The following is a 71518-nucleotide window of genomic DNA, read 5'->3' on the forward strand; positions in this document are numbered from 1 at the left end:
ATTCGGACTGTGTCTGTCCAGCATTCTGCCTTCTTCAGGCTACCATGTCTTGGTCACTGCTCTACAACTGCCCTTCACTAACGCTCTGCCCTGTAGGGAAAAGCCAGAGTTTGATCCAAAATTCTCTTGTTGGAAAATGCCTAATAAAATTCCTTATAATAACTAGTCCCTAAGATCACTGTAAACCAACACAACACCAGAGACCATAACTGTAAAGAACATTTTATTTATTGAAAGTTTTTACACACCAATGGGAAACATGAACTTTATTCAGTCTCAGATTGTCCTGGTGATACTGCTATTTTGACAGGGTTTCTGGGAAGCAAAGGGAGGATGATGGAATTAACAAACTTGGGCTCTCCTGGGCACGCATCTGATTGCAAAGGACCTTCAGGGAAAGGGAGAATGGCTGGGCCAGTAGCAGGCTTGGTCAAGCCTGGCTTTCCTTCTGACGTGTCTGTCTGAAGCTTTTTCACATCAGCGACATCATGTGTGTCTGGAGAGGTTGGCACTGGCTTTGCCTTCTCTGGGGGAACAGGCTCTCCATCTATATGTTCCTTCTGATTTTCTGGTAAGGTGTGGAGAGACACATGCTCCTCTTTAGGAGGGAGAACTTTAACCCAACCCACTGTTTTTTCCAGATGTGGGGAGAAATGACTGGCTTCAGAAGGGGAAGGATGCTGATGCTCATGTCTGTGCTCTTGCTTATGCTCATGTTTGTGTGGGTGCCGGTTCTCCTTCCTTCCATGGTGGTGATGATGTCCATGGCTTTCATCATCATCTTGATCGGGTTTTTGAGATCTACGGCCAGGGTGCTGCTCCTGTTCTCCAAGGGCAGGAGCCTAAATTGGCAAACAGCAAACCCATGCATATATTAGAGCTACTTAAAAACCTTTCTCTGATATAAAGAAAGGCTCAGACCTAGTCTCTAGCAGTCAGTGCCAGCCATTGGTGCAGATGCACTAGTTCAAACTCCTGTGGTAGACAAGCAAAGCAGCTGCAGTACATAGGGGAGATTACCCTTGCTTGGAAGCGGAGTAATTCGGCTATTTCTAATTTCGCTCTCCCTCTATTATTATGATTGTTGCCAGGGCTGGCTCTAACTTTTTTGCCGCCACAAGCATAAAAAAAAAAAGAAAAGAAAAGAAAGAGCGCCGCCCCACCGTAACAACACCTCCCCGAGCGCCACCCCACCGTAACAACCCCCCCCGAGCACTGCCCCACCATAACAACCCCCCCGAGGGCCACCCCGCCATAACAACCCCCCCCGAGCGCCACCCCACCATAACACCACCCCCTGAGCACTACCCCACCGTAACAACACGCCCCCAAGCGCCGCCCCACCGTAACAACACCTCCCCGAGCGCCACCCCACCGTAACACCACCCCCTGAGCACTGCCCCACCATAACAACCCCCCCGAGGGCCACCCCGCCATAACAACCCCCCCCGAGCGCCACCCCACCATAACACCACCCCCTGAGCACTACCCCACCGTAACAACCCCCCCGAGCACCACCCCGCCGTAACAACACCCCCCCCGAGCACTGCCCCGCCGTAACAACACCCCTCCAAGCGCCACCCCACCGTAACAACACGCCCCCAAGCGCTGCCCCACCGTAACAACACACCCCCGAGCACCGCCCTGCCGTAACAACATCCCCCCCGAGGGCCACCACGCCATAACAACCCCCCCCGAGCGCCACCCCACCGTAACAACCCCCCCCCGAGCACTGCCCCGCCATAACAACCCCCCCCCGAGCGCCGCCCCGCCATAACAACACCCCCCCGAGCACTGCCCCACCATAACAACCCCCCAGAGGGACACCCCGCCATAACAACCCCCCCGAGCACCGCCCCGCCAAAACAAAACAAAACAAAACCCCAAGCACAGCCCCGCCACCCCAAGATTGGCCACCCCTTACAAGGTGCCGCCCCAAGCTCGTGCTTGGTCAACTGGTGGCTGGAGCCGGCCCTGATTGTTGCTTTAGTTCTGTAAATGTCTTTGATTTGTAAAGTGTTTGGGATACAGCTTGTTTTAATGACTATGGGTATATCTACACTGCAATCTGAGGTGTGACTGCAGCACGGGTAAACACATCAGAGCTAACTTTGATCTAGCTAGCTCGAATAACAATAGCAGTGAAGTCGTGGGCACATGGACTGTATAAGCCTGCTCAGGACCCTGGGTGGAGGCTTGCCTGAAATTGTATTGTATTGCCTTTTTTCACCATCTGGCAATGAAATGATCCTCTTATCACAAGTGAGTTTCTTTCTGATTTCCCCTATGCATGCAGTCCATTACTTTGTGAATAATCCTAACACAGAATGATCAGACGTTATTCATTCCAATTTTATTTTATAAAGGACCCTTTTGCAAACTTTTAGTTAGATGGAGAAATACCTGTGGATCGTAGATTTCGCAGGATATGCTGACAAACTGATGTTTATCAATTTGACTGTCCATTACAGAGCCTTTGCAGAGACCAGTGTGCTGGAAAAAGAAATGGCTAATTAGGACAAGTGAGCATCAAACCACATTGCATCACTAATATTTAGAGGTTAAGATTGTAAAATAGGAGATTATGAAAGTCCAAACAGATTTAGCTCCACAAATACATTTGCATAGATGTATAGTTAGTGCAAACTTTTGATTTTTGTGCTGGCAAAGTTACCTAGGAGGACAGATTTCCCAGATTAATTTTTTTATCTCTGAGTAGGATTAGATGACATGACGGTAAAAATGCTGACAGCTGCCTATACACCATCTACACTAACTCTGATGTTATTACCAGTATGGAAATGCTTTGGTGATAGGGGACATTTTCAGAAAATGCCATTAGAGGCCAGGCCTATAAAAGAGTATTAGATTACAGTTCTCAGAGAAAGAAATCTCTCTTCACACTGATCAAGGAAACCTTGGTAGAATACTGATAATAACAACTGTGGGCTTGTCTACATGGTGCCAGAGTCCCGACTACAGGGGTCTGAACTGTAGAGAGTTCTAACGTGCTGCCCTCTAACTTCCTCATGTGGATCCTGCTGGTGTGAACTAAAAGGTGCATAGTGCATGTGAATGTAGTCCTGTTTGGAATGAGACGACATCAGTGCAAACTAGCTGCCTTTTCCTTCACGCCAGCAGGCAATGAGATCATAACACATTAGAGCTCTCTACAATTTACACCCCTGTAGTCTGAACTGCAATGCCATGTAGACAAGCCCTAGATTTACACATGCTGGTAGGGAGCACAGTTCTAGGCCAAGGTTAAGAGAACAGAATCGATGGGCTAATGTGCTAATTTAACCTTTCCAATGTCTTCAAGTTCCTTCCTCTAATTTCTAAAGTTTTTCTATATTTGACTTCTTGAGCACAATGTACATATATTTGTGTGTATTCTTTATACTTCATTATTTGTGGCTGTTCGTACTGAAGAAGCCCTTGAGAACTAATAACTATTGCAAAGCACTAGCTACTCTGCTCATTCTGTACTGTATTTTTCTGTGCCATTCATGTTCATACACTTCTGGACAGTTATCCAGAATTTTATCGGGGATACTTGTCTTAAACGGTAAACAATTTGAGCAGAAACTGTTTTCAGTTCTGTGTTTGTCCAGCCCCTAGCACAATGGGATCCTAATCCATGACTGGAGCTCTGAGGTACTACATTAATATAAATAATAAATAATCATCATATATAGGGCTTGAGCCAAAGGCCAGTGAAGTCAATGAAAAGATTCCCATTGACTTCCGTGGGCTTTGGATTATGTTCATAAAGAAGAAAAACAGAAGAAGATATGCAAAATGCTTAATGCAAAAATCATAATATCCACAAAGTTATGTATTTTTGCAAACAGAATTACTTACAGCCAATTCAGGTGAGAGGGGCTTGCACTTGGAGACCTCAGCAACGGATTCATTTTTGGAGCAGGATGTCTCCTGAATTGTAAATTCTACAAAGTGTGAAGGACCAACGACCCACTGTCAAAATTTTATATGAGAAGAGAGAGAGAGAGATCATTGACTGTTATTTTTAGCCTTTGCAAATTTACCAGCAAGAGGAAAAGAAATTCATAATCCCAATCCTGCACCTTTTGCATTGACTGCAAAACTCCCATGAACAACAGAGGGAGTAGGGTTAGACTTCTGAGTTTGTTAGCTGTATTGCAGGAGAATATATTTTCCATATTCGCCGAATGCTGTCCTACAGCCTGATCCTTACCTTTTATACAGAATTCCCACTGAAGTATCACTCTAGCTCATGCATCAGCCAAAGCTGAAACTAGATTAAAATGCTTTTTTCTTTTAAATACTATTAATAATTGATATTTACACAGAGACTTTCATCCAAAGATCCTCATTGTGGCTCAATCAACATTTTATCTATAGGTATCACTTGACCCTGTCCTGAAATGCAGCCACTTCTGGGTTGGAAAATGGAAAAATGTAAACAGCACACAGTGTGGCCTGCAATCTGCACAAAGTCAGACTAAGATGATCATGATGGTTCCTTCTGACTTTAAAGTCTATGAGTAACACTACACAACTGTTACAGACAGAGAGTGAAGACTATCCAGTTGAAACGAATTTTAGAGAGGCAAGATATAATTGTGAGGAACACATGAAATTTAGCCAGGACACTGATAATTAGCACCTCCTCACTGTGCAATGATATTTTTAATTATGTTTAAGCTAATTTGGTGAGTTGCAGGTGTGCAACCTCTATGCTACACTAAATACTTTATCAGCTGGGCCTTTTGTTAGAGGTAGGCCTGAATCCAAAGCCCAGGGGCAAATTGCCAGCAGGGACAATGAACTATGGAGTTCAAATCTAGATCTGAATTTTGTAACTGGCTCGTCTCTCTAGAATAAGATGAATCAAAGCCACAGATCTACACAGCCTCAAACTTTGAAGGGTTCAGAATCCTATCCTGAACCAACTGTTGGTGCTCAAGCCCATCTTTGCACCTGATAGAGCAACTTGTACAAAGTGCAGCAGTTGTATCAATGCTTTCCAGGGCCTAAAGTGGGCTGTATGAATCTCAGCCTTACCTGCATTGAAGCTTTGGTAACGTTGAGGACAGAGAAAGAATGAGCGTGCTCACTTTCCTTGTTGAATTTGGCCAGGCTTACAACAGCAGTTTCCAGGTACTTGGGCTCCGTTGGACAGCCAGGGAGTGGACAGTCAGGGCAAATCCTTAAAAATGAACTTGATGGAACTTGGTTGAAAATAACAAATACACATTGATAAGATAGGTTTCAAAACACTACAGTCCCATTGACAGATATAGGTAGGTAGGCAGGTTGATGTGCCTATTTCGTGCTTATTCATTTCTTTAGGCTTTCAAGCCCCAGCCCCACACATGCCCTTGGCATTTCACACAATTTCAAACAACAATATTTGATACAAGCTTATAGCCATTGACCTAGTAATTGAACTGTCATGTGACACCCCCCCCCCCAATCAACCCCCACAAATCCACCACATCAGCTCGCCCCCTCGCCAAACACTGTCACTCTGGGCAGTGGTTCTCAACCTATTTACCATTGTGGCCCACATATGCAGCTCTCTATGTGTTATGTGGACTGCATCTACACAATATATTTACTACCAGTATGGTCCTGAGAATGTCACATGGGCTGCAGCTGTGTGCTGATTGGGCTGCAAGCAGCCCCTGGGTTGAGAACCACTACTCTGGAGACTGATGGCTTTTGCCTCAGAGTTCCCCACCCCACTGCTTAGGGAGAGGTTGCAATGGCACAAAGGGCTCAGAATCCCTGCTCTGCTTGGCAGCCAGCCAAAGAAAGCCCTTAAAATGTGCAGCTCTGGCCAGGAAGGGGCATATAGCCAGAGCACCCAGAGGATCTAATTGGCAGTCTCCATCACCAAGGCTCCCTTAGAGCACCAGATGCACTTTAAAGTTTATTTCTCCTCCTGGAAACCGCAGAGAAGATAGTGGTGCAACACCACATGCATTTCCCTTGGGGATGCCTCCCATGCACCCCACACATACACACCATCTCCCCTCACAGAGCGCTGTGGTCCCTGATGGCAATTTGCACCCCCTGCATCAATGGGGGCAAATCAAACCCAGAGTTTGTAACTTATTGAGAAGTGTCAATAGATGAGCCCAAACCATAATGTTCAGCCCCTTATAGACCTAGGAATCAGTCGTGAGATCTAGATACAGACACTGGCAAAGATCAGGAGTGTTTATATCTGTGGTTTTGGCTTGGACTCATCTCTAGTGTGGAAAGTCTATCAGGGCAGATGCTCCAAAGGGAACCAAGAGACTGGGAAGTAGGTCTCTCCAAAGGCTCTTGTGGCATCATCCTGGTGGATTTCCCGCAGAAAAATGAAAATGTGAAAAACACCCCTGAAGAGAGTGACATAAATGGGAGTTTTGCCTGAACATGGGTGAAGGATCCCACCTACTTTTGTTTAGCAGAAGCATCATGAAATAACACTAATAATTTGGGGGGAGTTTGCTATCCCATGTCCATTGCTGTCCCATGCCATATTGATTACCAGAGGATACATGCTGGAAATAATAATAATACATTTCATTTTTCTGCAGCATGCTAGGTGCTTTGCAGAAATATTCAATAATCTCAATTGAAATATTAGAAGCAATGTGTCTAGTGGTTAAAGCAGGAAACTGAGAGTGAGGAGAAAAGGGTTCTACTCCCAACTCTGTCACTAAGTAGATAAATTGCTTTGTCTCTCTGCTTAGTCTCTTTCCCTAATGGTAAAATTGGGATTATGATATTTAGCTGCTTTTGTAAAGCATTTGGAGGTCCTTGGATGAAACGAACTGTGAAGATGCAAAGGAATTGCATCATATTCAAAGTGCCATGCCAAATGCACATGTAAAAAGTCTTTCATCCTCTTTTCAGTTCAAAGTCAGAACCTGTCTAGTTATGTTGGTCCTAAAAGTCCTCGAGATCAACAGCTTGTATCATTCTGCCCTGAGAAAGAGAGGCAGGGCAGATGCCATTGAGAGGAAATTACCATGACACACCATGATGCCATTTTTAGTCACTTCTCAGAGTAGAGCCACATTTTAAGTAGAGCCCTGCACGGATACAAAATTTGTATCTGCATCTGATCCATGATCCACAAAAATGGCCCCTGGATATTCATGGATTTGCTGGGCTCTTTCTTTAAGCATTAAGAACATAAGAACCGCTTATTAATTTCATTTGGTGGCCCCTCGTTCTTGTGTTATGAGAAGGAAATAACACTTCCTTGTTTTCTTTCTCCACACCAGTCATTTTATAGACCTCTATCATATGCCCCCTTAGTTGTCTCTTTTCCAAGCTGAAAAATCCCAGTCTTCTTAATCTCTCCTCATACGGCAGCTGTTCCGTACCCCTAATCATTTTTGTTGCTCTTTTCTGAACCTTTTCCAATTCCAATATATCTTTTTTGAGATAGGGTGACCACATCTGCACGCAGTATTCAAGATGTGGGCGTACGATGGATTTATATAGAGGCAATATGATATTTTCTGTCTTATTATCTATCCCTTTCTTGATGATTCCCAACGTTCTGTTTGCTTTTTTGACTGCCTCTGCACATTAAGTGGATGTTTTCAGACATCCACAATGACTCCAAGATCTCTTTCTTGAGTGGTAACAGTTAATTTAGACCCCATCATTTTATATATATAGTTGGGATTATGTTTTCCAATGTGCATTACTTTGCATTTATCAACACTTAATTTCATCTGCCATTTTGCTGCCCAGTCACCCAGTTTTGAGAGATCCTTTTGTAGCTCTTCGCAGTCTGCCTGGGACTTAACTATCTTGAGTAGTTTTGTATCATCTGTGAATTTTGACACCTCACTGTTTACTCCTTTTTCCAGATTATTTATGAATATGTTAAATAGGACTGGTCCCAGCACAGACCCCTGGGGGACACCACTATTTATCTCTCTACATTCTGAAAACTGACCATTTATTCCTACCCTTTGTTTCCTATCTTTTAACCAGTTACCAATCCATGAGAGAACCTTCCTTCTTATCCCATGACTACTTACTTTGCTTAAGAGCCTTTGGTGAGGGACCTTGTCAAAGGCTTTCTGAAAATCTAAATACCCTATATCCACTGGATCTCCCTTGTCCACGTGCTTGTTGACCCCCTCAAATAATTCTAGTAGATTGGTGAGGCATGATTTGCCTTTACAAAAACCATGTTGACTCTTCCCCAACAAATTATGTTCATCTATGTGTCTGACAATTTTGTTCTTTACTATCGTTTCAACCAGTTTGCCCGATACTGAAGTCAGTCTTACCAGCCTGTAATTGCCGGGGTCACCTCTGGAACCCTTTCTAAAATTGGCATTGCATTAGCTATCCTCCAGTCATTTGGTACAGAACCTGATTTAAATGATAGGTTACAGACTACAGTTAGTAGTCCTGCAATTTCACATTTGGGTTCTTTCAGAACTCTTGGGTGAATACCATCTGGTCCTGGTGACTTATTACTGTTTAGTTTATCAGTTTGTTCCAAAACCTCCTCTAATGACATCTCAGTCTGGGACAGTTCTTCAGATTTGTCACTTAAAAAAATGTCTCAGGTTTGGGAATCTCCCTCACATCCTCTACCGTGAAGACCAATGCAAAGAATTCATTTAGTTTCTCCGCAATGGCCTTATCGTCTTTGAGTGCTCCTTTAGCATCTCGATCGTCAGTGGCCCCACTGGTTGTTTAGCTGGCTTCCTGCTTCTGATGTACTTAAAAAATTGTTTGCTGTTACTTTCTGAGTCTTTGGCTAGTTGCTCTTCAAATTCTTTTTTGGCCTTCCTAATTATATTTTTACACTTCATTTGCCAGAGTTTATGCTCCTTTGTATTTTCCTCACTAGGATTTAACTTCCACTTTTTAAAGGATGCCTTTTTGCCTCTCACTGCTTCTCTTACTTTGTTGTTTAGCCACAGTGGCTCTTTTCTGGTTCTCTTACTAGGTTTTTTAATTTGGGGGATACATTTAAGTTGAACCTCTATTATGGTGTCTTTAAAAAGTTTCCATGCAATCCTTCCATGTTCCCCCAATCTTTTATTATAAGAAACATATTAAGAATAACATACCTGGCTGTAAAGTGCACTCATAGCTTTGCAGGTGAACAATTCTCATTGGCTTGTTAATGTAGAGGGTTGCTTTACACTGCCCAAAAACCTAAAGAAATATAAATATGTGCTATGACTGTAGGTGGAATTTAGTTTTGCAACCTGTCAGTAGCCATAGAGCCTCTAAACAGTGCATTCTTCTCCATACAGTTATATAATTCTTTACAAAGACGGATTTTGCATTAGTGTTCAGCTGAGATTTAACACGTTTATCACCTGAAAAGACCTTTGAGAAATAAAAAGCCAGATCCTCAGCCGTTATAAATCAACGTAATTCTATTGACTTCAGGGGAGCTATGCCAGTTTAGAATCTGACCAGTAGGTTCAGATTCTCAGTTGGCCACTAAGTACAGCTGAGAAGAGAGAGCACAAAGGAGCTGGTTTTGGCTCCCTGATCATAGGGCTGGTGCTACACCTGCGCACTGCCAGTTAGCTGCCCAGCCTCCCCCCACTTCTTCTGGCAACTGGGGATTGCTGGGGTGCACTGGCACATTTCCTTTTCCCTGGCTTTGCCCCCTCCATTGGGGACTTGGAGGGGTGTATACACAGAGCCCAACCATCTGAAAACAGCTGGAGCTCAGCACAGTGGAAATGTCCCACCCACTCCCGCTATCTTCCAGCCATGAGTCTGACCCTTTTCCATGCTGTGTTGGGAGGAGGGAGAATGGCATAAAAGTCTGTACATCAGCTCTAGGACACTGGAGGATCACCCTCATACTACAGTGAGCCTGGGTTGATTATGCTGGCTTTAGCATGAATTTATACCAGCAGTATTAAAAGAATCTCACCCAGTATGTTCCTCCTATCAGTGACTTTAAATGTTAATGCTCAGGTTGTGACGAACTGGGCCTGTTCTTACTGTGGTCTGTGAATGCTGACAGGGGTGTGTGGCTAGGACAGTCTGCATTGGGGGATGGGAGACTGACCGGAGAATACCTGAGCGTGTAACATGAGAACCCAGGAAGGGGTTGGAGGCCAGGTGACACCTTGGCCCGGGAAACTGAACAAAGGCTGTGGGAGGGGTCGCTGAAGGCAGAGTGCTGGAAGCGGGCTGGAGAGATGGCTAGGAGGCAGAGATTGCTCTGACCCCCCAAAGGGGGGTGGGCTGGGAAGCCCTGGGACCCCAAGCTGGACCTAACTGGGGGGGGCCCTGTTGTCTGTGCCTGCAAGACCTGTCTTGGACTGTGTTCCTGTCATCCAAATAAACCTTCTGCTTTACTGGCTGGCTGAGAGTCATGGTGAATCGCAGGAGGCCGGGGGTGCAGGGCCCTGAGTCCCCCAATACTCGGTGACAGGTGGCCTCTTCACTATTTCCCCTTGTGGGATCAAGGCACATGAGCTGGGAGCTTCAGAAATCTTCTGATGAACAGTGTCCATTGGGGCCACTCACCCTTCACTGTTTCTTAGGGTTACCATTCGTCCGGATTTACCCGGACATGTCCTCCTTTTGTGTGCTAAAAATAGCGTCCGGGGGGAATTTGTAAAGCACTCACAATGTCCGGGATTTCCCCCTCCCCTGGCAGAGCAGAGCGAGCGGCTGGGAGGGCTGCAGGAAAGTCCCGGGCTGGACTCCGGAGCAGCTTCCTCCTCCCACCCCCCCTCCCTGCATTCTGAGCCGGCCGGCAGCTCCTCCTCCTGCAGCCCGCTCCGGCAGCCCTGTGCAGGGCCAGGGACCGGGTTTTGTGTTGTGCTGGGGAGCTCAGCCATGTGTCCGGCTGGCACAGAGCCCAACACCCTGTTCTGAGCAGCAGGGTAAGGGGGGGCAGGAGAAGGGACAGAGAGGTTCTGGATGGGGCAGTCAAGAAACGGGTGGGGGCTTTTGGAGGGGAGTGGAGAAAGTTTTGGGCAGTCAGGGTACAGGTAGGGGGTAGGGTCCTGGGGGGCAGTTGGGGGGGGGTCTTAGGAGGGGGCAGTTAGGGGACAAGGAACAGGGAGTCTTAGGTAGGGGGTGGGGTTCTGGAGGGCAGTTAGGAGCAGGGGTCCCAGGAGGGGGCAGTCAGGGGACAAGGAGCGGGGGGTAGGGGGCTGGGAGTTCTGGGGGGGAGCTGTCAGGGGGCAGGAGTGGGGAGAGGGATCGGAGCAGTCAGGGGACAGGGAGCAGAGGGGTTTAGATGGGTTGGGAGTTCTGGGGGGGCTGTCAGGGGGCAGGAGTGTGGAGAGGGATCGGAGCAGTCAGGGGACAGGGAGCAGAGGGGTTTAGATGGGTTGGGAGTTCTGGGGGGGGCTGTCAGGGGGTGGGGAGTGGTTGGATGGGGCGTGGGAGTCCCAGGGGTCTGTCTGGGGGTGGGGGTGTGGATAAGGGTTGGGGCAGTCAGGGGACAAGAGGCAAGGAGGCTTAGATAGGGAGTGGAGTCCCAGGGGGCAGTTAGGGGCAGGGGTCCCAGGAGGGGGCAGTCAGGGGACAAGGAACGGGGGGAGGGTTGGGGGTTCTGGGGGGGCGGGAAGTGGGAGGGGCAGGGGCGGGGCTAGGGCGGGGCTCCTCCCGTCCTCTTTTTTGCTTGTTGAAATATGGTAACCCTACTGTTTCTCCTTTTGTGGAGGGCTCCAGAGGTATAAAAGAGGCGAAACCCAACTGCCCATCAGTTCCTTCTAACCGCCAAAGGAGCTGCTGTGATGGTCAGGACATTTTTATTTTTGAATTTCAGGTTTTGGTTTTAAAAAATAAAAACTGTTTGACAAAAACCAAACATTTTAGTTTGTTTGTTTTTTACCAAAACCTGAATATTTTCATCAGATGCTAAAACAGTCTTTCATGCAGAATTCCTTTCCCAGGAAAATATTTTGTCAAAAAAGTGTTGACTGGCTCTAGCAGTGAGCCCAGGTTGCTTGCTGCATCCGTGAGGCTTAGCTTGTTGTTTGTTCTTTCTCTTTACTTTTTCAGGCCTCTAGTTAGTTAGATTGTCAGAACAAAAACAAGCATTAAGATGAATAAAGCGAGTCTCTTTCATTCCTCCTTTGTCAGGCTATTTTCAGAGAAACCCTTACAGGGATTCTAAACACGCATATTTACCAGTAACTGCTTATTAGATCTGGTTGGAAAAAAATTGTTGAAATTTTGAATTTGAGAACTCTTATAAACTGGTTGGGAAACAGTGAAATATTTTCATGGAAATGTTTTACAAATATTTTTTATTAAAAAGTTTCAAATTTTTAACCAGCCGACTGCTTATAAGAATCATCTGTGGAAGGATCTTTGCTTCCTTCAATAATACCTGAGCCATACGCTCCCATGTACACGTAAATCTAAAACTAAATAAATGAAATAAATCCTTACAGTTTTATGGGTAGGTCTGTTCTTACAATCCTTCCACAACCTTCTGCTGAGTACATGGCAGTCAGTTTCTACCACATCCAAGGTGAGATAGAAGACAGAACCAGCGATTCTCTAAACACAGCAAAAAAGGGGTTATGTCACAATTTCACCCATCACAAAGAAAAGAGAATAACAATGAGGGATGGACAAATGTCAAAAAGTTCATACAAGCACCCCCAAAAAGCTGGAAATGTTGTGGGCCAAATCTTCAGCTAGTGTAAATCAGCATATGCCAGCTGAGGATCTGGCCTGTAAGAACATGCTGTCTTGAAATATTTCTAATGCTTCCAGCCCTCAGTGAGGTCAGAATTATTGCAAGAACAGCCTTTCTTTGAGTTATTTTCACACTTCCTGTTCTGGTGCCAGCCAGAACCCCAGAATGAGGATGAACCATGGTAATGGGAAATTGTTTTTAAAATAGTTAACAGAACTTTATGATTTGGTTGAAATTTAGATCTGTTCTAATGTTAGTGAAAACAAAAGAATTATCTACAGGTATGTTGTGTCAGTAAATAAAGAATGTATATTGTTGAAGTTGACATTTCCTAGCATGCATGGGGCATATGACATCATAGATTCATAGATTCTAGACCTGGAAGGGACCTCGAGAGGTCATCGAGTCCAGTCCCCTGCCCGCATGGCAGGACCAAATACTGTCTAGACCATAATCTAGATCAGAAGCATGCTGCAGGCTAGAGCACTGGACTAGGACTCAGTAGACCTAGGTTCTATTCCTTACTTGGCCCCTGGCCTGCTGGGTGACGTTGGACAAGTCATTTCCCTCCTCTGTGCCCAAGTTTCCCATCTGTAAAATGTGATGTTGATACTGATCTCCCTGGTAAAGTGCTTTTGAGATCTATTGAAGGAAAGTGCTGTGTGAGAGCTAGGTATTATTATGGAAAGAGACACTGCAGGCATCTCCTGTGCTTTGCCATCACTGTACAGATACACTATCATGTTTATTTGCTGCTCTAAATGTTCCACTGGAAGAAAACCATCTCAATGGTTCGCCTCAGGACACTGGATATAGTGCACGTGGGTTAGAGAATGCTGGTCCTTCTGTGGATGAAATCAGATGTGACTTTTATTTTGTGCATGGCACCTAGGCACTGCAGTGACACACGGCTTTAAAATGTAATGGCTAGTGGCTAATTTAGATTACAGATTAGACCAGTGGTTCTCAACCGATTTACCTTTGTGGGCCGCATATGCAGCTCTCTATGTGTTATGTGGGCCGGATCCACTCAATATATATATTACCTGTATGGCCCTGAGGATGTCACATGGGCCGCAGCTGTGTGCTGTTTGGGCCGCGGATGGAGAACCACTGGATTAGACTGACAGTAGAACCAGTCAAAGTTCTGCAAATTTCAGTGTTTTTTGTCTCTGTGTGCAGCATTTGGGAGCCAGATTCATTATTTTTGAATATATCTTGTCTTAGAAAAACATTCTTCTGAATATCACAGGTGAGCAGATAGGAATGGAGGGATGTATAAAGAATCTGAAGTTGGTATTTGAGCTTCCAGATTAGTCACCCAGGTATTTTGGAGCACACACATTCTGCATCAAACAGGTGTATTTGCGCTCAAACACATGTTCGATGTCAGATATGTCTATTCCGCTGAATCACACAGACTGGTTTTGAAGCTTGGTGAATTCAGGAATATTTAAGTGCTTAAATACAATCAAACTGAACCAAAATCCTTCTCTTACCCTGCCCAAGCTCCAGTATTGGACCAGTTCTAACAGACAGAAGGACTATGAGTATACTGTACAGTCCATGTCAGTTTTATGTACTGACTTTCAGATGCATCAGCCTCCAGTGTGGAAAGGCTAGTTCGGAATTTATTCAGTGGTGAGCAGATCACAGAGCATTTCATTACCCTTATTTTTTATCTCATAAATAAGATTATTAAGAAGGAACTGTTTGAGATCTATTCAGTATTGGATAACGCCTGTTTTCTGTTTTCTACATCGGCATATCCCTTGCTTTGATTCTGCTGACACTAACACCACCCAGGGGTGAAAGTAACTTAAGGGACTTACTCGTATGCAGGGCCAGGGTCCTGAGCAAGGGGTGGGGTGGTCTCAACAAGAAGGGGCGGGGCCTCAGGCGGAAGGGACGGGGCCTTTAAATCCACAGACCCATTAAATTGTCAATGCTACCCTGTGGCTCCGGCAGTGATTTAAAGGGCCTGGGGCTCCGACTGCGGTAGCGGCGGCCAGGAGCCGTGGGCCTTTAAATCGCTGCTGGAGTCCTGGGGCTACCCCAGGGCTCCGGCAGCGGGCCTCTGGCAGCGATTTAAAGGGCGTGGGGCTCCGGCTGCTGCCGGGAGTCCAGGGCCCTTTTAAATTGCCGGCCTGGGGAAGCTGCCCCCTGCCGGTACGGTCGGCTGTGTACTGGCTCTTGCCGGTACACCATACCGGACCGGACTGGCTTACTTTCACCTCTGACACCACCAGTCTTGGAGCCAGAAGGGAATTGGCAACCACAGGTCAGCAACTCTTGCGGGGGACAGGGGACTTGTTAAAAACAGTAAAAGAAGAAAGTTCCAATATCTAATGATGACTTAAGATCTAGTTAAAAACCTGTCACTGAAGTACATTGATCATCATGTCCTGTGAATGAAGGGCTCTGTCCTACTCCCATTTGAGTCAATGGCAAAAGTCTTAGAGTAGTATCAAGCCACAAATCAGTTAGGGGCAGATTTGAATCTGAAGGCATACTGAAAATGTTTTCATCGTAGGTAGTGATCACAAAAATGAGGGGGAAAGAGAAAGTGTGGCTTTTCCACTGATTTAAAACACAGGCAAAGAAAAAGTTTCTCAACCCTTTCTGAGGAACAAAGGTGTCAATGGTATCCATTAACATTTTTGAATAACATGGCCTATTTGAATGCACACTGTATGTTCCATTTTCACAGCGACACAAATGTGATACAGTCTCAGTAGTGCTGTTTGTGCTTTTGGCTCAGATGCTGGGTTTAGTTGATCTATTTTGCTGTTATATACTGTGGTTTTGTACATTTTTTTAGAAATAAAAGAGTAATAATCGGTAAAAAAAACCAAACAAACCAGGACACAAGCTACGCCTTAAAGGTAAAGAGTGAAGAGGCAATGGAAGTGAGTGAGAGACAATATTGAAAAAGAGGCCCAGATTCTCCCCTGTGCTGAGACATGCCTGGCACAGGAGGAGGGGGATGGACCCATCAGGGAGCAAGTGCCTGATGGCACATCTGCATCAGCCCTGTCATAAATTAGAGTAGCCTAGGGGCTGCTCTAATTTATGTCATCTGGCAGTAGGCCCCAGTGGACCATTCTTTAGCTGGGGATTGCCAGAGCGCACTGTGCTCTAGCCACACCCACAACATACCTCTGATATGCCCATTGTGATGGGGTCAGTTCAGGGAGTAGCACTGGTAATAGCTGTGCTGGTTCTATGCAAGCTGAGAGTGACTTCATGTGGGAAACTCTCAACTGACCTAATCTGGTTGCTTTCTGGTCACTTTGAGCCACCGGAGCAGTGCAAAGGGTAGAGAATCTGGCTCAAAGAGCAGTGGAATATGTGTGCAACTTTATTGACCCAGTTCCTGATCACTGGCGGATAAATTTAACCATGGCATTTTCCTGGGCGGGTTGCTGGAGAAGCTGTGTCTTGGTGGGTAGGAAATAGTGACAAGTCCTAGTAGATGTGGGAGATCTTTAAATATGTGGCAATGGAATTTCTGTTCAGTTACAGCGCTCTAGCCATTAAACAATGCAAGCAAGTGCACAGATATTATATCAATGTGCAGTAGAGGAAGGGGGTGTTACTACCATGGTTATACAGTGACTTACATATCGGGGCCTGGCACATTGGTCCTGGCTGGGCCTCCTACATGTTATTGCAATACAAACAATAATACATAAAATAGTCACACACAGAGATATACTTTCCCCTTAGATCTACATTTATTTTTAAATCCAGTCTGATTTTTACCTGTGACCTGGTTTCAAAGCTCTCTTGACAAGTCAGTCTTCAAGGAGGTGCCCAATTGTATATGAAAAAATTCCCTGGGCCCAATACACTCTTGCTTTGCACCTTGTATAAGCAAGTACATCTGAGCCAAGTGGGTGTACAATGTTATTAAATGACAATGGTGGTGTTTCACTCCCACTGGACAGATGCCGATGACAGTACTAGGTGCGTGGCCAGAGAGAATCAGATCCCCCTGCTTCCAATAGTCCTACTTGCTTTAAATTGCTCCTGTGAAATTATTTCCATTCATTTGTGGGTCAAGTTGCCACTGCTCTGAGAGTCGTCGGAAAATTTAGCTCTTCACTTTTTCTACACATCAGAATTAATTCCCAACCTTTGTGAAATGTCTTTCTGAGCATTCCCTGGTTCAAACCCCCATTGCTAGGGCAACGGGACAGTATGCACAAAGTACACCCCCCTCCCCAGGACAAACACTACCCTAGAATGAGAGGGCTCCTTACCTGGGGCTGTTCTTGGACGCTGAAAATTCGATAGAGACCAAGCACGTAGCCTTCTCTTTGGTTGGCATTGATCTGGCGGAGAGCCAGATCCGCAGCTGCCTCTACTGCAGAGTCATTACACGCAGGGGAAAGTAACAGAGGTGGCGGTTCCACCAATGGAGGAGAGACAGCCCAGGAGCATAGCAACTGAATGCCAAAGAGAAGCAAAACAAGCAGGGTCATTCTGCTAAGAAAACCAGAGAGGCAGATCAGAAATGCTATAACCTCTAGGAAGCCACAAGACAGAGGCCAGGGCCAGCATGCAAGAATAAACTTTGGAAGTGGAATCAGGCCTCTTTATATACTTTGTTGTATCCTCCTCAAATAACACACTGACCATCACCTTTAAACCTGCAAACATGGCAACTGCAAACACCAAGTCAATGACTAGAAGGTTGTACATTCAGTGTAGCTGCTTGTAGACCAAGGCCAAATTCTGCTCTTGGTTTCACATGTCCAAGGTGGATTTCATTGGGCAGGCCACATACATTTAACCTCGCTGATTAAAATCGGTCTGTATGCTGTACTCTGAGAGCAAGGTCTGTTATAAAACCAAGGACCAATCTCCCATTGGCTTTAACAGAAACAGGATCAGGACCAAAGTTTGGTAACTGAATTTACACTTTTTATTTTATTAATTAAATATATATAGAAAAAATAAAATAACAAGCCTTTGTAAAACATACAGCGCCATCTGTGTTTGAGATGGAGAATGCAGACCTGCCTCACAGTAAGAGATAATATAATAATAGAGACTTGGCCTAAAAAGACCGATGGGCCATACCATGTTGCTTGTTTTTAAGCAGAACTCTCCACTGGCTTCAGTGATAATTCATTGCAATGAACCTGAAGTGCAAAGTGCTTCCCAGACATATAGATGGACACGGTCCCTGCCCCAACAAACTGAAATACTATTTGTAGACATGATGCAAAAGGAGAGCTACTGCCATAGGTGGGAGAAGATAGGAAGATGAGTAGACAAAGGTTATCAAAATAAGGTCATGCAGTTACATGTCTTGTTACAAAACAAATACAAAGCAACTTCTCCCCAACCCACTAACATCTCCTTCCTGGGGCTGTTGTCCTCTTACTCAGTCCACACATCCTTCTTCACTGTTTGACACCCACCCGCTACCTGACCCTCCCTGCTCTTCCCTCATCCTCTCTGTCATCATCCAACCACCTCTCCTCACTATGCAAACCTCTAGCTTTACCTCATCCTCTCCTGCCATCCGACTCTCCACCATCACTCCAGTGACACCCCAGGCAATTCATCCTGCAAACATGCCATACCTACCCCTAACAATCAGCACAAGTCCCCCTCCCCTCCACATTACTGCTGATTGCAACGACTGCTCCCATTTCCTCCTCTCCCTTCCTCCATATGAACAGATACCTGGAATTGTCTCATTGTGGTGCTCAGATGGAAGCAGGTGCCTATTAGCAGGACACCAGATAACCCCTATACTAATAAAAACACACAGCGACATTTCTGTTAGCCATGGGCCAAACCCAGTGCTGATGCTGCTGTAAATTACACATCAGGTGTGAGCTGGCCAGAAACCGGGTGTACATGGTAAACTGTCTCACTGGCATTGATGAATGTAAACTTCCATGCCCAGGGATTGCTGGGGAGGAGCTACCAGAAAAAGCAACTAATAGGAGAGCATAGGATAAACTAAAGGGAGGGGATGCTTTATCTTACAGCCTTTAGGCAGAGGCATCCTGCTAATACACCCCCTTGGTGTCTGTGGAAATTACACTTGTGTTACATACTCATTTAATGCCGTCTTGGTGCAACAAACACGACTTTGCACTTTTACCCATTTTCTGACCAATTTACACCACCATTTATGTCACTGCTAAATTTGGCCCACCAGGTCTGGTGTTCAAAGACAGCATGATTGTCCCCCTAACACAGACATGGGCAAACTATGGCCCGTGGGCCACATCCGGCCTGCAGGACCGTCCTGCCCGGCCCCTGAGCGCCTGGCCGGGGAGCCTAGTCCCTGGCCCCTCCCCTGCTGTCCCCCCTTCCCCCACAGCCACGCCGCTGCGTGGGCTGCGCTCTGGCCCGTCGCTCCCGCTGGGCAGCGTGGGGAGCGCAGCTGGCTCTGGCCAGGTGTCGCGGCTGCGAGCTCCTGCTGCTGGTAAGGGGGCAGGGAGCGGGGGGGGGGGAGGTTGGGTAAGGGAGTGGGGGGTGGGGTGGCAGTCAGGGAAGAGGGGGCAGTTGGATGGGGCGGAGGTTCTGGGGGGGGCGGACAGGGGATGGGGAACAGGGAGGGTTGGGAGTGGGAGTCCCAGGGGACCTGTCAGGGGGCCTTTCAGGGGGCGGGGATGTGGATAGGGGTTGGGAGGGCAGTCATGGGACAGGGAGCTGAGGGGGTTGGATAAGAGGATGGGATCCCGGGGGGCAATTAGGGGTGGGGGTCCCGGGAGGGGGTGGTCAGCGGACGAGGAGCAGAGGGCGGTTGGACAGGCGGTGGGAGTCCAGGGGGGAGCTGTCAGGGGGCGGGGGTGTGGATAGGGTTCGGGGCAGTCAGGGAACAGGGAGCAGGGCGGTTGGATAGGGGACGGGGGTCCCGGGAGAGGGCGGTCAAGGGACAAGGAGCGGGGGGGTTGGATGGGTTGGGGATTCTGAGGGGGGCAGTCAGGGGATGGATGGGGGGCCAGGCTGTTTGGGGAGGCACAGCTTTCCCTACCCGGCCCTCCATACAGGTGCGCAAGCCCAATGTGGCCCTTAGGCCAAAAAGTTTGCCCACCCCTGCCCTAACACCATCAGCAGACTGGCTCAGAGGAAAGACCACTATCTACTGAATCGTTAGCTCTTTGGACTCTCGCATCTACCCATGCACTGACACAGCCTATCCCAGTTTGGGCTGCAGGATGCAACAGGAATATCACAACTTCGTGGGGTTTATAAGGCTACAAGACAAGGATCAGGTAGATTGCTGTTGCAATGCCACTATTTTAGTTTTAAGTGTCAGCCCTGATCAATGTACTGGCTTTGTTCTTTTTCAGCAGCAATAACACTCATATAAAGTCTTATGAGCTTGTATCCAATTACTGATTTTTGAGGTTTATCCATCAGCCTAAGAAGTTGCTCGCTAGTTACCTATTAGCTCTCAGGTGAATTTCAAAATACAAACAGAAGAAGGTCACAGAAATTCCTTTCAAAGCAAAACTGGTTTGAAATGACCCACAGGTCGATTGTGGCTAGCCCTTACATTGCTGCACTGTGGGAGAGGGCTAGATGGACCATCGGTCTGACCCAGTATGGCCAGTCTTATGTTCATAAGATCCTGGGAAGGAAGGGAGCTATGGAAGGAGAGAGACAAAAATGGTAACGTTTTTAAAATGATTTTAGTGCAGGTGAAAAGTGCCAGAGAAACAGTCCTGGCAAGCGAAGGCAGCAGCAGTGTTGCAAACTCCCTTCCACTGCCTCCTGCCAACCTGCTTCCACCCTGCCTTGGACAGTCCTCCCTCACGGGTAAAGGGTGATCATTCACTCTCTGTTTCCATGCATTTCTTGGCCTCTCTGCTGACACTGCCGACAGGGTTGCCAATTAGTTCTGGCTGTGCTGGTGGGTCTTATGGTGGGGAATTGTTACATTCTTGGCTCTGTTCTCATTCCCTCCTAGCTGAACATAAGAACATAAGAAGGGCCATACTGGGTCAGACCAAAGGTCCATCTAGCCCAGTATCCTGTCTTCGAACAGTGGCCAATACCAGGTGCCCCAGAGGGAATGAACAGAACAGGTCATCATCAAGTGATCCACCCGTCGCCCCCTCCCAGCTTCTGGCAAACAGAGGCTAGGGACACTTCAGAGCATGGTTTTGCACCCCTGCCCATCCTGGCTAATAGCCATTGATGGACCTATCCTCCATTAACTTAGCTAAGTATAAACGTAACTGGGTATAAACAGCTTCCTTTCTGTTAAGTCACTGCTCTTAGGGCACCAACCGAAACATGGACATAGCCAGCAAAACTCAGCACGTCCTGCTGGAATGCACACAGAATACCCAGGCAGCCCGGCAATCGAAACTGGTGAAAAGTGCAGTGAGTTAACGATGCAGATCTGACACGGCTGTTGGCTCTGTACTCAAAGAAAGGGAACGTGTTTAGTTGATTTGTTAATTGTCGTTTCTAGATCACTCATCACCACTAAGCACAAGGGCATCAGCTAGAGCAGTTGGGGGGTGTACACGCAGGACTATATGCTGCAGAGGGAGAGAATAACTGTGTTTAAAGCCAGTGGTTTAAAAAGGGGGCAGGTGACAGTGAGAGGGGATGGGAGTTGTGGTTATTAATTGCTGCATTAGATCAACACAAACCATTTGCTGATTCTTCCATTTTACCGATAGGACGGAGAGTGAGTGTGTACGTCAGGAGGAGGAGGGGAGCGGTTCAGGGCCTGGAAGCAGCAGATCTCCTCCTTTGTGCCCTTGTTGTGCTACTAAGAAGATGATTCCTGCTACCATGTTATTGCATAGGGATCTTCAGAGATCACAGCTACAAACCCGTGCTCAGTCCTGCTGTGGAAGGGAAGCTTTTCCCAAGCACAGGGAGCATCATAGGTGCCCTCGGTTGAGTAACACATGCTGCACTATGCTCAGGACACTCATTGGAGTTTAGCGAAGGGAAATCCAGAATGTAAAAATACAAGAAGATAGTCCTTGTGCTGAGGTTATGTGAATGCAAATAAAACAGTAACAATCTAGATAGGGCCTGCATTGTGTGCAAGAAATGAGTGGGTGTGACGAGGGCCTATGGAATCCCCCCGCCCCCAAAAACCAACAGGGCAGAATCTCTTTGAAGGAAATAGTAGGAGACGTGGTTAGCTGGTGCACTTACTAGTGCACCATGTCACCAAGGACAGGTGTTCGTTGTGTTGCTTAATGCTCTACTGGAAGGTGCTCGGCGACCAAGGCAATGACTCTGAGCAAAGTATAGAACGGAATCAACGTGTGGTCTGCAGATTTGGCAGCACGTCCAGCTGGATAGTATGCATGCTGCAGCCAGTGCTGCTCCTCTTCAGAGGGGCACCGGTGTGTGCCCCGCACCTTCCCCCCGGCCTGTGGAATCCTGGCCTGGCTGGCAGGATTCCTACAGAAAATTGCACACTGGCCATTTTCTCTGATCATCATCACTGCACTAGCCAGGGTATAATTTAGCCCTTATATATGCGAGAGAGACGGAGAGAGACCTTGTCTATTAACCACAACAGTAAATGGCAAGCACGATCCGGTTACGGTCTCATGGGGCAGCGTGCAGATAGCATTTACTTTAAATAGATATCCCCTCGCATACCTGCACATACACAGCACATCATAATCTCCTGCCAGGAGAGCGAGCGCCATCAGGTGTGCCTGGTCCTGAACTGCAGATGCTGCCAGCATGTGGCACTACTACAGAGCAGCCTGCAGCAAATGGCAGATGTGGTTAAGAGACTCAAGGCCATGCATTTTTATTTATTTAATTAGGGAACAGGAGGAAGCCTGGCCATCTTATTGTTACATTATATGCATTCGGCTACATATTCCATCTCTTTGTCTTTGTAAATGAACACTGATGGTATCATGATGTCATGCCCCAAAATGAGTAAGGTGCTTTAAACAAATATTAAAGGCAGGCACATGCCTCAGAGAACCTGTGAACTAAAATAGACAAAGGATGGGAGGGAAAGCAGAAGACCACACTTCCAGTTTTCCCCAAAGTCTTTTCTGCCTGTGGATTAAGAGCTGTCTTGGCCTGATTTTCAGAAGTGCTGAGCATCCACATATCCCACTGAAGTCAGCTGGAGCTGCAGGTGCTCAGCGCCTTTGAAAATCAGGCCCAATATATGACTCATCACCCCATGAAGCAGGTTACTGAGAAATTAGGAGAAGCGATGCAGATAATGCATATGGATAGAAAGAAGGAAAAGAGGCATTCATGTTTAAAGTTTTATTTGTGAAGCACCTTTGGTTGGTTTTCGTATCATGATGTTCTGGGTTTTACAGCAGCCGCAGTATGTGGTCGCCTACCTTTCAGAGCAGATTATTGTGAGCTTTCGATCACTTTCATATATCGGGTTGAAACCCATTGAAGCTCAGGGATTTGAGCACTCTCAGACGCTTATACTTGGCAGTGTGCTCTGGAAATGGGTTATGCCACCAGCTAACCCACTTGCAGCTAGCTAATGTACTTTACCCTAAACTTGGAAATGTCGTATCCTCCCAGGACACACAGGGTGTTTAGGACCTGGACCTACAGAGGGAGCAGGAATGGCTGGATCAACAACAGCCCCGACATCTCTTTTGACCACAGGAATTGCTTGTGTTAGACCAACATGAGCTTCTGCAGAGCTGGACTCTGATGTAACATGGACTGAGCCGTGGTGGAAATGCCTGAGGTCATGATGCTTGAAGCCGTGTACCACGGTGGGAAGTTGTCCTCCCAGGTGATCCTTAATCAGGTGATGGTGGGTCACTCCAGGCTGGAAAAGAAAGCCATCTGTCCTGTTTGTGTGCGCTGTGACTTGGAGTTTATCATATATGGGTACTTTGGTTTTGTCTAGCGGTGGACCCAGAAGCAAACCCCAGATCCAAAATATCCCTGAACTTTGGAAACGGTTGGCTCCAGATTCGAACGCAAAGACAGGACCTGCTATTGCACATTCTTTAATAATCGGTAGCTCGTGGGGTCTACTTGCAGTTGCACCAGAATAAATCCTGAGCAATTCCTATGAGGTCAGTGAAATACTCAGATCCAGATACTGCCCTAACTTGCACGTTACTTTCCCCCCCCCCACTTAAAACTTCCACCATTGCTACCACTGGGACAGCTCTACTGCTGGTATCAATGATGGGGACGCTAGGCCAGAGACCAGCATTTTGACCGCCGTGTCGTCTAACCCTGCTCAGAGCAACATGGTGGCTAAAACACAAGCACATGCCTGAGCCCCAGTCTACAGGGCACTCTTGCTATGGCTATCACCAGTGGAGCTGCACCTGTTTTAGCTGGGATGGTACATTTCAAGCAAAACGTCTAAATGTAGATTTAATTCAACCAAATCTAGGGACTGTTACCAAAAGTGCCCCAGCTGATCTCATCTCCTGAGCGGGTTCCAAGTAGCAGTGTCAATTTCATGGCCCTTTTAATGTCAAATATGGTTTACTGCTAGTCAGCCCTCAACCCTAGTTGAACACAATTTGTCCACTGGTATGGACAGGACCAAAGAGTGTGTGATAGACACCTGCTAGAATGAGGGACCGACATGCTTTGTAACAATGGATCCTGAGCACAGGTTGGCCTCGTTTGCACATAATTATAACCATATTCAATCATGGTTAAGGGGACCAAAGTGGGACTATATTTGATGTCAGGTGACAAACGTGGCTCAATTTCCAGCATAGAACACCTCAAGGCAACCGGGAAGGAACTCAGACCAAGCTTTATACATTAAAGTTAACCCCTTGCGTTGCACCTAGAAACTAGTGCAATCAATGGAGGAAGAGCTCGCTCCTGGACAGGTGCTACAAGGAGTTTTAAGATCGTGGAAATATTCTGAAAATAAAGACAATATGTAGAGTTCGTACCTGATGTTCGTAAATTGTGCAGGACACCGTGATGCTGTTTTTGGTGAGAACTTCTGCATTGCAGAAGCCAAATTGCTGTCAAAATTAGAAGACAATTAGTTAAAGAATCCATAGTTAGAAAGTGGAAGATAGTTGCATTACAATACCTAAGGGATAGTACAGTCTTCAAAAAACCCCTAACACCTAAACATTGTTTACATATTTAAGCTGTAAAATGCTTCCTTTTGAGGCCAGTTCTGCTCCCATCGAAGTGAATGACATAATTGTCTTTAAATGTACAATCAGGGTATGTCTACACTTACCACTTACTACACTTTGGTTGATCGATCCAGCGGGGGTCGATTTATCGTGTCTAGTGAAGACACGATAAATCGACCGCTGAGCGCTCACCCCTCGACTCCGGTACTCCACCGGAGTGAGAAGCGTAGGCAGAGTCGACGGGGGAGCGTCAGCAGTCGACCTACCACAGTGAAGACACAGCAGTAAGTAGCTCTACGTATGTCGACGTCAGCTATGCTATTTTTGTAGCTGAAGTTGCATAACTTAGACTGACTTAGCTCCCCCCTCCCCCCCAGTGTAGACCAGGCCTCAGTGAGTACGTGTTAACTCCCTGTTAGCACTCTTCCAGTGCGGTGCCCAACTGTCCGTGTGTGCATGCAAGGAGGGTTACATGGACAGCCAGCTAAAAGACCCAAACTGTAAAACTGCAGTTAATTGCTATAGATGAGAAAGATGAAGAGCTGCATATACACAGTAGTTGATCCTAAGGTGCTAGAGAGCTTAGGTATCAAACTAAAGTGCACTAACACCATGTAGTCTGAAGCACTTCAGGGTAGGGACCACAGGCGCCGACTTTCTTCTTTCCAGGTGGGTGCTCCACCCCTGCTGTGCCCCAAGGCCCTGCCCCAACTCCACCCCTTCCTGCAAGGCCCCAGCCTTGCTCCACCTCTTCCCTCCCGTTCTCCACCCCCTCCCACGAGTGCGTCCTGCCCTTGCTCTACCTCTTCCCTCCCCCCCACTCCCTGCTTTCCCCCCTGCGCCTCCCAACCACCACCAAGCAGCTGATCGGCGGGTGGCTGGTGGGTGCTGAGCACCCACTATTTTTTTTCTGTGGGTGCTCCAGCCCCGGAGCACCCCGGAGTCAGCACCTATGGTAGGAACTTTTGTTGTGTGTTTGTACAGTGACTTAGCACAACAGGGCTGGGTCTCTGGGTGCTAGTGCAGTACAGATAATAAAGGATAACATGCACCATGTTTAATAAAATGTTCTGTGCAAATGATTCCCCTGGCCTCACCCTTTTAAAACTGTCTCCACTAGAGTACATCAAAGTATAACTCCTGTATGATAAAGTGGGGAAAAGATTCGACGTGGTCTTGGAAATCATGTCATGGACAGGATAAGCCCTTTGCACCCTATATCCATGTAGCGTCTAATCCTTTACAGAATCAGGACCAATATAAGCTGGCTCATCTCAGCCTCTGAGTTGGATTGATCAGGACTAAAGTCTCAGCATACTTACAGCTAGGTCCTTAGCCAGCGGCTGACAGTCATCCACATGATCTTGGGCATCTTTGGCTGAGCAGTTAGTGGCAACAACGGCAAACTCGACAGTGACAATGTCTGGGATATGCTGATAAAACATTAATACCATTTAATTGTCTTTGCAGCATGAAACTACAGAACTGCCAAGGAAATATAAAGGGGTGAATTTTCTAAGAGGTCCCTGTAGGTTTCAGCTCTCTGTCTCCCTCTGAAGTCTGCGGGAATCACATGGCTAGCTGCCACAGAACTCTTGGGAAAACAACACCATGTTTCGCGCAAGCCAAACTTGTTTGCAAACACAAGCAAATGAGCGTTGCATCATAACCGCGGGAGGGATGTTCCGTTTTGTAATATAGCAAGGATCATAGTTTCAACAATTACCTGAATTTGAGCTCGTCCAATTTCAAGGAGTTTAACGTAGGCACCATCCTGTCCTCCGTTATACTGAGCGAGTGCAAGGTCAACCGCAGTTATCACCTGAGTGTCATTTAAAAGTGCGAATATTGGACAGTCGGCGCAGTTTTTAGTAATATCTTCAGCTGAGTCTGTAGATGAAACAAGACAGATTATGTTTTGACAAGTTTATAGGTGATACTTGAACGCGTTGTAGATCTGTTCTGTGGGATACGGTATTATTTTTATATCCTGTTCCAAACTGTGCAGCTGGTGGTGTTGTGGTATGGGAAAGAATCACCAAATTCTGGCCTAGAGATGGCAACCTTTCACAGATGGGGGGGTAGGGGGGTAGGGGGATGTGCTTTTGCATGCCAGCTCCTTAAGTCTTTATTAAAAAAAATTTCTCCTGATCTTCAGTAGCTCTCCAGGTTGTTATTCAGTTTTAATCCATCCTCACTCAGACAAACTACCAGTGACACCAATGAGAGTTTGTCTAAGTGAAAATGAGGGGGCTTCAGCATTTAGCCCATTATTATTGCTGAAAGAATAAGAGAGAAATTAAATGAGATTCTAAATTACTGGAATTCGGATTGTGTGGGTGTGTGTTTCTCCCTGACTAAAATTAGTGCTTCTCTTATGAAATTTGCCAGGGAGGGAGAATGAGTGGAGGGGGGAAAAAGGTACTAGATACTGTCCATAACTACAACTGTCCAATTCCATTGACTTCACTGGGGTTGCACAAGTCTACGTGAGGACATAATTTGGCCAAGAATGTCCTATGAAAGTGCTGTTCAGCTGGTGGGTTGCAATCCAGTAATGGGTCACTCTGGGGCAGCAGGTAGATGGTACACCTCTGGCTGAGAAAGCAACAAAATCTCTAGGTAACTAGAACCACCACAGGGACCCCAGGCGGTGGGAGCAAGGAGCAACTTGCTTTTCCACTCTACTACCCTTCCTGCTACTGCTGTTCTGGTTGCTGGTTCTGACCCTGCTCTGTTCCTTCTGGCTCAACACCCAGTTCAGAGCAGCTTCTTAGCTCTTCTCTCCCTCTCACAAAACACCCAGTTCTAATACAGGGGAGCAACACTGTCGGAGCTCCTTGGAGCAATGCTTCTCATCACTTCTGAAAATCAGGCCCAAGGTGTCTTAAGATGAACACCCCAAAATGGAGACACTTTTCAATGGCTCCTTTTGAAAATTTTGAGCTTAGAGAATACGCTGAACCTTGCAAAGTGCCGTGAAGGTCAACAAATGCAGGCAACGCCAGATTAACAAGGAAGCAAATTCCAGAGGCATGAGTGAGAATGCCATGCTGTCAGCCACTTCAAGCTCAAACTTGGGATCTGTTCCCGAGATGGCCCGAGCAGATCTCAACTCTCAGGATGAACATGAGTAAAGAGAGAGGGATAATTTAATAGCATAATGGCCTTCAGGGCCGGCTCTAACTTTTTTGCTGCCCCACGCAAAAAAGAAGAGTGCCGCCCCCCTGCGCGTGAGCGCTGCGCCGCCTTACCCCCCCCAGTGCCGCCGAAATCCCCGCCCGCCCCAGCTCCACACCGCATGAATCCCCGCCCCCCAGAACGCCACGCCGTCCGAAGCCACGCCCCCTCTGAGCACCGCGCCAACCCCTGCCCCCCCAGCGCTGCGCCGCACCAGCCCCCACCCCTCCTCCGAGTGCCAGCCCCCGCCCCCCCAGCGCCGTGCTGCGCCAACCCCCACCCCCCCAGCGCCGTGCTGCGCCAGCCCCTGCCCCTCCTCCGAGCGCCAGCCCCCACCCCCCCAGCGCCGCGCCGCGCCAACCCCCGCCCCTCCTCTGAGCGCCAGCCCCCGTCCTCCCAACGCCGGGCCGCGCCACCCCCCGCCCCTCCTCCGAGCGCCAGCCCCCACCCAATAAATAAATTAATAAAAACCTGAGTGCCGCCCCGGCCCAAGGTGCCGCCCCAAGCACGTGCTTGGTTGGCTGGTGCCTGGAGCCGGCCCTGATGGCCTTGTCCACATATCCCAGGACCAATTTGGTCATAGGGTATGCAGTGTTGCTGTAGCCATGTCGGTCCCAGAATATTAAAGAGAGAAGGTCGGGGAGGTAATATTTTTTATTGGACCAACTTCTGTTGGTGAGAGAGACAAGCTTTCGAGCTTACACAGGACCTGAAGAAGAGCTCTGTGTAAGCTTGAAACTCTCACCAACAGAAGTTGGTCCATTAAAGGATATTACCTCGTCCATAGAGCATCCGTTCAAGCTATCCTAGCAGTGCCCATCTCCTGAGGTAAGGAACCATTATCAGCCCCATTGTACAGATGTGGAACTGAGGTGCAGAGAGGGTTAGTGACTTGCCCAAGGTCACACAGGAAGATAACAGGAGAACAGGGACTTGAATGTGGGTCTTTCACAGCCTAAGGCAGTGCCCCAACCACTGGGCCATCCTTACTTGCTAGTGGACCTACACCAGGGAAAAAAAGGACTTCTAAGATAGCCAGCCTTGGGAAGCCCATTAACTGGCATGTTCTTCAATCTCAGAATGTTTATACACCTCACTTCACAACACATTAGAAGCAGAAGAACTAGAGAATACATAAATACCCCCAGAGTTTATGATGATAATTTTCATGTTTCCCCATCACTACCCCCGAGCATAAACCCTGACAAAGAATAAAGATTTTACCTGGAGTTGAGTGACATTTGGTAGATAATACGGAAAAGCTTCCATCCAACTTGAGCAATTTAACATCACAGTCACCTTCAACAACCTGGAGGTACAAAAGCAAAGGGTTACATCATTCACATAAGCCAACAGCTTCTCAGAAAGGAAGCAGGATTAGAAGGGGACAGATATTTTATTAGTGAGTGCAGGGAAATGAGGATTGGCATGGTATTTTCCTGGCGAACCCAGTCTGATTGCTTGAGTGCCTGCCAAACCATTCCCAGGGTGTGTGGTTTATAAAAGGCAGAGGTAGACCCTGAGCTGCAAAATTTGGATCCAAATCCGGATGTCAAAATTCTTGGTAGTTAAGAGGTCTTCAGGACCAGGAGTTTAGTTCAAGTCTTTCTCTAATAAAAATGTTCCAAGAAAGCAAACAATTTCAACACACTTATTTGTAAACAAAGGCTTCCTGCAGAGCCGCCACTAATGCTCTCATAACCCTTTGCTAGTCAATGGTATGGTGGCAACATAATGTGCTGACTGTGGAATCAGACCCAGCCCTGAACTGTGTTGCTTGGCCCATCCCTAGAAACAACAAGCAAAATTCTGGCTCAGCCCTGGTCTACACTACGAGTTTAGGTTGACTTTAGCAGGGTTAAATCGAATTAAGCCTGGACACGTCCACACGACGAAGCCCTAAAATTCTGGCTCTGTTTTCCACTCAGCCCTCACTCAGGCAGAACTCCCATTGACTTGTATGAGTATTTTGGCTCAGAAAGGTTTGGACCCAATGGTCATAAGAGGTGAAATTCACCCCTATGCAGAGGGTCTCTTAAGATTCAATTAAGCCTTACTTAAGGACTTTAGCCTTGCCTGTACTTGGGATTTGCTCTGATTCCACCATGGGTGGCCAGCCACTGGTGTACCTGCACCAGTTCAAGCCCCAGGTGCAGCCAAGGAAAGCTGTGGTTTGCACTGGTGAAGCTTACCTTAGTATTACGCGAGGGTGAGCTCAACTGGTGCAAATCACAGTTCCCCTTGTCTACAACTTGGGATTTACTGATGGCTGAATCCTGAGTGCATACAAGCCTTAGAATGTGCACAGGCTGGGTATGTGGAAAGTTACACCCAGATTGGATCGATATTTGATCAAAAGTACTCTAGTGCCCTTCCCTCCTGTTGAAAGGTGGCATAACAAGACCAGATGGAAATCCAGGAGATAATCAGGGGGTGAGGTGGGAGTGGAACTATAGGGGCTGAGGGAGGGTGAGAAGGTAGTCTCAGCGTGAAGGTGGTGATTGCTCATATTTGAACGGCTGGGAGAAAGAAAGGGCACCACGCTTTTAAGTGATGTTTGCATTGCGATCTTTGATGGTTCCCCACCGGTGTTGCAACACACTGAACTCTTTGGCCTGGAACAGGCTGTGGTTGAAACCATTCCAGAAACAACAGCAGCACTGACTCCCTGACCTGTGCAAACAGAGATCCTTTCCAGAGAACTATGTTATAGTTTAGCCATCTATTCTCCACCTCCCTCCACACCCCTAGACACTTCCACCGTTATAACATGGGGGGTAGAGGAGAGCCCTTCAGGGGAAGGGCGCTAGAAACATTTTGGTCGCGTTCACAGTTTTAACCATACGTGGATAGGGCCAGTCTGTGTTTTCTTAGGGTATCTCTGTACCGTAGCTGGGAGCCAGCCTCTCAGCGTGGCAACACAGACTCACGGTAGCAGGGCTTACGCTGGCACACTAAAAACAGAAGTGTGGATGTTCTGACTCAGGCTGCAGCTTGGCCCACGAAGCCTAGGGGGTCAGGTGGACTCGAAAGCCTGAGCCAGAACACCCACATTGCTACTTCTAGTGCACTAGCTTGAGCCCTGCTAGAGCGAGTCTGTCTAGCCAGGCTCCCTCCAGCTGCAGGATGGGTATATACCCTTGGAGACTGATGGAGAAAGAATGTAAGTGAGGAACTTAACAAAAGATAAACAGAATGGGCTCCCTGGATGGTTACAGTGCGCTACAAGGACATCAACTGCTTTTGCTGCTGACTTTGGGAAGTAAACTAGAGGTTTGCCCATTCATGCAGTAAAACAGCTAGTACTTGGGGGAGGGATAGCTCAGTGGTTTGAGCATTGGCCTGCTAAACCCATGGTTGGGAGTTCAATCCTTGAGGGGGCCACTTAGGAATCTGGGGCAAAATCAGTACTTGGTCCTGCTAGTGAAGGCAGGGGGCTGGACTCAATGTCCCTTCCAGTTCTAGGAGATAGGATATCTCCATCAACTTAGCTTTCCCTCACTCTGTATCAATGTCATGGTGAGGATATATGTAAATGTCTTCCTTAAGGCTCCAGTTTTGCACTAGCTCACTTAGGGCACTGGCCTCCTGTCTGATATGCATGGTAATGGTCAAATTTGTTAATCAGCGGTGTTTTTTTCTATGATGTGTGTGGATTTGCCATTGATTTTTCCTTTTGTTTGGAGGAAGGAGGGCAGCTCTCTAGGGCAGAAGAGCTGGCTTGTATTCCTGGCTCTGCACCGAGTTATTGTGGGATGTTCAGCAAGTCACTTTAATCTCTTTGTGCCTCAGTTTCCCATACCTGTAAAATGAGGATAATGTTAAGCTGTTTCACAAAAGTATTGGAAGGTTTAACTAATGAGTATTTGGGAAGTGCATCAATCTCCTTGAATGGAAGCCATTAGAGAAAAATAAAATGCCAAATATTATCATTATCTATGCATGTAAGGAGAGCAGAATATCAGCTTTGAACTTTACGATATGAGCTTTACAAAGCTGATCTCAGAGGAGACTTTTGCCCTGGAAAAAGAGAAATATCCAGTGAAAGCTTGTCTTGCCCTGCTATAATCAACACATACAATTCACATTTACCCACAGAGCTAATGATCATTTCAGACACTTACATAATCTGTCAATGGCCTTACGGTACAATTTTCAACGGGCAGGGGGTTCACGATGTGGCATACAGTCTCTAATAAGTCAAGTTCAAGCTCAAATATCTCTCCAGTAGGCCTCTGGAAGGAAAAGAAGTTATTTTCACTAATTACTTCTGTAAACATCACCATATTTCTCCCATTGAGCTAAATTCTAGTCCCTGTTGCTGATTTCAGTTGAATAATTCTAGGTTTTCACTAGGGTAGCTGAGATCAGGAACTGTCCCATAATGTTGAACTCTATAAAAAAGACGGGCCAGGTCTTTAGCTGGTGTAAATCCACATAGGTCCATAGACATCAGCGGAGCCATATTGATTTGCACCAGCTCAGAAATTGGCCCGAAGTGTCTAAAGTGACCAATCTGAATATAGTGGGTTGTAAGAAGAAGACACCAGAAACCAAACCCAGTTCTCCTGGGTCATTTAGTTTCCTACTGTCCGACAGTCCTTTAAAAGTGACATGCAGCTTTGCTGGCACAAAAACTACAGCTGAGTAATTCCAGTGTTAGGCAAGGTACCTGACAAACTGCCTGCCAGGACAGGCTCAATCCTGCTGGCCTCACTTAGGCAAAAGAACGTATCATCAGCTGGTGAATACTGAGCTAGTTCCATTAATTTCAATGGCGATATGCTGAATTACAGCTGCTGAGCATTGGCTCAGACACCCCCATTGCCTTAGGACTGCAGGACCTGTTTCAGCTACACCTACACTTTTTCAGCTCCAGCATTAGTCATCTGAGCACAAAACTAGAGGCCTCAGATACTCCTGAGTTCTAAGCTTGGCTCTGTCACTGATTCTGTCTGTGGCATTGGGGGTCATAGCTGGGGTCTGATTCTTTTCTCACGTATTCAAGTGTAAACCAAGAGTAATTCCCCTACAGCCAATGGAGTTATACTGGTGTAAAACGAGTCTGAGTGCGAGGAGAATTAGGCCCTGCCGGTCCAGTGAATTATTGTGTGGCAAGCCAGGGTGTGAATTTACAGGGCATCAGCTTGCTGCACAGTAACATCCCGGGTGGACACTGCTACAGTGATGTAAAAGGCCCGTCACATACATGAAAATTCAGGCCACAACTGCTTATTCTCAGTTTCCCCATCTGCACAGGGAGGATACTGGGCCAAATTCAGACCTGGTGTAACACCATTAATGTCAGTGGAGCTACACTAGGAATAAATTTAACCAAACAACATTTACATACCTCACAAGGGTAATCCTCACAATGTGGGTGCCCAGATTCACTGGTAGGCACATAAACGAGCATTTTATGTGTCTAAAGGCCAATCTGCCCTAACAAGGAGATCACGTTTGTAAATTGGGCCCCTCACATTACTTTATTAATATTGCTCAACACCTGTCTCGCTTTTTAAAAAGACACATTGCGTACTAAAGATAATGGGCCCGATTCTCATCTGGTGTAAATCCTGTACCTCCATTGATATCAATGAGGCCAGGCCGATTTACACCAGCTGAGGACCTCACATTTATCTCATCCATCATTTCTAAGCCTTTTGTGTCTGAAGCATTCAACTTCCCAGACAACCTCACTGCAATTTTTCCTTTTTTTCATGTAGCACTTACCCTGGGCAACACCTTGATCTTCTCAATGCTGTTCAGTGCATACTTGTATCCATGAAGATGATGGGTATTGATGTAGTCCAGAGCTACGGCAGCTGCTGCTTCAGACTCTGGGTCATCACAGTCAATGACCCGTGGATGCAGGGGATGAAAGGGACCCAGGGGTACAGCTTTGCAGCTTAGGAGCTGAACAAGCAATAGTAACGCTCCTAACCCCTTCATGGCACAATGAGAAAAGCGGCTCCCTTTCAGTATAACAGAGCTAGGAACAATGTTCTAATGCCAAGATGGAAGAAGCTAGAGGACAGTCTTGTTTATATAATATACCACAACAAAAATTTGCATAAGTGCTGGATTAATATTTGTCCCAGTTCCAAGAAGCTACCGCAAACAATGAAAAAAGAAAAGTAAATATGTTAGAACATGAAACTTGCTGATTAATATTAGCCAAAGTAAATTTTATCAGGTAGGACATTGCAAAATCTGCAAAAAAGAAGATAGCATCAGCAAAATGTAAGACGGTTTTAGGAACTCTGTTTACCGTGAAGTGCAGTGCATGAGAAAAACAAGTCCTACTGCTGAGTTCTATTGCAGAATTCAGAAGTGTTGTAGATGGGCCCAATCCACCGAAATCCTGAGGTGTGAGGCTCATCTCACCCTGTTTAAATCAGGAGTAAGTCCAACAAGATCAGTGGAGTTAGCCTGGCATAAATGAAATCAAAATCAGTTCCATGGGGTCAAAATCAGTGATGAACTAAATTATTATGTGAGTTTTGCCACTGACTTCAATGGCATTATCAGTGAGTACATAGGTTCCTAACTCTATGGATTACAATACATTCGGATTTCAGCTTTCTGAGTGGTAGCCGTGTTAGTCTGTATCAGCAAAACCAACGAGGAGTCCTTGTGGCACCTTAGAGACTAACAAATTTATTTGGGCAAAAGCTTATGCCCAAATCAATTTGTTAGTCTCTAAGATGCCACAAGGACTCCTCGTTGTTTATTCAGATTTCAGTTATCCTGGGGTAAAACTGGAATGACTTCAGTACTGTTACTCTAAATTTACTCTGATGTAAATGAAAGCAGAATTTGATCCCAAGTCAGTGCAGCCAACTGCCTTCAGTGGAAATTTTATTGGAATAAGGAATACAGACTTGAGGATTTGGCCCATGGAGTAAGACGTGTTCCCCTTTCCTGTGTGCTAACAAGCCAAGGGCAAAATCCTGTAACCATTACTCACATCTACAGTCACATTTAAATTAGTGGGACTAAACACATAAGGATGGCAGGATCAAGTCCCAAGATATACAAGACAAACAAAAACATGACGCTATCAACAGTGTAGGAAGAGGCCCAGATAATATAGTAATGGGGCAGAATAATAAACTAGACCAGGGTTTGGCAACCTTTGGCCCGCGGCCTGTCAGGGTAAGCCCCTGGCGGGCCGGGCTAGTTTGTTTACCAGCAGCATCCGCAGGTTCGGCCGATCGCAGCTCCCACTGGCCACGGTTCACCGTTCCTGGCCAATGGGGGCTGTGGGAAGCGGCGGCCAGCACGTCCATCAGCCCGCGCCACTTTCCGCAGCCCCCACTGGCCTGGATCGGCTGACTGGATGTTTTTTTTTAAAAATGGACTTTTTTTCCCCCAAAAACAGTATGCTTTAGTTCAAATGGAATTATTTTGAGGAAGTTCTATGTCCTGTTTTATGAGGTCAGACTAGGTTATCACAATGGTCCCTTCTTGCCTTGGAATCTATGAATTTTGTGAATTAACCTTGCCATATCTGTTAATCTGTCATAGTCTGTGGTGCCAACAGGAGGAATTTAAACAACTCCCTCCTTGCATACAGAATGCAACTCATCCCACATTTTGCAATCCACATTGCCCCATCTGTACAGTAATGTACCCAACTTAATAAAACAAACTTTGAGACAGAGCGCAAACATATTCCCATAACAACTAATATGCAGTCAAATGGGAAAATATTTGAGTCCAGGAGGATTACAGCGTGTGGGTGGTATTGCACAGAGCATTGGTCCCAGCCAGTCTCTTGAAGGTTACCTTTCAGGTATTGGTTTTGACCTATACACCCTTTAATGGCTTGAGATCTATCTGCATGAGACATATCTCTTTCTACCATTTGATACTGCCACAGTGGAGATCAGTGGAGGTGTTTGAGTGACAAGGCCCCTTCTTCATGGCTTCTTCCCTTCTCCATGAGGGCCCTTTGGACTTTGAATTTCAGTCCCCACCTTGGTCTGAATAGCTTGAATCTGCTGGCCTTTCCTGCATGTTGTAAAGCCGATATATTTGGGCAGGCATTTGGGGGAGGCCTGAGGTTTGTTGGGGTTGGATAGAGATGGGGAATTTTTATGGGGAGACCAGCATTTGTAGAAACTAAGGGGGGCAACGTTTGGGGGCAGCTTGTTTTTGTGCAAAGAAAGGCCCCAGCAGTAGCTACTGCTGTTGTTGTCCTGGTTTGATTGTATTTTAGCTATTCTGTTGGGCACCAAGAACCTGGGACAGACCTTCCTTTTGATGTTCACAGATTGAAACTGAAATGGATAAAAAAACCAAATAGTTCACACAGCAAAATAAGATTATTCTAAACACCCTTTGAAACAGCTGTTGTGTCTGAAGTACTAGATAGTCTTGTGGTTGAGGCAGTGCACCGGGGCTCAGTAGATCTGACTTCAGTTCCTGCTTTTGCTCCAGACTTCTGTTTGAGCTTGGCTAAGTCACTTGGGGCAGATTTGTCAAGGTATTGAAATAGGTGGGAATTAGGCACTTGGTCTCTGTGTGTCGGTTCCTCTCTCAGGGGTGTTGCAAGGATAAAGTCAATAACGTTTGTGAAGTTGTCAGATATTATGCTGCCCATATAAGTAAAATATTATCTCAGATATTATGGGCCCATATAAGTAAAATTATAAAGCCTCTACCACTCATATGGTGCTTTACATCTTCAATGCATTGTCCATTCTACAAGTCTTTTTTTTTTTCTTTTCAAATTTCTAAAATGTCAATATAGGTGCTTGTCACAGGGTGGCTAGTCCTTTAAGGGGAGACGGGCCTCAGTCCCACCAGTGACAGCCAGCTCTCCTCTCCAAGCGGGGAAAATGTAGAAGGTCACATGGCTCTAGTGAGTCATATGACCCAGTAGAGTTCTGGGGTAGATAAGGGAGAGGCCCAGGGGAAGACTTTGGGTGAAGTAGAGGTCAGGGCAGGGAGGCTTGTGCAGCAGACCATGAGACACCAGGGAAGGCTGCTTGCTTGCTGCTTGGTGGGGTGACCGATGGCTGTGCCGTGGGTCTTTTATTGCACTGTCAACATACCCTTAGGTTTGAATCATTAGATGATGCTTCCTAGCTCAAGTATGGTAGCTTTTTATAAATCAGGCACACACAATAGTGTGTACACTCGAAAGAAGTTTAACAACAGAACATTAAATGTTTAATCAACTACTTGGACCATCTCTGCTCTACAGAACACTTCCAGTCCCTGCATTAGAGACTGCTTCTTCTTTACCAGATTCGGTTGGCCTTTTGTATCCGGCCAACAGCAGTTTTGTTTTAAACTGTGTGTGTATGTGTGTGTGTGGGGGGTGTCCAAGGGTCATCTTCCCATTTTTAGATCCAAGGGACTTGGGAGCTTTAAAAATAATACATAAAATAATTGTAGAATTTCATACATGTCCTTATGATTAGGAGCCATTCTGTGGGAGGAGTGGTTTTTGTCTGGTTACATTAGGAAAGTACGCAGAGCGATTCAATTCCTGCTCTTATCCCACCCTCATCAGAATTATCCGAGTACCTTCCAGAAGGGCATTGAGCAACATGATTGGCACTCGTCCTGTGTGATTCTCTTTTTGTTCCCAGTGAAAAAATTATATGAGGTTGTCTGGTTTGGGTTTTTGATTTTGACTTTTTTCTTCCCATTTCCTCATTTTCTCTGGCATGTGTTGATTCTGCAGCCAGTAGCAATAACATATTTTCTGATGTGGGGGTTTCCAACCCCTCGTTGAATCTTGCCGCATGTTGTTCTGTCCTGATATGTAGGTCCTGTCCTTCTGGTTCCCTTACTATAAATGCAACCTTTCCAACCTTGTCATTGAAGCATACGTTGCCAGACAAGCGATGCCACGTTGCAGAGCAACCATCACCTCGGCTATTGCATCAGCCCTGCAGTATTTCAGGGTGCTATTAAGGTCTTGCTTGTCCAACTCGAAGGACAGAGGGCAAGCGCCATCCATAATGGGATGAGTGGCAATTATGGCAGCAGACACACATGTCTAGCTACTGTGGCTGAAATCAGTCTTTAGGCTGATCATCGACTGTCCTTATTCTACAGTTGGGGTTTCCAGCCTTCATGGTTGCCAATATTGACAGTTGCCCACCATCCCAGCATCTAGTACAGTAACATGCAACGTGACTTTAAAAGGGATGGCAGAGCAAATCCAGCGAATCTTCAGATTACACAAACAAGCCCTCCAAACTAATCGTGCCTACCAGCTAAGCAAACAAACACCCACGGATGAAACTGCACTCTTCCCCTCCCACTGAACAACACAGCAGCCCAAGAAAATGCAAGAAAACCTACAAATGTGGAAAATCACACAACTTGTGACTCGGGGAATGGAAAAAAACTGGCTGCTGTGATGTCCCAAGAGACTTGCAGCTCCTTAAATTGAAACACCCTGTTTCAAGATATGGAAGGTTTCCAAAGTTCCACTCATCACAAGGCTTATTGATCATGCTGTCACTGCATGACTATCCACAGATCACTGACTCATCTCCCCATTTGAAAGAGGAAGGTTAGTGTTCAGGACACTTGAAAATACAATGTTAGATTCTTCTACTTTCAGCAGTTTCAGGAGACTTAAATGTGCAATTTACATGGAGGCTGTCATGTTTTATGATGCAGTCCGTCTCTGACGGTGAATTCTACAGGATAATCCGGGCCTTAGTGAGCCAAAGCCTGAAATGTACTACCAGTGTTAGGGAAACCTAGTACACTGTACTGAACCATACATCGTCAGCTAAGACTGGAAACCAAGTTCAACCCTGGTATGAGCAGATGTCATTCCCACTGAGGTCAATGGGAGGAGCAATGCACTTTTATTGCTGGGCTGGATTTGACCCTTAGTTTATTAAGTGAAATAAACTACTCATAAGAATACGTAGTTGCTGCTTAGATACAATGGGCTCTTTTGCAAACTTCTCAATTTGCACATGCAGAGTTGCACATACAAATGATAGGAGGTCCCATCCTGTTAAAGTCCGTGGTGACAGGATAGACAGCAATGCTGGTGGATGGCCACAGGGAGGATGGTGAAACTGGATTTTCTCTTTCCTGATTCCCACCCGAAAAAAGGCAACACCTTAGTCTGGGGAACCAGATGCAGAATATGATAAACCCAAATGAAAACCCCAGTACAAGACTTACATAGTTCTCACAAGTGGGATTTTGGTTTAAAAGTACTACAGACAGAGTTAGTTTTTTAAGGGGAGGGGAGAATGTGCAGAGTGGGTCCCACTCCTCTGTCACACACGCGCTCTTTCTGCTGCCCTTCAGCCATGCGTCTGGAAAAACTAGGAATAAAAAAGAAAAAGAATAAAAGTTATAGGAACATTTTAGTTTCCTTGGGCAGGGATTGTTTTGTCATCTAAAAAAATATTTAGGGTATGTTGGGGGTTAAAGAAAGTGAGTCTTTTCTGCTCAGTATAACTTTTAATTTTCATGTTGACTTTTTTGCTTAGTGAATTCACTAAGAGAATTCACATGCCAGATTTAAAGCTCTGACTCATGTTGCAGCAAAGTTGTTGGACGTGTTGCTTTCCATGAATTTATGAAGAGTCAGAATAACAGCAGACATGGACTCCACGCTGTCTAGAGCAATAAACGTGAGGCACTCTGAACGGACACTGGTGACCTCCTTAGTACCTACAGAAAAAGGAGACACAAGTGTTAGTAACGTTGGCTGATTTCAGGCACCATGCACTGTTGCATTTGTACAAAGAGAGGGGCATCACCTGCTTTCGTTGGATAGGATTGGTAATTTGTTCAGTCTTGTCATATCTGGTAAGTGAGATCTGCACCCAGGAGCGGCGCCAGGGTTTTTGCCACCCTAGGCGGCAGCGCTCCTCCACAGTAATCAGCGGCAGCTCCTCCTCTGAAGCTATGTTCTCCGGTCTTCGGGGCACTTCGGCAGCGGGTCCCGGAGCAAGTGAAGGACCCGCCGCCGAATTTCCGCCAAAGACCCGGAGCGGAAGAACCCCCTCGCTGCCAAAATTCTGCAGAGGGCGGTGAAATGCCGCCCCCCACATCCTGCCACCCTAGGCGACCGCCTATGGTCGCCTAGTGGAAGTGTCGGCCCTGTCTGCATCAGTGTTCACACTGTTCAGACAGAAATGCAGAAACTGAGAGTGGTTAGGTTCTACCAACTAAAATGAGAGACAGTGTATGTGTAAATGAACATAACTGGCAATAGTAGGCCACTGCTTTTATGCGCACTGACTTCTGAATAAGATGAGAGAAAATAAATCACCAGAACCACGTCTGTGAGGCTCATGGTCTTGGCAATAGACATCTTAGCGACTTAGCCTATTCCTCCGAGCTCTCCTTTTGGATATCTGGCTGTCATCTTAAACTGAACAGTGCCCTAAAAGAGCTCCTTATCTTCCTACCCCACATTTCCATTCTTTGTCACGGCTGATGGTGCCACCCTCCTCTCTGCTCCACAGGCCTGTGACCATGGGGGGCCATATCTGATTCCTCATGTCCAAATTATGTCCAAATCCTGCTCCTCTTCTTCCAAAACATCTCTAAACCCTATATCTTCTCGCTCTATAACTAGAGCTATAACTCTTTTGTCCAGACCTCTGATCGCCTCTTGTTTTGTTTACTGCAACTTCCTCTTCTGGTCCCCCTGACACCCAGGTTGACCGTCTCAAGTCCCTACCAACCACAGCCACCTAATCTCCTCTCCCTAGCCTGTCACTGTGACCACATCTTCCCTCTCTTTGAATGATTCCCCATTCCTCAAAAGCATCGATTCAAACTTCTGTCCTTACCTTCAAGGCCACAAATGACTCCACACCTCTGCACTCATCTGTTCTTGTCTCTGTCCACAATGCCCACTCTCCCCCACATACCTCCTCCTCTCCGTCACTGATGCCTTCTCATACCACTTGTGTGGTTCTCTGACAAACATCCCTGTGCCTTCTACCACAACACACATGAGCAGGTCGTTAAGGCCATTAGCCTGTCTGCATTCAGATGCCTTCTGAAGACCCGCCTCTAATCATGTTGCCTATGAGTATCTAATGGCATACTTGTAGACTTGTGTAACTTGGAATTGTTGGCTTCTTGATTTATGAGACACTTGCCTAGGCTGTGCCCTTAAGGCAGTGGTCCCCAACGCAGTGCCCGCCGGGGCATCTATGTGTGCCCGCGTACTGGCCGGCGGACGAGCTTCCGCTGAAATGCAGCTGACAAGCAGCGTCATCCAGAGCCGATTTTCAGCAGCATTTCGGCGGCGCCGCCTCTGGATGACGCTGCTTGTCGGTGGCATTTCGGCAGTGATGCCTATTGACGTTGCCGCTTCTCAGCGGCATTTCGGCGGATGCTCGTCCGCCGGCCATGGTCCGCGGTGGCGCCAGACAAAAAAGGTTGGGGACCACTGCCTTAAGGGCATCTGTGTTTGTGCGACCGGGTGTTTCATGGGCACTTGTGTATGAATTAAGCTATTGGAGTGCAAAGCAGAGATGGGCAGTCTTACTCTAAATGAACTTCGAGTATGACACCAAGGCCTTATGCATCATTTTAACTTGCTTTGTAAAATAATGGAATATAAGCACTTACAGCATGCTTGGCACTGTACAAAATACAGAGGAATACATGGTCCCTGCCTGGAGCAGCAGACTTCTGTACCATGGTAGCGGGTATCAAAGGCCAGGGCAGGCTAAGCCTCCCCTGACCCAGGCTGTGGCCTTGCCCATGTTCCTCCCCAAGGCCCTGCCTTCCCTTCCCCTCTACCCTGAAGCTGACAGGGACTCAGCTCCAGCCAGCAAGTTGGAGCTCGGGCCTGCCAGGGGCGGCCTGCGGCAACACTAGGCATCATCCTGGCAGCTCCGTTTAGCACTGCTGACTGAGCCATTAAAAGTCCAATTGGCGCGGGGCTGGCAGGCTCCCTACCTGGCCTGAGCAGCTCCGCAGAAGCGGCAACATGTCCCTCGGCTCCTAGGCAGAGGAATGGCCACAGGGCAGGGCCGTAGCAACAAAGAACGTGGCCCCCTCCGAACGGTGGCCCCCTCCGAACATATGTCCAGGCGGGGCCCCCTACAATGCAGAAACTGGAATGTGGTATTTATTTTGCCACTTTTAGGGGCCCCCTTCCTTGCGGGGCCCCCTCCGGTCAGAGGGTACGGAGGGCGCTCGCTACGCCTCTGCCACAGGGGGCTCTGTGAGCTGCCCCCGCCCCGAGCACTGGCTCTAAAGCTTCCATTGGCCAGGAAGGCAGCCACCTGGCCGTGCCTCCACCTAGGAGCCGAGGGACATGTCACCGCTTGCGGGGAGGCGCCCGAGGTGAGTGCCACCCAGAGTCCGCACTCTCAACCCCCTCTGCACCCCAACCCCCTGTCCTAGCTCGGAACACCCTCCTGCACTCTGAACCCCTCGGCTACAGCCTGGAGCCCCCTCCTACACCCCAACCCCTCATCCCCAGCCTCATCCCAGAGTCTGCACCCCAGCCCAGAGCCTGTACCCCCTCCCCCACCCCAACCCCTTGTCTCAGCCCAGACCCTTCTCCTGCACCCCAAACCCCTCATCCCTGGCCCCACCCCAGAGCTTGCACCCCCAGCCCAGAGTCCATACCCCCTCCCACACCCCAACCCCTCCCTCAGCCCAGAGCACCCTCCCACATGCTGAACCCCTTGGCCCCACCCCCCAGCCCAGAGCCCCCTCCTGCACCCACAACCTCTCATCCCTGGCCCCACCCCAGAGTCCACACCCCCAGGTGAAGCTCTCACCCCCTCATGCACCCCAACCTCCTGCCTCAGCCCAGTGAAAATGAGCGAGTGAGTGAGGGTGGTGGAGAGTGAGTGACAGAGGGAGGGGGGATGGAGTGAGTGGGGGGGGGCTCAGAGAAGGGATGGGAAAGGGCAGAGGTCTGGTCCTGAGGCTGCCACAGACTTTCTGTAAGGACTTGAGCCAGCCAGTTAACCTCTCTGTACCTCCGTTTCCCCATTTGCAAAAGGGAGTTAATAATATTTACCTACTATTCAAGGGGAGATGTGGCTCAGCTCATACATTTTTAAAGCCCTTTGAGATCCTAAGAAGAAATGTGCTAATATTGGTGTCAGGTATTTTTATTTGTAGTGTCATGTACCTCCCCTGGGGATAAGCTGCAGTTGTACCTGTGAATTACAGCTGGAATGTATGTCTTGAAATGTATGATAGCATAGCAAGTCCCAAATACTTTCTATGAGAAAACAAGTCATTTTGTTCGCTTTGGCCCAATAAGAATATATTGGGTGTTACCATAGCTACCGGGACAAAGCAGCCCACAAACATTTTGTTTCATTGTGTGCAATAATGTAGTACACTTTAGTAGGAAGATGAGGGTGAAGACTTCCAAAGCAGCACAGGGGATTTAGCTGGACATCTTCGATTGACCTGCATTATCTCGCGTGGCATGTAAACATTATGTCCTCAGTGCCACAACTGGGTGTTCAATGTTGAAAAACAAAAAGTATCGTTAAAGCTAATGCTACAACACCGGGTCGCTAACACCACTTACCACAGAGCTTCAAAGAAAGGGGAGGAGGTGGTAGAGTAAAAGGCTATTCGCCAGCTATTGTCAATGTCCATCTTCTGGCTTCTAAGATTGCCTTCCTCGTTGTCCAGGATAGGAGAGGTGGGGCAGGCTGATGACCTCTAGATGAATAGATGAGTTACTTGGGCTTTGGAGATGTAAAGCACCACTCCATGGAAGTGCTGATGTTGTTTGCATACAGAGGGCACCTGTGAAAGAGACAGATCTCCCTTATTCCCCACTCCCTAGTCAAAGGCAATCCTTAGCTAGGGCGGGGGGGCGGGATGGAGGGGGGTGGAATTCCATTTACCCGGATTTCTGCATCCCCTCAGAAAGAAAGAAGCCAGCGCTGATACAGATTCTTATGAGTTCACTGCTGTGATCTACTACATCACATTCCTTCTCAGTGTAATTAAGCCAGGACTTGAACTCTCAAATGCCGGGGGCAGGGTGTTAATATACCTAGTGTCATTAGAGGCCATTTCAAATAATGCTGCTGCTGACAGATGGATGTTGTTGGTAGCTCATTAGACAACGCAATGACTGAGACATCACATTCCTTTCAACAAGAATAAACCGGGACCATTTGCCATTGTGCAGGAAGGGGGAGAAACATTTTTCTTTTTATGATTCCCTCCCCTCCTGCATCCTGTGTAGATTTCAGACCGCGCCAGCTATCAGGCCTGTCATCGTATGTGGCTTTGCTAACCTGAATAGTTCTGCCTCAACAATCAAGGATTAAAGCAAAATCCAAGCAACAGGTGTATTGTGTATAATATATGAAAGTATCTTACCATTTTGACCATCCCTGGTATATGGCTCCTGGTGCAATACTTGCTTTTTAGCACAGCCAGATCCACACAGTACACTTTTTCTGCCGTCCCCTGGAAAGGTAGGAAACAGGCAATAAACGTGATGGAAGATATTTTTAGGTTGCGCCCTCCTCAGGGCCTGTATCATCTGTGTTTAGACAGCACATTTTGGGTGTGACTGCAATCTAAATAATAAATCATCATCATAATCCATCCTAAACAGCTAGTGAATAGTGTACAACTTGTTAGCTCCAGTGTAAATCGAAGAGTCAAATTAGAGAGATGTCAAAAGTAAGCAAAGAGCTGAAGAAGAGCTCTGTGTAAGCTCGAAAGTGTCTCTCTCACCAGCAAAAGTTGGTCCAATAAAAGATATTACCTCACCCTCCTTGCTTCTCTAAAAGTAAACCAAGTAATAAGTAGCCTTATAATACTATGAGCAGCTGAGATGGAAGGTGATAAAATACAGGTAGGATCTGATGAGAAACCATCAAATGAGAAAAAGTCTCATTCAATTACATCATGTAATGGGAGACAGCTAAAAAGTGACATGTTTTAAAGTGCTTATATACCAATGCTAGAAGTAAATAATAAGATGGGTGAACTATAGACACCTTAAATGACTGCTTCTTGGAGCAGCTAGTCCTGGAACCCACCAGAGGAGAGGCAATTCTGGATTTAGTCCTAAGTGGAGCACAGCATCTGGTCCAAGAGGTGAATATAGCTGGACCGCTTGGTAATAGTGACCATAATATAATTAAATTTAACATCCCTGAGGCAGGGAAAACACCACAGTGTCCCAACACTGTAGCATTTAATTTCAGAAAGGGGAACTTTCTGTAGAGTTAGTGTCTGTACCATCTATTGAAGGTGCACGCCTGCTTCCGACTGGCGTAGGTTGCAGCTGCTGATCCCCTTTGAACCAAGGCCACACCTGGATTCTTGGGTAGCCTCTGCTACTATTCACCATTTCTATAGGATGACCATACGTCCCGTTTTGACCGGGGCAATCCTTTTTTTTAGCCCTGTCCCGGCCATACCAACATTTCTGGCAAAAGTGGGCCTTTGTCCCGTTTGCAAAACGGGACAAAATGAGGAGGTTAGTTAAACACAAAAATGAGGAGGTTAGTTAAACAGAAATTAAAAGGTACAGCACCAAAAGTAAAATCCCTGCAAGCTGCATGGAAACTTTTTAAAGACACTATAATAGAGGCTCAACTTAAATGTATACCCCAAATTAAAACACACAGTAAGAGAACCATAAAAGTGCCACTGTGACTAAACAACAAAGTAAAAGAAGCAGTGAGAAGCCAAAAGGCTTCCTTTAAAAAGTTGAAGTTAAGTCCTAGTGAGGAAAATAGAAAGGAGCATAAACTCTGGCCACTGGATGATCCAGTCAGCAGCCGCCACTTTCTGGCCACCAAGCTCTGAAGGCAGCAGCGCAGAAGTAAGGGTGGCATGGTATGGTAGGGTGGCAACAATTGCCCCCCCCCTAAAATAAGCTTGTGACCCCCCTCTTCAATTCCCTTATGGGTCAGGACCCTCAGTTTGAGAAACTCTAATCTCCCCTCTGAAATCATTATAGTACAGGGTAAAAGCACATAAAAGACCAGATTTCAGGGTCCATGCTGCGTTTTTCATGGCCGTGAATTTGGCAGGGCCCCATGTATAAAAGTGTCCAAATACAGAGTTATTCAGAAATAGCTATTGCAGTTTAAATTCACCCCCATCTTAATCCGAATTAACTTTCAAGTCAAACAAGCCCTCGGTGTATGATGGGAATAGATATGTCAGACACACTGCGGGAGCAGAAGGTAGCTGCAAGATGATCATGACTAGTGCACTAAGTAGTGGTCACGCACACCAGCTGTCTAGCCACTGGTGAGTGATCTGGAGGTATCGCAGCTGAAGTGAGCTTTAAGGAGGAATGGGAAGGGGGACAGTATTGTGAGTTTGCTGGTTATTACCACTGGCACTGGAGAAAGCACGAAGATGCTTGTGGGAAACTATTTAATTACTGGGCTACAGAGGCTGACATCGTTGGCAGAGCAGAGACAGGGTTTGATCATGTTCGGCTCATTTTTATCATGGTGAGCACTGCACACTTCACACTTCTCAGAAGCTGAAGCTGTGAATAAGAGTAACTGGGGAGAAGAAACAGGAAGGCGCTTTTTAACTCCATTGAAATACTCTGGGCTAGGAGAACATACAGGAAGGACAGAATGGAAGAGTTACAGATATTTTGCTTCAGAATAAAAGAATTAATTGCTGCCTCTCCCAAACAGGGTCATTTGTCATGCCAACATTTTTGTTTAGCTACTAGGCCATGTTATACCACTGATTTCTACATCAAAGTTCTCAGTGACGACATGGTGTGGCCAACTGAGATGGGAATGAGGCACTGTGACTTATTGGTTCCAGTATAGAACTGGGAGTCAGTGCTCCTGGGTTTTGGTCTCAGCTCGGTCACTATCTGGCTTTCTAGTCAAGTCACTAAACCTTCCTTTCCCTATCTATAAAATGGGGATACTGGTACCCAGGGCCAATCGGGGGGGGGGGGGGGGGGGGCAGGAGGGCCATTTGGCCTGGGCCTCAAGCTCAAAGGAGGCCTCAAATTTAGACACTTGATATAGATTTTTCCTCAATAATTAGTGCATTTGCACAGAAAAAGGCTAGAAAAGCATTTGTTAAATAAAAAAATATTCAAATTATGTCTCACTCTTTTTTTTTTTTTTTGGTGCCATATTTTGTTTTCATGTGTCGTCATTTTTTATTTTTATTGTGGCTAGGGACCTCAAAAGCCGAAAGTGGCCCGGGCCTCTCTGGATCTCTGAGAGGGCCTGCTGGTACCTTCTGCACAGGGGTGTTGGGAAATTTGTAAAGGGGTATGAGATTCTTAAATGGAAAGTGCAAAGGGTTTTCACCGAGCCCAACTGCTGCGTTCCTGGTGTAGGATTTTTTGCCATCCACTGCGTGGGGTTTGTAATGTAGCATTTAGGTGCAGGGTCAGCTGTGTTCAAGTGTTCACACGGCTAAGAAGGATCATATTCCCCTACCAAAACGTCTGCCCTAGAGCCTCTACAGATGGATAAACTCACTCTCCTAGCCAACCGTCCCTTTCTAATCCCACGGTTACCTGGGAGCTATTATTGCAGCCATAATGGCTGTTGTATTTGCCTACGCAGTCATGCGGTATCTAAGAAAAGGAAAACATACCTCCATCCCTATACAAAAGCTGTTTCAGCCTGCATCAGAAGCAAACAGTATGTTTAAAAACAAATATGTACTTACTGTCAATATTTTACAAAAGAATGTTTTTGAAAGGAACATGGGCCGTGTTCCAGCTAAGGTTTATAAGAGCTTAATTTAAAATACTGCAAGAGAAAATGGGTTAATGGACAAAGTTTAAATCCACAGAGCGATTTCTTTCTTTGTGTTTGTAAAACCAACGCTTTCTGATGTAATAATTAAAAGTTCATGGTCAGTTTATTCCATTGAAAATCTGAACAATATTTCTGGGTATGTCTCCTTTTCCTTAAACCCAGATTCTGCAGCCTCATTGCTCTGTCTGATGCAGGGAGCGGCAGCAAACTAACTGCAAAACCACGCAGAGAAGACAGAAGTACTGCTTATTGGCAGGGGAAAACACTGGGAGCAGTTGTAGAGTTAGTGTCTGTACCATCTATTGAAGGTGCATGCCTGCTTCCGACTGGCGTAGGTTGCAGCTGCTGATCCCCTTTGAACCAAGGCCACACCTGGATTCTTGGGTAGCCTCTGCTACCTTTCACCATTTATGTAGGGTGACCATACGTCCTGTTTTGACCGGGGCAGTCCTTTTTTTTAGCCCTGTCCCGGCCATACCAACATTTCTGGCAAAAGTGGGCCTTTGTCCCGTTTGCTTTTGCCAACTTGATGAGTTGGCAAGAGCAAACGGGACAAAGGCCCACTTTTGTCAAAAAAGTGGGGTGCAGAGGAACATGTGGGGGAGGGGGATGAGCAGCAATGCCAGCCCCAGCCTTTGGGAAATATGGTCACCCTACATCTATGGCTATTCTGGAGATTGTGACTAGTACTCTCTAATGCAGATCTCACAATGCTCATCCATGCCTTTGTCCTCCCCAGGCTAGACCACTATCCTGGGCTCTGCGTAGTGCTAGTCTTGAAGTCTAGCTGTGCATCTGCCGAGCTCCACAGCAGGGTGTGCCACTGGGAGCACCTAACACCTGGCTTCTTCTTTGCTTCCATGTATTCTTCGAAGTGTGGGCAATGACTGTTGGCCCTGAATGATCTGAAACTGCCAGTCACTCTATAGCCTACTATAGAAGTTGAAGTCTGCCGACAGACTCCTGCTCTGGGGTCTACGTGTGTGTGTCCATGCAAGTGTGTGCGTGAGTGAGAACCATCTGCTCCCATTGGCAGGCTGTTCTCACTCAAGGTACCTTGCAGATCCTTGAGGTTTGCCAGGGGCCAAGTCTAGGGAGGGTCAGAATGCTGTTGCACAACACTTATTTACTTGGTTAGCTCTGGTATTCTCTGGGTGGTGTTTTTTTTAGAGTTTATCTTATTTATCCCTGGTGAAATGATATGATGGCTACCAGCATCTCTGTAGGAAGCAGCAATGATTCATGCTAAGGGATAGTTTTACATAACTTATGGCTCCTTCGCTTAAAATTAAACAAGGACCGTCTACTGCAATTGGCATGCTCTGAATTGATTAAACAAATTCATAAACTCTATGGGCTAGGACCTCCGATGGTGTTAGTTGGTGCAGCTCCATTGGCTTCAATAGAGCTTTGTCAGTTTACTGCGGCTGAGAATGTGGCTCCAAATGTATGTATATCTATCCAGAGAGAGAGTCAAGGTTGAAAATGAAGATTTAGGAGTATGAAAAACATAACAGGCTTTTGATTACATTTGAGCTTGCTATTTTATTACAGCATTTCCAGTGTTGGGTCTACAATAAACATGGTGTGAGATTTGACAGTCTTGTTGCAAATGACATTTGGATTGGTTAGCAGAATCTACTGCAGCCATTTCGGAAGCCGCGCACATGCAGTAAATCTTAAGTAATGGGCCACCTTCACCTGGAGTAGGTGCATGCATTTCCATTGACATCATTAGAGTTGCACTTGTTGACACCAGGCTGGATTTTAGCCCACTGTATTATTTCCATGCTGGTAAGTTGCTGGGAGGAGAAATGCATGGGTTTTGTGTTCAGGTCTGAGTCAATGGAGGCTTTTGAGGTGGAGGAGGTGATGAGTTAAGAGTTCTCTGTTCCTGCCCAATGTAGACAAAGATGTTTGCCAGTTGAATGATATTTTTGTTAAGAAAAGAATGTTAGTCAAACAATACCAGCCACAATAAGACTATTGGGTAGGTTGCTCTAGGTTTCACTACCACCTCTAGATTTATTATTGATTGTTATTTGTATTACCATAGCATCTCCGAGAGTCATGGACCAGGACACAGAACAAAAAAGACAGTCTCTGCCCCTAAGAGCTTGAAATCTGAAGGTCAGACAAGAAACAACAAGTGGGAATGCAGACGAAAACTGAAGGAGACAATGAACTGGTCAGCAGGATTGATAGTGGTCTAGCCACACCAACTGCCTGACTCCTGTCAAGTTTTTGTAGGCATCATGGCAAAGGAGAGTTTAAGGAGAGATTTGAAGGAGAAGAGTGGGTTAGTTTAAAGTTAAGGGCTGTAGCCAAGGACTCTTCTGATAGGAAATACAAATGAACATGTGTTCAGATGAATGTAAAAGTTAGGCTTAAACCCTGGTTGACCATTTCTCTTACATTGTATGTGGATACAGTGGCTAGGCAATTTTCCATTACACTATCCTTAAGAATAGTATTTTTCTATATCCATAGACTCTGAAATGCAGACATGAGGCCAAACTCCAGCCTCAGTTATACCAGTCTACGTCTGGAACAACTCCATTGAAGTCATTGGGGTTACTTTGGATTTACACTAGTGCAAAGGAAATCAGAATCTGGTCCCTGTTCTGCAATAGTTCAGATTAATACATTTCTTATCTAAGGGCTTGTTTGGTCATTTATCTTTGGACTTTTAGAAGCAAATCAGAGCAGATAAAAAGTTTTGTCGTAATCTTTGACCCCTGTGATGACTTAACCGACAGTACAGACATACTTAACATACTTCTGTACACAAGGCAAAGTTAATTGGGCCAGAGCTGAGGTGAATGGAGCTATTTATATTGATTTATACTAGCTGAGGTTCTGACCTAGTGGAATGATTCCATCTGACTTTCTCCACTCTGACATGAAGTAACAAACCTACCAGAACTTTCCAAATCTACAGAAATTTCAGCAGGGATCTTTTTTTCTCTCCCCCCCCCCATCCCATCCCAGTAAGATATTTAATTTCCATTTAACATTAAGAGGAATGTGTTTATGTAACAGAGTTGGTCAAATTCTTCACTGGGCATACATTATCAACAATATTTAGCCCTTTTTTGTTCTGTTCATGAATCAATCCCAAACTCTGGGATTGTCTTAGTTATTTGTGAGTGTTTGCTGAATAGTTAGGGTGAGCAATTTTCAGGCTACGGGTTGATCCCAAGACATTCACGTTGATGCGTTGCTATTTGCATATGAGTTGCCACAAAATCCCGTGATGTGGTTTCTGCTCCCTGACCGGATGACTGAATAATGAATTCTCTCATTTGCACACAAACAAGTCCCCTTGTGCAGTGGGTATTTCTCTGAAACAGCCATTCCCCAACCATCACCCATCGTGTGTGTGTTTATGAATAGTGAATAAAAGTGCAAGCGTGGTGAAACCCAGATGCCTTCTCTGCACTAGCAATTTAGTGGCTATCTCTCCCTGTTGCATTACAATTGGTGGAACCCTACCAAGGAGAGCAACACTGTCAGCAAGAGAAAAGTGTACATCCAAGTACAATCACACCCCCTTATGGGCAAGAGACCCTGATTTTTTTTCATGGTTTCCTTGGTAGGACTTCATTTGAACTGCTGCGCTAGTTGTTCAAGTGGGATCGATAGTATAGAAGTCACACATGGACATCCTCTGCCTTGTTGGTTTAACTGGATTGCACTACATTTAACAAGATAACTAGAAAGGTAACCAGAAATGTGAAAGTTAGCTCAGATGCAAGTAAGCCTCCCTGGCCTGATACCCTGACAGCAAAGGGCTACGGGGTGCAGATGGACGCCCTGATCATCGGAGCCCTGGGCGCCTGGGACCCCTGCAACGAGTGTGTGCTGCAGACCTGCAGGATCGGTCGACGCTACGCATGGCTCATGCGGCACCTCATGGTCTCAGACACCATCCGATGGTCCAGGGACATCTACAGCGAGCACATCACTGGCCAGCGACAGTACCAGGAGGCGTGAGCTGGAGTGACATCGTTCTTCGACTACGAGAAAGGGACCAAGAGACTTTCTCCGTTGGATCATATGAACTGGAGCCATAAACTCCCTGAACATTAAATCTCACCAAAGGAGGGTCAATCCATCCTCATCATCATATCCACTCATTATACTCCACACCCGAACACTGCCATTATATGAACTTCATATCCTCATATCTCAATGTCTGTACTTTAACCAATCAACCTTTTACCCCCAATCGGGGATATTGCAGATTATGTATTCTTCATGCCACCTGACCTTAAACCGAACTTCACACCCCTCGATAATCTGTACGTTATTCCCCGATAACCAGAAACTTCGATGCTTAAACTCTGTACGGTTCACTTTTTTTAAACATCATCTTAATACATTTTTAAAATTTGATTCCTTAACAGTAGATGGCGCCAATGCAACTCTAGTAGTTTTGCTTTGCTGGGTTTTTGAACTGCAGAGAGAGAAGTTACAAGTGCAAATGAAGGCTTGGCTTGATTTGAAGATCTAAAATCTTGAGCAAGCCCGGAGCAGTAGAATAGCATCTCCTCAACATCAGCAGGTTCTTAGCAGCCCGGTCACGGCCCTGCCCCTGTCCACTGGGCGGCGTCGTGCTCTCTCTTCAGCTGCTGAAAAAGGGCCATGCAGAAGAGCAGCAGGTTGGAAGAGACTTTGTGAATTTTAAATCTATTTTCCTGAGTTTATAAAAAATTCTTTATGGTCTGTGCTGCATCACGGAAGCACTCTGAAAAATGATTGCCATGATTTGAAAGACCAGGCTGGAAATGTCTGAGCTATAGAAGGAGCACAGGGATTATTTGCTATTTTACCATTTTTGATCCTCTTGATCTCTACCCCAGCCTTTCTTTTTTTTTTTTTTAATTTACTTTGGAGCAAATTTTACCCCTTCCTCTCTGGGCATTCAAGGTCCTTCCACCAGCAGAAACGGCATCATTCCACTGCACAGGGCTGGCCCAGAGAGCTATTCCATACACCCTGGGCATCTGACTAATATACAGATGTTGTCAAAGAGGCAACAGGCAAAGGGGCATAACTAAGACTACGTTGCCATTATGCTAGACTACTTGGAATCCGCTACACTCATTCATTATGAATTTCTGAGTTGGAGGTGATGGGAAGGATTTGGCCTTTGACCTTTTCATCAGAGGTCACCAGAGTCTTATTGGATTTCAACCAGAGAGGTACCCTTGTGAGCGACGCTCTTTGAAATTTGGTAAATTCAAGCATTATGGGCTGCTGAGTACAGGTGGAGAGCCAGCCACATTTACAGTGTGACAATTTTTATCATGGGTCACCAAAAGGTCCAACAGTTGGAGGCATCCTTGCCACTGAACCATTCTTCCTCTCTAGGTGATCAGGTGAGCTACATGCACCAATGCTAATTGCCACTTCCGTTTAAAGGCTGCACTGCACACAGCTAGTAAGATACACTGCAAAAATGTCACATAAATTATTGTGAAAATTTGCCAGCCCAGGCACAAAATCCACTTGGCTCATCTATATCATATGATAGTAACTGAAAAAATAAATAATATTTTACTTGTCTGTCAAAAAAAAAAAATGTTGCCCAGCCCAGTACAATTGTGCACAGCTGGTGAATGTGAACGTTCCCATCTCCGGCTTGTGAGCGCACATGACTAAGTTAGGTGTGCAGAAGGGTCTTGCAATGCGCAGGCACTCCCTATGAAATGTGGAGCACCCTTCATTCCCAGTGAAGTCAATGCTGGATTGGTCTCTTGGGCATGAACAAGCACACTTACCCGGGGCTGAAAATCAGAATAAATAAATAATATTCATAATAATTAATTTAATTAATTAATAAAGCCACCAGAGCTTGATCCAACTTCCACTGAAGTCAGTGTAAAGACTCCCATTGACTACATTAGAAATTGGATCCGGCCCAGATGACCTGACCCAAAACCCACTGAAATCAATGGAAAGACCCTTATTGACTTCAATGGATGCTGGATTGGGCCCATAGTCCGCCTGTATGTGTGTGCACACGCAACACTACAATGTCAAAGAAGGCAGATCTTCAGTATGTTTCCATGAGTGATTCTTTTGAACTTACCATTAAATTTGTCCTCAAAAAGTTTTTGGTACACTTGAAATTAACCTATTTTTCCATCTATGCCGTGTTTAGCTAAAGGTGTCTGCTGTCCAGGTTTCAATTTAGTGTCTTCAGTTTAGTAGCATCCAGCAGCTAATGCATCTGGTTAGGAAGCTTAGCCTTTTCCCAGATCTGTATGAAATTAAATAGTGCAAATATCCTTTTCTTTCCAGACAAACTAAATATATGTACGAAATGGTTAAATCTAGCCTTGAAAATGCGGCCAATCAATTATATTGTTTTACTAGGTTTGGTTTGCATTCTTTTCTGACTAGTATATTCATGACCAGCTGATTTTTAGAAGCAGTAAAAATTCTCAAGCTTGTTTTAGGAAAGGTTTCAGTTACATGACCTGTAGTTACCGTTGTTAAAGCATTTGACGCTGTATTTAAAAACAAGAAATTCACTTTTATTGCGTAGAACATCAGTGCAGTTAAATATTATTTCACTGCTCATATGGTCTATGGTTTTAAAAAAAACTTCTGTGCAGTTAATAACTGAGCAACATGCAATTTGCTCTTTCAAATGTGACCTTCAAAACGGAGGTCTTAACTGCTCTGCATGGACATTGTGTCATAACTATAAAGGGAAGGGTAACAGCTCTCCTGTGTACAGTACTATAAAATCCCTCCTGGCCAGAGACTCCAAAATCCTTTTCCCTGTAAAGGGTTAAGAAGCTCAGGTAACCTGGCTGACACCTGACCCAAAGGACCAATAAGGGGACAAGATACTTTCAAATCTTGGTGGGGGGAAGGCTTTTGTTTGTGCTCTTTGTTTGGGAAGTTGTTCCCTCTTGGGACTAAGAGGGACCAGACAGCAATCCAGGTTCTCCAAATCTTTCTGAACAAGTCTCTCATATTTCAAACTTGTAAGTAAACAGCCAGGCAAGTCATGTTAGTTTATCTTTGTTTTCTCAACTTGTAAATGTACCTTTTGCTAGAGTGTTTATCTCTGTTTGCTGTACTTTGAACCTAAGGCTAGAGGGGATTCCTCTGAGCTCTTTAAGTTTGATTACCCTGTAAAGTTATTTTCCATCCTGATTTTACAGAGATGATTTTTACCTTTTTCTTTAATTAAAAGCCTTCTTTTTAAGAACCTGATTGATTTTTCCTTGTTTTTAGATCCAAGGGGTTTGGATCTTGATCCACCAGGGAATTGGTGAAGAGTCTCTCAAGGCTACCCAGGGAAGGGAATTAGCACATTGGGAGTGGTGGCAGTGGATCAGATCTAAACTGGTAGTTAAGTTTAGAAGTTTCATGCAGGCCCCCACATTTGTACCCTAAAGTTCAGAGTGGGGAAGCAGCCCTGACACAGTTGTTAAAGCATTTGACGCTGTATTTAAAAACAAGAAATTCACTTTTATTGCGTAGAACATCAGTGCAATTAAATATTATTTCACTGCACATATGGTCTATGGTTTTAAAAAAAACTTCTGTGCAGTTAATAACTGAGCAACATGCAATTTGCTCTTTCAAATGTGACCTTCAAAACGGAGGTCTTAACTGCTCTGCATGGACATTAGGAATGTCACTGGACTTATGTGTGAGTGGGGTTGCTTCCAGTGTCCCTGAGCAATATTTCCCCTCCCCTCACTATAGTGCATAGTTCTGTGCTCTGCCTCCTCCCACCCCAGAGTGGGCTGAATTTTTGTGGCACCGCAGGTGCAAAGCAAAAAAATGACCATAGTTGATGTTTCCTTTCCAGGTGACTTTTAATGGGGAAGTTAGTGACATTTAGATGCAGCCCTTTCTTTAAGAGCCAAACTTTGCTATTAGATAGGCACTGCCTGCGTGTTGGTTTTTGTCAGTATTAAAAACAGAATTAAAACCCACTTCCTCACTTCCCTTGGGATTCAACAGAATTCTGCCCGGCAAACTGCACAAACCTTCCACTCCATGATGTCCAAAAGTGTTTGCAGAAATTGGGAGCGATGCAGGCCTTTGCTCATCCCAAGTCAGTTGCAACTTAGATCTCACACCAAAGAGAACACTTGTAGCCAATCCTATACTAAACTGTCTAAAGACTTATTAACTAGGAAAAGAAAATAAGAGTTATTTACAAGCAGGTAAACACACACACACATATACAAATGAGTTAGTCTTAAGTTTCAAAAGGTAATAGAAGATTCCTTAATAAGAAAGCTCCATATGTCCCTCAAGACTAACCCAGGCTAACCACTGGGGATCTCTTGCTTATGCCTAGAAAACCTAAGCAGCATAGAGATACAGTTTCTCCTTGTCAAGGATTTTTATTCCCTTCCCCTTTCTCTGAGGACAGGTCTTACTACAAAAGTATATAGGTATAACTACCTTGCTCAGGGGTATGAAAAATCAACCCCCTGAGCAACGTAGTTATACCGACCTAATCCCTGGCTGTAGACAGAGCTATGTCAACAGGAGAGCTGCTCCCGTCAACATAGCTGCTGTCTCTCGGGAAGGTGGATTAACTAGGCCAACCTGTCAGTGTAGTAGTGTCTTTACTAAAGCACTATCGTGGTGCAGAAACAGTAGTGTAGCTAGCGGGGTGCAGGGGAAGCAGCTGCTTCCCCTCACCCCCTTTCCCAAAAGCGGTGCCTTTCCAAAGGCCGGCAGCCATGGGGGGGCGGCGGGCGCACGGCCGAAGGAGCAGGGGGGCGCAGCATGCGGCCCGGCCCCGCAGCCGCGGCCGGAGGAGCGGTGAGGGGTGCAGGCAGGCTGCCCGCAGTGCAGCCGGCAGCCATGGGGGGGGTGGCGGGCACGCGACTGGAGGAGCCGGAGGAGGAGCCAAGGGGGGGCGTGGCCGAAGGAGGAGCCAAGGGGGGCGCCTTTTTTAGGTTTGCTCCCCCTCCTCTTAAAAGCTGGCTACGCCACTGTGCAGAAGCACTGGTTCAACTGTGCTGCTGCACCATTGTACGTGAAGACAAGCCCTAAGCTGCCAATTCAGCTGATGGGAGGAATTCACTTGCAAGTCTCCTCTTCATCGGGGGAGGGGGAAGGATGGACCCGAATAATCAGTGAAGTCTTTTGTCCTCTGATGTTCCACAATAGTTCATCTGGTGTCCATGGACCTTCTCTGTTGGACAGGACGGCGATAACACTTCCGGCTGGAGATTAGTATTTCACGCTACTTAGTGCTTCTCTCCTGTCTGGTGATTTACAGTTACAGAGGCTTATAATGCAAACACTCAAGTACTAACTTGTAACATGGGATACAGATATTATAAGTGAGGTTAATGCAAGGGGCACTGACAAAAATTTGATAAAGTCTAAACACTAAGCATATTTGTATAATTCGAATGCCTATTTTAACAATACTAGCATGCAGGTGAAGCAGACTGATTCCAGCTATGTGTTTGTCAGTATTCAAGAGAGGCATGGGGACCTTGTTGGCACAGAAAGTACAAGCTTTCCAGCTACACAGAGTTCTTCTTCAGGTCTGGAGAAGGAATCAGAGTGGGTTGGGATAGATTGGTAAGCAGAAGGGGTGAGGTATGTTGGAGACGCTCAGTTGAAATGGACAATTGGGGGGTTGATTGTTATGCAGACAGGGTTTGAAGTGGACAATTAAGGGTGGCAGGCAGCGTGGTCTGTTATACATTATTGTAATGAGCCATAAAACCAGCATCTCTGTTAAGTCCAAGGTTGTTGGTGTCCAGCAGACTTATGAATTTAAGCTCCCAGGCTTGGCTTTTGAGAGTCGTGCAGGTTTCGTTTGAGGAAAGGCATTTGAAAGATCAGAGATGGGATCATTTGTGAAAAGTGTTGGCACAATTTGTAACACACCATACATCGCCTGCTACCGTTAATTGCCCACTTCAGACCCTTTATGCATAACAGTCTAACCATCTCCAACGTGCCAACCCCTTCTGCGTAACAATGGCTATGTCTGGAGAAGGGGTAACCTGTTGCCAGTCTCTTAAGGGCTGCTGGGAGCATGAAGCTGAAGCCAAATGTCCCAGTAACCAAACCCTGGCAGTGGCAGTGGCAAGGAATCCAGCCTTGCACCCCGTGGCCCCCTGCTCCGGATGCAGACACCAAAGCGCAGTCTTCGCTTACCAGAGGGATGACTGGAGCTCAGCCCACCTCTGCCCTGGGGGTGGGGCTCTCAATGGGCCGAGCTCCCTGGGATGCTGCTCAGAGCTTGTCTGGAGCGGGCCTGCACCCAGTCGCTCGGAGCACTGGGACAAACGCCGCAGCCCTGGGTGAAAACGCCACAGCCTCCCAGTTACTGTATGCAGGGGCTGCTCTCTGGGCAGACACCGGGGGGCACCGGGGCACTGGGAGGGGGACAGGGCTCTGCCCTGCTGCAGGGGCTTGCTGCATTGGAGAGGGTCCCTGCTCTCAGCGCGCCCCCTCCCCGCCTAGCACCTGGGTGACCTGGGTGGTGAGCTACGGGTTGCTGCCCCCTGCTCCTCCCAGCACAGCCCTGCCCGCAGCCCTGGGGAGAGCTTGCCATGCAGGGACAGCGGAGCTTGCCGGAGCTCGCCAAGTGCAAGGGGACAGACTGTCTTGGAGCTCGCGGCTTTAGATACGGGCGGGGGGAGGCAGCTGCCAGCACCCAGTGCGCCTGGCGGGAAGAGTCAGGCCCCGGCAGAACAGCTGCTGCGGCTGAGCCCGAAGGTCTGTGCTTCCCGGTGCCTGGCGCTGCACATCACCCAGCTGAGAGCTGCCTTCCGGAGCCTGCAGGTGAGGGGCGCCCTGTTCCCGCCATGCCCATCCATCTGCAGCTCCTCCCCCCCCCGCCCCACCTATCCCCTCTTCTCCTGTGCCCTCTTCTCCAGCAGCGCCCAGCACTTCCCCAGCAGCAGGCTGCATCCCGGAGCAGAGGAGGACCCAGCTGTAAAGCAGCCCACTTGTATGATCACCCTCCGCTCTCCCCACCCGTGCCCCCAGCCTGGCCCGGAGAGGCGCCTCCATGCGCTGGCAGAGGTTCTGCTTCGGTTCCGGCTGGGCTTGGCTCCTTGCCAGGGGCTGGGGCTCCCCATCTCTGTGCCATTCCCAAGGGTGTCAGGAGCTGGGGGAGTGGGGAGGGAGAGAGATTCGCTGAATTCTAACGGAAGAAAAGAGAAGTTTACAAGATCCATCACAAGGCCCCGGAATTGCCTGTTGCCCATTGGGAAAGGTGGCTGGTCAAAGGCCTCAAGCTTTCTGGCTATGTAAAGACGTGAGGGCGAAGTTCTGGGGCAGGGCAGCATGAGGAGTGCCAAAGGATCTGGAGAATGATGATGGTTTGCTTACAGTGCCAGGAGCTGGCCATCACTCTGTGCCTGACAGGGGGAGAACCAGGGAATCAAAAATCTGTAAGGAGACCACCAAACGTGTGATTGTTCACCCCTCCGTGGACACGACCACACCTCCCCAGTAAGACAATGAAAGCTGAATATTTGGGCTGTGTGTGTGTGTGAGTGTAGGTTTGCCATTGTGTCTACTAAGAAACATGACAGAGCCCTGCTTTGTTTCAGCTCAATGCCAAATACAGATTCAATGGGCTGCAATTAACTTTTGTGCTGCACAGGAACAAACACAATAAAAATGCAGGGGTGGAGGTGGGGGGGGGGGGGTCCAGGAGGGACAACTAACTCAGTTCCACAGCCATGATTTGGAGGGCATGAGTAGGATGGTAAATAAATGCAAGCGACAAGGTACTGTCATCTTCAATTAGTTACTGCCTTTATGACAGGATGGAGAGCAACCCAGCGTGGGATGAAATGGATGTCTCTATTTCATGCTTATTAGTAAAGCCAGCTGTAGAAAGAAAATCCTTGCTTCAGTGATTGGAACCAAAAACTTGGCCTAGGATTTTGTCTGGGGGGAGGGATAGCTCAGTGGATTGAGCATTGGCCTCCTAAACCCACGGTTGTGAGTTCAATCCTCAAGGGGGTCACTTAGGGATCTGGGGCAAAATCAGTACTTGGTCCTGCTAGTGAAGGCAGGGGGCTGGACTTGATGACCTTTTGAGTTCTAGGAGATGGGATATCTCCATTAATTTATAGAAATGCAGGAATGGGGCATCCACATCCCCTTTCTTCCGAAAAGCAAGGTAGCTCAGTGGTTTGAGCATTAGCCTACTAAACCTGAGGTTGTGAGTTCAATCCTTGAGGGGACCATTTAGGCATCTGGGGCAAAAATTGGGGATTGGTCCTGCTTTGAGCAGGGGGTTGGACTAGATGAGGTCCCTTCCAACCTTGATATTCTATGATTCTATTAGAGTCTCCAGTATCGTGTGTGTTTGACATCAGTTAAAAGGTCACAAATTCCAGAGCATGGCATGCTCAGCTGGTAATATTTATGCTATTTTCATTTTCCTGCAGGCCTGAAACTAATTCTGGGCCTCTTCCCTGTCCCACTGAACTCAATGACTAAACTCCTCCTTATTCCAGTGGTGCCGGATCAGGATTTACAGTTGTAAATCTATTCACTAGATTGGAACGAGTGACCCACTGAGATAGTGGGCACAGCTTTCAAAGGCAGAAAATCATTTTCTGGTCAAGATGTTCACAGGTGTGAATTCAGATGATAATGGAAAAATGTTTTACCCATGTGTTGCAGGTTCAGTGATGTAGCGAAATATGGGCAGGGTAAAGCAAGAGGGTGGAACATAAGACTACGATTAACACATTGTGCAGCTTACAGGCAGGGCCAGATTTGCAGAAGCACTCCGCATTCAGCAGTTCCTGTTGTGACACTCACGGGCAGATATTCCCCAAACCCAATGTGCTGGGCTCGTTTGAAAATCTGGGCACTTATTTTGGTGCCCAATAGGAAGCTGAGCTGGTTGGAAAATGTAGCCCTTTTTGCGGTCCCTCCATGGATGTCATTGTACAGAACTAGATTGTATATACTGGCTCTTCTAGTGTTTGATTACACGTGAGCGTGAGCTGATATTTTTTTCCAAATAGAACAAGCTTCTCCTACGATTCCTCTTTTGTTCACAGATGATAAAGTTAAGGTAGTTGGAAGGTTCACCAGCACAAAGTATAACCCCCCTCAGATCCCTGGTCTATGGAGTAGTACTAGAAACCAGTGATTTCCCTAGCAGTTTTTAGATTAAAAAGGATGATGCCTTTTCGATGTGGACCTCGCTTTGGGTTGGGCTTGTCCAGGTGCTTAAAGTTAAGCACGTGCTTTGCTGAACCAGGGCCTGAAAGAGAATTGATATAAAACTAATTGCTGAACTGGGATTTTAGACACGTGTTTAAGCACTGTGCTGAACAGGGGCCTATCGATCTCAAAGCCCCTCTGTTTAGAATGCTCTGCTTCCTGATCTAGACTGTACCCTCAAACAATCCCAGCCATCTTCACTGGTAGTTCAGAGGACATAGGGAAGGCGTCTCTAAGATACCCAGGGCTCAAACCTTAGCTGTCTCAAGTTGAACAACACAAACCAGTGGCAATATTTGAAAATTTGGCTGCCAGAAGATCTTATTCCTAGTTATCTCAGACTTCCTTGATGACTTTGGGCAAGTCCCTTATGCTTTCTGTACCTCAGTTTCTCCATAGGAAAAATGGAGACAATACCCCCTCACATGACTACTGGGAGGCTTAATTCATGGATGTTGGTGCTCTGAGATCCTGGGATGCAAGGTACTATAGCAGCACAAAATATTATTGTTTATTAATACTAATACACATTTACTGAATAACATAGTTGGAGTCAACGTACCTTAGGTCGACTTATTGCGGTGTCTACACCGCCCTGGGTAGACGGGAGAAACTCTCCCATTGACTTACCTTCTGCTTCTCGTTCTGGCGGAGTACTGGAGTCAATGGGTGAGCTATCAGCAGTCGATTTAGTGGGTCTTCACTACACCCGCTAAATCAGTGGTTCTCAAACTTTTGTACTGGTGATCCCTTTCACATAGCAAGCCTCTGAGTGCGACCCTCCCCTTATAAATTAAAAACACTTTTTAATATATTTAACACCATTATAAATGCTGGAGGCAAAGTGGGGTTTGGGGTGGAAGCTGACAGCTCGCAACCCCCCATGTAATACCCTCGCAACCTCCTGAGGGGTCCTGACCCCCAGTTTGAGAACCCCTGCGCTAAATAGACCCCTGGCGGATTGATCGCCGCAGCGTCAATCCACAAGAAGTGTAGACAAGCCATAAGAGCAAAACTCCTTCTGTGTATAACCTGGGTCTACACTAGGGGCCTCTGTCACCAAGGCCGACTCCAGGCCCCAGCTAAGGAAGCAGGTGCTTGGGGCAGCCAATACAAAGGGGCGGCACTCCGTCCGCTGTTGGGGCGGCACGTCCGGGCGGCAGGTCCCTCAGTCCCTCTCTTCCTCTTTGATCTGCCGCCGAAGTGCCGCCGAAGAAGAAGAGAGGGAGTGAAGGGCCCGCTGCCGAACTGCCGCCGAAGAATGGAGCGGCGCGATTGAGCTGCCGCCGAAGTGCTGCCGATTGGCTTTTTTTTTTTTTCTGCCGCTTGGGGCGGCAGAAAACCTGGAGCCGGCCCTGTCTGTCACTACAGCTGCACTGGCAAAGCATCTGTCTTAGGCTCTGTCTACACTGCGTACCTTACAACGGGGCAGCTGTGCCGCTGCAGACGTGCGGTTGTAAGATGCGCAATGTAGCCGCTCTTTGTCGCCAGGAGAGAGCTCTCCCGGCGACAAAATAAAACGACCTCCAATGAGGGGCGGTAGCTTCATTGCCGGGAGAGCGTCTCCTGCAGCCGAAGCGCTGTCCACACCGGCGCTTTTCATTGTTAAAACTTCTGTAGGTTGGGGGGGTGTTTTTTTTCACATCCCTGAGCGATAAAAGTTTTAACAAGGAAAGTGCTGTGTAGACATGGCCTTTGTCTCTCTGTAGAACAAAGATTTTAGAGCTCATCATACAGCTCTCTCTCAAAAGTGAGGAATGAACTGTGTGCAGTGTTGTTGTAGCCGTGTTGGTCCCAGGATATTAGAGAGCCAAGGTGGGTGAGGTAATATCTTTTATTGGACCAACTTCTGTCAGTGAGAGAGACGAACTTTCAAGCCACAGAGCCTCAATGCCACAATTCAGCTGTACATCTCTCTATCCTAGCAAGGGCCAGATTGTGAACCCCTTGTCACCCTGCTGTGACTTTGGTGGTCTTAGTCATGTGACTACTGGGAGCCATATCTAGCCGCGTGTTGTGCTGACTATTAGTTTAAATTGTAAAAGATAAGTGGGATCATTACACCCCTGTGCTGTTATTTAAAAAAGAAATATATTTGTAATCACTGTGGCTCTCCCAGATGCTCAAAAGTATTTAGGTGCCTAACTCCCATTTAAAGTAATGTGAGGCTATGGGCCAGTGGGCCAAGTCCTGCCAGAAAGTCCAGGTAAAAAATAAAATTGGCTTTGATCTGGGGATCGAAGAGCATAAAAACACAGGACTGGTAGACACTTGGTGTGGAGGGGCAGAATCTTGCAGAAACACTGAGCCGAATTCTCTTCTCAAGGAGGTGTAAGTGTGGAGTAACTGCACTGACTTCGGTGGAGCTGCTCTGGATTTACTCTGGTGTGAATGATTTTTAGTGCCTGCCTAAATGGTGCCAATGAGGTCAGATTTTATTGGTTTTCATATGTGGACACAGTCCCGCCATCCAATGGAAAGAATCCACAGGAGGAGGCTTCAGGGGAGGGGGTGGAGGTGGAAACCTCTGTGCGTTTTCCCTTGGGAAGTTTGCCCCAAATCCTTCCACCAGGGACGGGTTGTGATTGCACCTGCAGAATGGGCAGCACTGCCATTCCTGATAGCCACAGAAAGCTAGGGCTGTCCATGTGCTGGCCCGGGGACACTGTCCCCTTCCTTGGCTCCATGTCAGCACGGTTCCAGCCAAGCTGCTGCTGCCTCTGAGACCCCTTCCCCGCACTCCATGCACAAGGGCCATCAGAACAGTTCATGCAACCTCTGATGGCATTAAAGTATCGCTCTTCTTTTTACCCACTGGCATCTTCATATCTGCCAACTTTCCCCCTTCTGGTTTGTCATGTCACCATCAGTGGCTTGCCCTCTGCCAGCAAAGGGCACTCTTTACAGTCCAGTGGGCAGGGTGGGGGCGAACAAGTGCTACTCAGGGTATGTCTACACTGCAATCCGAGATGTGACTGCAGCCAGGGTAGACACACCTGTGCTAGCGTGGCTACAAATGGCAGGGAAGACATGGCATGATGGGCTTCAGCACAAGCTGTACAATCCCACCCACAACTCTGGGTACTAATTCATGTTGTTAACCCATACTGAAGTCCATGTCGCCACATCTACACTGCTACTTTTAGCCATGATAGTGCAGGTGTGTCTACCCTAGCTGCAATCACACCTTAGATTGCAGTGAGGACATATCCACAGAGGCATGTGCCCTCACAGGAAGCAGGGAGATCTGTGTGGCGGGTCCCTACCCTGCCATTTATGCTGTGGGGTATGAACCCACCTGCTTGCCCTTGGAGGATGGTTTGCTGGTATGTTTTCTTCTCACTCACTGTGAAGGTCTGTTTTCTCAGGCTGATTTTGAAAGCTGCAGGAGGTACCCAGGTGAAGCCAGCACAGTAAAACAAAGTACATTAAAAACCCAGCTCTGAGTTGGAGCTCAGCGAAGCCAGATCAGCAATAAAATAGGAGTAGTGAGGTGTTTTCTTTTGGAATTATATTCTACTTAGGTTCTAAAAACTCTCCTAATTATTAGGACAAACTGATGGAAAAGCTGACGTCAGCTGGGACAACTAATAGGGAGAAATATAAATGTGTCTGTGGCCATAGGAGAGCATTACATGATGTCTCACTCCAGATTTCCCATGAGTCATTTTCCTCCTGGTCAGGATTTCGTATTGAGCTGCAGGTGGCAATTGTCTGAGTCTCTCCACATACCAAAACTGCAGTGAATGTGTGTGTTTCAATGCCACTTTGAGAAGTACACACAACCGTATTTCTCTGCATCTAGTGGAATGAGCACTGCACTGAATATCATACCACGTGGGTACTAATTGCAGCGCTGGCCCATGGTTCATGCTGGCTTTGGGAAGAAGACCATAGGCCGGATTCGGCTATCATGCCCAGCTGCCCAAGTACATTGATTTCCGTAGGAACTGTGGGAGGTCAGCACCTCGGAAAATCTGGCCTACACTTTAGGTGCCTCACAAGAAGTTTACTATTGATGCCTGACTTTAGACACCAAAGTTGGAAAGCTTGGTCCTTATCTAAGGATAAGGCCTTCGTCCGCAGCCAGATTAAAAGAGCAGCAGCCATGAGCTGAGAAGCGGGAAGTCACATCCTCCCGTTCCATCTAAATTACATTAAAATAATGTCATATCAGGCTGGTAAGAAGGAGACCCCGTCCTAATGGCACCCACTATCACCAGATAAAGGGTAGGTCTATACTTACCTCCGGGTCCGGCGGTAAACAATCGATCTTCTGGGATCGATTTATCGCGTCTTGTCTAGAGGCGATAAATCGATCCTGGAAGCGCTCGCCATCGACGTCGGTACTCCTGCTCGGTGAGAGGAGTACACGGAGTTGACGGGGGAGCCTGCCTGCCGCGTCTGGCCCCGCGGTAAGTTCGAACTAAGGTATTTCGACTTCAGCTATGTTATTCACGTAGCTGAAGTTGCGTATCTTAGTTCGAAGTGGGGGGTTAGTGTGGACCAGCCCAAAGAAACAGCTCTTAAGCTGGTTAAAGAAAACGTAGTTTGACAGCATCCTGTCTGGCAAGAAACCACTTCTCAATAGTTGTGGTTGTGAAATCCTCATTTCTTTATTGTTTTGTCATGATGGTCCCCACCTCTCTATTGTTTGTCTATATGATCTCTATCTGGTTCTTTGATTGTTTCTATCTGTTACATAATTAATATTGCTAGGAAATTAATTAAGGTGGTGGGGTATGATTGGTTTGAGAATTTTGTTAGGATTGGTTAGTAAAATAATTGGCTAAGGTATAGGTAAGCAGGACTCAGGTTTCACTATATAAACTGGGGTCCAAGAAGGAGACCAGCAGAGAAGGAACAGCAAAAGAAGAAGGAAAAGGAAAGACCTGGAAGAAGAAGAACTCACATCCAAGACACAGCCTAAAATCAGAGCTGCTAAGAATCCTCTGCACGACTGAGACGTGCAGCAACCAGAATCCAGACGAGACTGACCTTGCCTGGCCAACGGGGAAAGTTCGCCTGCCTGATAAGGATTGGTGAGCAAAGCAATGTACGCTTAGCATGTGTATTCTGCTTGGTAATTGTCAATACAGAGAGGATAAGGATATTACTGTGTAAGGTAAAAGGTCCTGCAAACCTGCAGAAAATTATGCCCTGAGCCCTAGAAATTGGGTAAAGGTGGGTACCCTAGAGGGTGTGTAACAGAGAATTTTGTGTGGGTAACACTTAATGTCTATGCCTCAGTTTCCCCAGCTGTAAAGTGGAGATAATGAGATTCTGCTCCTGCCCTAGGACACAAGAGTGGAGGCATTTTTGGAAACCAGGTCTGTATCCTGCAAACCGGGTGATCTGCCTTTTCCTTTCCACCTGCTCTGCCCAGCAGCCCAATCCAACTCCCACTGAAACCAATGGAAAAACATCTGCTGACTTCCGTGAGAACTGGTTAGGGCCACAGGCTGGTAAGAAGAATGGACAGTGACTGTCAGTGTATTGACATGGTCAACAGCTGGAACAAGTTACAGGATTGTTTAAATCTAAACCTATGATGGTTGAAGCCAATAGGCAATAGCCATAATTAATCACAGTTGTTGCTAGCATTTTCACCCATGCAGTAATTGTATAAACAGCCTTTTCAGTACACAGTCATTAATGATTTTCTATCTCAAGTGTACTTAAATGTTCAGGCAGTTAAAATAGTCAAAGGCTCCCATCTTTCAGTCTTGGGCAAACCTCTTGATGGCATCAGTGGGAATTTGCCTGAGTAAGGACCAGAGAACATAGAGATTGTAAGGTGTTTTCCAAAACAGAGAAATCAGCTTCTGTATCAGTCCTTTGCAGTTCTCTGATAGACAGTCAAAAAATGAAATTGAATGTTCAGCCTCCTGCAGTGTGTTGGTTTCCTTCTCAGCGGTTTCCTGAGCACCAGCAGCAAGTGTGAAGGTGTTGAAAAGCACCCTGCTGTGCTGTGGTTCAGCTGTAGCACTCTAGAGGGAAACACCGCTGTAGGCAGATTAACAGCTGATATTCGCATTGACACTGGGGGAGTGCTGGATCGACTGTCAAACATAGGCAGGGCAGGGCCGAAGCTCTTGCAACTGGAGGCAGCTCAGTGGAAGTACGACTTACAGAGAGGTCAGTTTTCATGATCCCGCAGTGGATCTGAGGCCCTTGTTTCACTGCACACTGGGAAATCCATAGTATAGTATTATTAGGGCTGGGGAAAACTGTGGTTTTGACAAAACCATTTTATTTTTGGTTGGCTGTTCTGCTTTCAGTGGGAAAATTAAGGTTTTTTTGGACAAACTTTCAGTTTTTGCTTTTCTAACAAATTTCTCCATAGGAAACAGCCCATTTTCAGACTCTCTCTAATCATTATCAGTGTAGCACTTTATGGGCAGGTGGTCTTTCATGATAAGGAAAAAGTGCCAGACAAAGAATAGGGGCCCAAATTCTGCTTTTCACTTTTACCAGGATAAATCCATGCCAATGTCACTGAAATCAAAGGCGCTACTTTGCATATACACCCCAGCGTAACGAAGGTGCTGATTCAGCAAAACACTTAAGCCCCATTAAAGTCAAATATGTGCTTAAAATTAAGCACATGCTTTGCTGAATCAGGCCTTAGACCTTGTCTAGAGTTTGCTGGTTTGTTGTTAGATCTGTACCAGCAAACCCTTAATTTTAAGCACGTAATTGACTTAAGTGGTTCTTAAGATAGGGTTACCATATTTTAATTTTTAAAAAGGAGGACACTCCATGGGGCCACAGCCCTGCCCCAACTCCGCCTCTCCCCCCCCCCCCCCCTCCGGCCCAGCACCGTGCCCCTGGCCCCGGCCCGGCATTTAATTTCAGAAAGGGGAACTATGCAAAAATGAGGAGGTTAGTTAAACAGAAATTAAAAGGTACAGTGACTAGAGTGAAATCCCTGCAAGCTGCATGGACACTTTTCAATGATACCATAATAGAGGCCCAATTTAAATGTATACCCCAAATTAAAAAACACAGTAAAAGAACTAAAAAGAGCCACCGTGGCTTAACAACCATGTAAAAGAAGGAGTGAGAGATAAAAAGGCATCTTTTAAAAAATGGAAGTCAAATCCTAGTGAGGTAAATAGAAAGGAACATAAACACTGCCAAAATAAGTGTAAAAATGTGATAAGAAAAGCCAAAAAGGAGTTTGAAGAACAGCTAGCCAAAAACTCAGAAGGTAATAACAAAATGTTTTTGAAGTACATCAGAAGCAGGAAGCCTGCTAAAGAACCAATGGGGCCCCTGGCGATCGAGGTCCAAAAGGAGCACTTAAAGATGATAAAGTCATTGCAGAGAAACTAAATGAATTATTTGCTTCAGTCTTCACGGCTGAGGATGTTAGGGAGATTCCCAAACCTGAGCCATCCTTTGTAGGTGACAAATCTGAGGAATTGTCACAGATTGAAGTGTCATTAGAGGAGGTTTTGGAATTAATTGATAAACTTAACAGTAACAAGTCATCGGGACCAGATGGCATTCAACCAAGCGCTGTGAAAGAACTCAAATGTGAAATTGCAGAACTATTAACTATGGTTTGTAACCTGTCCTTTAAATCAGCTTCTGTACCCAATGACTGGAAGATAGCTAATGTAATGCCAATATTTAAAAAGGGCTCTAGAGGTGAACCCTGGCAGTTACAGACCTGTAAGTCTAACGTCAGTACCAGGCAAATTAGTTGAAACAATAGTAAAGAATAAAATTGTCAGACACATAGAAGAACATAAATTGTTGGGCAAAAGTCAACATGGTTTCTGTAAAGGGAAATCATGTCTTACTAATCTATTAGAGTTCTTTGAAGGGGTCAACAAACATGAGGACAAGGGGGATCCAGTGGACATAGTGTACTTAGATTTCCAGAAAGCCTTTGACAAGGTCCCTCACCAAAGGCTCTTATGTAAATTAAGTTGTCATGGGATAAGAGGGAAGATCCTTTCATGGATTGAGAACTGGTTAAAAGACAGGGAACAAAGCATAGGAATAAATGGTAAATTTTCAGAATGGAGAGGGATAACTAATGGTGTTCCTCAAGGGTCCGTCCTAGGACTAATCCTATTCAACTTATTCATAAATGATCTGGAGAAAGAGGTAAACAGTGAGATGGCAAAGTTTGCAGATGATACTAAACTGTTCAAGATAGTTAAGACCAAAGCCGACTGTGAAGAACTTCAAAAAGATCTCACAAAACGAAGTCATTGGGCAACAAAATGGCAAATGAAATTTAATGTGGATAAATGTAAAGTAATGCACATTGGAAAAAATAACCCCAACTATACATATAATACGATGGGGGCTAGTTTAAACAACTAATCGGGAAAGAGATCTTGGAGTCATCGTGGATAGTTCTCTGAAGATGTCCACGCAGTGTGCAGCGGCAGTCAAAAAGGCAAACAGGATGTTAGGAATCATTAAAAAAGGGATAGAGAATAAGATGGAGAATATCTTATTGCCTTTATATAAATCAATGGTACGCCCACATCTTGAATACTGCGTACAGATGTGGTCTCCTCATCTCAGAGAAGCTATACTGGCATTAGAAAAGGTTCAGAGAAGGGCAACTAAAATGATTAGGCGTTTGGAACGGGTCTCATATGAGGAGATATTAAAGGGGTTAGGACTTTTCAGCTTGGAAAAGAGGAGACTGGGGGGATATGATAGAAGTATATAAAATCATGAGTGGTGTGAAGAAAGTGAATAAGGAAAAGTTATTTACTTGTTCCCATAATATAAGAATTAGGGGTCACCAAATGAAATGAATGGGCAGCAGGTTTAAAACAAATAAAAGGAAGTTCTTCTTCGTACAGCGCACAGTCAACCTGTGGAACTCCTTGCCTGAGGCGGTTGTGAAGGTTAGGACTATAACAGGGTTTAAAAGAGAACTAGATAAATTCATGGAGGTTAAGTCCATTAATGGCTATTAGGAATGGTGTCCCTAGCCTCTGTTTGTCAGAGGGTGGAGATGGATGGCAGGAGAGAGATCACTTGATCATTACCTGTTAGGTTCACTCCCTCTGGGGCACCTGGCATTGGCCGCTGTTGGTAGACCGGATACTGGGCTGGATGGACCTTTGGTCTGACCCAGTATGGCCGTTCTTAAATTCTTATGTAAGACTACGTCTTCACTACCCGCCTGAATCGGCGGGTAGAAATCGATCTCTCGGGGATCGAATTATCGCGTCTCGTCGGGACGCGACAATTGATCTCCGAATCGACGCTTGTACTCCACCAGCGCAGGTAGGAGTAAGCGCCGTCGACGGGGGAGCCGCGGCGGTCGATTTGCCACCGTCCTCACAGCGGAGTAAGTAGGCTCGGATATGTCGAATTCAGCTACGCGAATAGCGTAGCTGAAACTGCGTATCTTAAATCGATCCCCCTCCCCCCGTAGTGAAGACGTAGCCTAAGAGCCTTGCTGAATCAGGGCTCAGTTACAGTGGTGTATATGGAAAGTTGACTGCCCTCTGGCCAGCGCTGTAGAATTTTTGCCCTTGCTACTCACTTGTAGCAGAACAGATGCAATTCCTCTACACACAGACACTTGGTTCAGAATTCAAGGAGTAAATGTGGATTTGATAGTGACAGCGGGTCCCTTTGTTACTTCTGTCAAGTTCTGAGGATCATGTAAACTGCTGAGGTCATAGCTCTGACCCACTGACAAAATAATGTTCTGTCCTCTTGATGATAAGCCACAGGCTCCAAGTAGCTCTTCTGGCACCTTTTGAAGTGAAATCTAAGGTGCGTGTCAGCACTGATTAAAGGAAAGCTTTGTAGGAGGCTGGCTTGGGCCTTGATTGCATCAGCAGCACCAGTAGTCAAGGTACTGGGTCTCTTGAGCTGTCAGCTGGATGATTTAGAACGACTTGTGTAGGGAGTAACAACTGGAGTGGCAAAGTGCAGTGTAAGATGCCGCTAAATAACTTTTATGGTCTGGTTGCACTTAGAGCTGGTAAATAACAGCAGCGGTATCACGAAGTTGATTGAAAGGTGCTATCTGTTGGGTTTTTTTAAATAGACGTGGGTTGAATTTTTCCTTGGGTAACTCAATTGAAATCAACAGAATAACCTCAGGGTTGATTTAAAAAGGAGAATGCCATCTGTAATGTTACACCCTTTATCACTTTCACTAAGCAATTCAGAACCATTGGAGGAGAAGAACTGGATGTAGTGATGTTAATACTGATACACTAGTTTTATTCATACTTAAAAGAGCAAAAAAAAAAGACTTGTCTTCCAGCTGCTCTTTTATCTCGACCTATTTATCAGTCCTTATGTCATGAAGCCAACACAAACAAGAGAAAGATATTTATTTATGGTGTTCTTTTATTTTTTCAATGCACAATTCAAGTCTGGGAAAGTTTTTTTTCCTGCAGAAACTCACATTTATATTAAATTCATTTCTCTACATTTTATTCTTGAATGGATTATTTTAAGAAATGGTCCCATTTGGGCTTTTCTTCTTTTTGTTTTTAAATTCAAGAAACTTTCTGAATTCGTGGAAAATTGGAAGATTAAGTGAAAACATCATGCATTGGTGATAAACAGAATTATGTCAATAAATGCGGACTTGAAACTATGCAGTAGGCTCTTCTCTGTGCCGAGCAGTATCCTAGCAATGTTTTCAT

At 46.4% G+C, this 71518-nt stretch overlaps 2 protein-coding genes across 2 annotated transcripts; both read right to left on the reverse strand.

Annotated features, from left to right (window-relative positions):
* Positions 1 to 206: 206 nt before the first annotated feature.
* LOC128842720 (fetuin-B-like) lies at positions 207 to 17232 on the reverse strand. Its single transcript, XM_054038859.1, has 7 exons — positions 16921 to 17232; positions 12403 to 12513; positions 9090 to 9177; positions 5050 to 5216; positions 3865 to 3978; positions 2404 to 2493; positions 207 to 842 (listed from the first exon to the last, which is right to left on the reverse strand). The coding sequence occupies exons 1-7, from the start codon at positions 17140 to 17142 to the stop codon at positions 267 to 269; spliced, it is 1368 nt and encodes a 455-aa protein (XP_053894834.1). The 5' UTR covers positions 17143 to 17232; the 3' UTR covers positions 207 to 266.
* Positions 17233 to 22891: 5659 nt separating this feature from the next.
* Positions 22892 to 33944, reverse strand: AHSG (alpha 2-HS glycoprotein). Its single transcript, XM_054038861.1, has 7 exons — positions 33652 to 33944; positions 32043 to 32153; positions 29143 to 29227; positions 26465 to 26628; positions 26061 to 26171; positions 24541 to 24615; positions 22892 to 23438 (listed from the first exon to the last, which is right to left on the reverse strand). Exons 1-7 carry the CDS (start codon positions 33868 to 33870, stop codon positions 23154 to 23156), a joined length of 1050 nt encoding a protein of 349 aa, XP_053894836.1. The 5' UTR covers positions 33871 to 33944; the 3' UTR covers positions 22892 to 23153.
* Positions 33945 to 71518: the final 37574 nt, after the last annotated feature.

This window comes from Malaclemys terrapin, chromosome 9, assembly GCF_027887155.1.
Source record: "Malaclemys terrapin pileata isolate rMalTer1 chromosome 9, rMalTer1.hap1, whole genome shotgun sequence".
In the NCBI taxonomy this organism is placed as follows: domain Eukaryota; kingdom Metazoa; phylum Chordata; order Testudines; family Emydidae; genus Malaclemys; species Malaclemys terrapin.

Coding starts and splice junctions, on each gene's coding strand:
- AHSG (XM_054038861.1), bottom strand. CDS start 33,870: ATGAAGGGGTTAGGAGCGTTACTATTGCTTGTTCAGCTCCTAAGCTGC. Junction 26,172..26,464: donor TTGGACGAGCTCAAATTCAG/GTAATTGTTGAA, acceptor ATGTTTTATCAG/CATATCCCAGACATTGTCAC. Junction 23,439..24,540: donor GCACAATTTACGAACATCAG/GTACGAACTCTA, acceptor TTTCTTTTCCAG/CCTGGAGTGACCCACCATCA.
- LOC128842720 (XM_054038859.1), bottom strand. CDS start 17,142: ATGACCCTGCTTGTTTTGCTTCTCTTTGGCATTCAGTTGCTATGCTCC. Junction 9,178..12,402: donor ACAGACCTACCCATAAAACT/GTAAGGATTTAT, acceptor ATATTTCTTTAG/GTTTTTGGGCAGTGTAAAGC. Junction 2,494..3,864: donor CCCTCTCACCTGAATTGGCT/GTAAGTAATTCT, acceptor TTCTTTTTCCAG/CACACTGGTCTCTGCAAAGG.